The 71,313-nt window shown below is 47.3% G+C and overlaps 1 protein-coding gene across 1 annotated transcript; it reads left to right on the top strand.

The window, feature by feature from the left end:
- Nucleotides 1–19,498: 19,498 nt before the first annotated feature.
- Nucleotides 19,499–62,194, top strand: Ipo5 (importin 5). The gene is made up of 26 exons (XM_051195211.1): nucleotides 19,499–19,527; nucleotides 26,688–26,798; nucleotides 29,204–29,297; nucleotides 34,431–34,511; nucleotides 36,578–36,770; nucleotides 38,477–38,579; nucleotides 39,298–39,394; nucleotides 39,722–39,826; nucleotides 43,124–43,246; nucleotides 43,332–43,452; nucleotides 44,131–44,218; nucleotides 47,212–47,318; nucleotides 49,381–49,505; nucleotides 49,592–49,855; nucleotides 51,434–51,652; nucleotides 52,848–52,931; nucleotides 54,465–54,719; nucleotides 55,168–55,264; nucleotides 56,456–56,628; nucleotides 57,119–57,230; nucleotides 57,318–57,373; nucleotides 58,245–58,367; nucleotides 59,139–59,358; nucleotides 59,849–60,077; nucleotides 61,410–61,551; nucleotides 62,045–62,194. The coding sequence occupies exons 3-26, from the start codon at nucleotides 29,208–29,210 to the stop codon at nucleotides 62,129–62,131; spliced, it is 3,294 nt and encodes a 1,097-aa protein (XP_051051168.1). The 5' UTR covers nucleotides 19,499–19,527; nucleotides 26,688–26,798; nucleotides 29,204–29,207; the 3' UTR covers nucleotides 62,132–62,194.
- The last annotated feature ends 9,119 nt before the right edge of the window (nucleotides 62,195–71,313 follow it).

Raw genomic sequence — 71,313 nt, 5'->3', positions numbered from 1 at the left:
ATGAGAATAGCCCAGCAAATTTTGGGCTGTGTGAGCATCATTTCTGCAAGTCCATTGTTCTGCAGGACACTGGGCATGGCAGACTAATGGTGGAGTCCACTCCAAAGGGCAGACAGCTGTGGGATGTGGCTGGCCTCAGATTCCATCTAAGCTTCCTAAGCTGAATACTTCTCAGCACCTACTTACCATGCTTAACTCGAGAGGCATCTGGCCTGGGCGTATGAGGGACCCTCTGGCCCTGGCATACAGCTGAGCGCATAACACAGCTATTTTAAGAACAAATTTAAAACTGCTGTCCCCCCCCCCCTACACACACACACACGGGGCTTGCTTTCAGGAGAAGAAATTTCCTTTCCGTTTTTCAATGGCAGAACAAAGAGAAATGGATAAAAATGTGTGGCATGTGTACACAATGGAGGCTTATTCAGCCATAGAGAAGGGTGAGGTTATGTCACTTTCAAGACAGTGGCTGGAACTGGAGCTTGTCACATAAGTGAAACAGGCCAGACTAGACGAAAATGTTTTCTCTCAAATGCAGAATTTAGATGTGTGTGTGAGGGTGTGTGTGTGTGTGCTTGTGCGTGCGTGTGCACAGAGGGGAACAGGTAGATAAATGATAGATAGATAGATGATAGATAGATAGATAGATAGATAGATAGATAGATAGATAGAGGTGTGTGTGCTTACAGTGCCTTGAAAACACAGGGTGTCTGTGAAGACAAGTAAGTCAGAACAACGAACAAGAGAAAGTATTGGACCAGTGAAAGCCAAAGTGCCAGATGTTTCCTCTAACTTTCAGAGTATTCATTTATGAAGGAGGTCTGGGGGAAAGATGGGCCGATGAGTGGGAGGGAGGCAGGGAAGACATGAGCAAACGTCACACTGACACTAGCTATTTTGTATCTGTGTTGGTTACTTGTGTTGCTGTGATAGGGGACAGTCAACAGTGACTTTTGCTTTGGCCTAAGGTTCCAGAAGGAGAGTCCACAATGGCAGGAAGGAAACTGAGGGACCAAATCTTCAAACACACACAGAAAGCAGAGCACCCTGGAATCAGGACAGGACTGTAAACTCTCAAAGCCCACCCTCCGTGCTCCATGACGTACTTCCTCCTGTTTCTCCACACAGTTTGTCTGTGTGGCTTTGGAGCCTGTCCTGAAACTCCCACTGTAGACTAAGCTAGTCTTGAACATACAGAGATCCACCTTCCTCTGCCTCTGGAGTGCTGGGATTAAAGGCATGTGCCACCACAGCCCAGCAAGTCTCTGACTTCTAAAGGTTCCATAACTTCCCCAAACAGCACCACCAGTGGAGAGATCAAGTGCTCAAATACCTGAGCCTATGTGGGATGTTTCTCATTCAAATCACCTAGGGTCTTAGCTAGGGTCCCTATCACTGTGATGAAACACCATGGCCAAAGCAGCTTGGGTAGGAAAGTGTTTATTTGGCTTCCATGTCCTGGATCATAGTCCCCTGAGAGACACCAAGGCAGAAAGAAACCTGGAGGAAGGAATTGACACAGAGGCCATGGAGGGGGGCTGCTTACCTGCTCGCTCCTCATGGCTTGCTCAACCAGCTTTCTTATAGAACCCAGGACCACAGGCCCTACCCACAATGGACTGGGCTTTCTCACATCCATCACTAAGAAGATGCCTTACAGGCTCGCTTACAGCCCAGTCTTTGGGAGGAATTATCTCCGCTTAGGTTCTCTCCTCTCACAAGACTCTACTTTGTATCACGTTGACACAAAAAGTAACGAGAGGATGATCCTAACTTTAAAAAAAAAGTAACAAAGTTAAAAATACAGGAAGCCTCCTCTGGCTACTTCTTGCGGATGCAGCTGATGGGTGAGCCTGGAGAAAAACAGAAAAATGTTGCTGGTTCAGCCCTTTCATTCTTTCTACCCACATTCTACTCCCAGGACACCAGAGTTCCCCTCCCCTCATCCACGGACCTACAGCAAGGGCTGTGTCGGCTTAGGCCCAGTGGCCTGATCCCCATAGTTCTCCCAATAATTAAAAAATGAGTGTGGATTTCACGTCCTGGCTTGACCTAAACTGGAACACCCGTGGGAAGGTGGTGCAGAGGAAGGGCTCGCAAAATATAAAAATCCATCTGCTATAACAGAACATTAATCAGTAGTGCTAAAGCCAAAGAGTCGCAAGACCCCTACATATTATCCGATGATACAGAGCACGGGCTGTGGGTGTGGCTCAGTTAGTAGACAGCTTACCTGGCATGGTGACACACCTGTGATCACACCTGTGGTCACAACACTTACTCAGGGAGTGGAGGCAGGAATATCAAAAGTAGAGGGTCACTTCAGTAACATACCATGTTCAAGACCAGACCAGCCTGGGCTACCGGAGACTTAGTCTAAGAAAGCAAAGGACACAAGTATGATGGCACTCACCTGTAACCCCAGTCCTGGGGAGACTGAGGCAGCCGCATCGTGAGTTCAAGGCAGCCCTACCCTACAACACAGTGAATCTGAGGCCAGCCTGAGCAGAGGAACCACAAGTGATGCTCACAGAGGCTCTTTAAACTCTGTGTGTGTGCGTGTGTGTGCGCGTGCACGTGTGTGTGTGTCTCAGGGTCTCACCTTGTAGTTCTGATGGCCAGGCTGGCCTCGAGCTCACAGAGATACCCTGCCTTGGCCTCCTGGGTACTGGAGTTAAAAGCCTGTGCTGGGGATAAAGTGGCAGTTATGTCTCAAAGTTCCGGAGTTTGGAAGACCCAGATGAAATGCTAGCTGTCAAGGCTTTTGTCCAGGGCCTCTTCCGGTTTGGAGACAGCGGCCTTCTCTCTGTGGGCATGCAGCTTTCTTCCCCACACGTGTCTTCCTCCTCTTACGAGGACACCGCCCCCCCCCCCCCACCAATCAGGGCCTCTCCTCTGGGAGTGGAGCTCACTAGTGCCGGCCAGTAAGGCAGAGAAGCCGTGGGGCCATGGAAGCCGACAGAAGAGTTTAAGGACCCTCTCTGCCCCTCTTGACCACACCCTGACCTGGGCTGCTGAGCTCAGTTTCAGCATAGAATCTTGCTAAGCCAGTTGGTCCGGTAGAGCTCCTCCTCCTCCTCCTGAAGCCCAGTGGGTCCTTTCAGCTGTCTTATATTCGCTCTCTCCACTGTCCAAGTCCCGTCTTGGCGCATTTGCTGTCAGGTTCGGTCATTCAGTCTCTCTTTCCTGTTGTGCTGGGGTTTTTTTGTTTGTTTGTTTGTTTTGTTTTGTTTTTTGAGACAGTGTTTCTCTGTGGCTTTGTAGCCTATCCTGGAACTCGCTCTTGTAGACCAGACTGGTCTTGAACTCACAGAGATGCACCTGCCTCTGCCTCCCGGGTGCTGGGATTAAAGGTGTGCACCACCACTGCCCAGCTGCTAGTCTTGAACCAAACCTTCCTTGCTGCTTTAAAAGTATTTATTTATTTACTTATTCATTTGTGTGGTGATGGTATATACTGTCTATTTATCTACTCATTTGTGTGTTGATGTGGTACTGTGTGTTTGTTTTTTGTGTGGCTTTGTGTGTGTGCTCATGTAGGTGTGGTATATGCAGATGTCCAGAGGTCGATCTAAGGTGTCTTCTCCAATTATTCCCCTTCTTAGTTCTCCAGCCAGGGTCTCTCAGTGAACACGAAATTAAGCTAGACCCCCTGGCCAGTGAGCTGCACAGACTCTCCCGTCTTCTCTGGCGCTGGGGTTACAGCTGCATGCCACAGTACCTACCTTTTTACATAGGTGCTCAGGATCTGAACTCGGGCCGTCACTCTACCCATGGAGGTGCCTCTCTGGCCCCTTCCTCCATATTTCTAACAAGCACCGGAATTCCTTGGTAATACAAGGTAAGCATGCTTTTAGACTACCAGTTGGCTCCATCCAAATGGTAAGGAAACATTTCAAGCTTATAAACTAAATTTAAACTAGAACGAAGTCTTCTGTCACTGCAAACAGCTCCCACTCCAGCCCCTCTGTGCCCCCTCTCTGGCTTCCATCTGTAGCAAGCACCCCCTCCAAAATGATGCCCAATGGACCCAGCCCTGGCAGTCACAGCCAGTCCCATTATGCTTGGGCTGCAACTGGTGAGTGAGTGTGTGCTAATGGGAAGGCTGAGGAGACGCAATGGCAGCCACTTAAGGTCCTGCAGGCAGCTGCTGTCTTCCTTCCTGGCATCCCCTTTGCCTTCTGGAGTGCTTCTGTTATTGCTGATGTTGTTTTGTGGTGCTGGGAACCAAACCAGGGGCCTTGTGCATGCTAGGCAAGTACTCTACCACTGAGCTACATCCCCAGCCTTGCTTTGTTGCTCTCGATGCAGTAGTTGCTGTGTTAAAGGGCCCCGTGTGTGGAGGAGCTAAAGGCAGCCAGTGTCTATACAGCAGACAGCGAGAAAAAGATGCTTGGAGCCAACAGCTCGCAAGGGATTGAACCCAGCAGCAACCCCAGATGCTCATGGGCCAACAGTGAACAAAAGACCCTGTTTTAGGCAAGGGTTAAGATCAAGACCCAAGGCTGTGCCAGGAGTAGTGGCACCCACTTTTAATCCCAGCGCTCTGGAGGCAGAAGCAGAAGCAGGCGGATCTCTGAGTTCAAGACCAGCCTGGTCTACAGAGTGGGTTTCAGGACAGCCAGGGCTACACAGAAAATCCCTGTCTTGGAAATCAGAACAAACAAACCAGCGAAAGGACCCGGGGTTGTCCTCTGACCGCCACCTGTGCACCATACCACACACCAGATGCTCCCTGCAGACAATTAATTAATTAATTAATTAGACTTCGGATTTTAAGTAAAATCAGTAAAGTGGCTAACAAACGGGGGAATGAATGTAGGTCAAGTGCCATGAGACCTACTACATCTCACTTGTTGCAAAATAACAAAGACGAGAAAAATATTCTGCATTAATTAGGATACCAATGGTCCTGGGGCTGGAGAGATGGCTCAGCAGTCGAGAGCAGTGACTGCTCTTCCAGAGGACCTGGGTTCAATTCCCAGCACCCACAGCCAGTAACTCCAGTTCCAGAGTATCTGATGCCCTCTCTGGCCTCTGTAGACACACAAAGACATGTAGGCAAAACACTCATACACTCACAATAAAAATAAATCTTTTTTAAGTGGTGCTTTTATAATATTTATTTTTAAATACTAATTTGTATTTGCATTTTATGTACACTGGTGCTCTGCCCCACATCTATGTCTGTGTGAGGGTGTCGGATCCCCCTGGAACAGGAGTAACAGACAGTTGTGAGCTGCCTTGTGGGTGATGGATCTTGAACCCAGGTCCTCTGGAAAAGCAGTCAGCGCTCCCAACCACCGAGCCGTCTCTCCCCTTGATTTCTGTCTTCAATCAGTCTGTCCATGTTGAATTGAAACCGTTAGCTGTCCTGCAATAGCTAAGTGGAAAGTTCTTTTGCACTTTTATGACCATGTGAGGAAATGCAGCCTTGAAGAGGTAAAATACCATGTCTGTTTTGGGACTGAGGAGAAAATTGAAATGTTTACCCCTTCCTGAGGCCAAAGTGTCTCTCCTGATTCGAGGCCTTCTGCTCCCTCACCCCATTTCAGCAAAGCAACAGGACTCTAGGCCCAGAGCTGGGGTCGATAGCACTTCCATCATTTCCTGTGAAGAAATCTATTGACGCACGCCTTAAAACTCATCCCATCGATTTGTTTTAAAGAAAAGAAAAACTGAGAAAGGAGAAGTTCGAGGCCAAATATAGATGTGAGCTCTGCAGCCATTGATTTCATTATGTGAGGAGGCCCCGACTGAACCACTCGCTGATGGGTGTGTAGGGAAGAAAGAAATTAACAGACTAAACAATGTCAGCACAAAGCCGTCCTGAGTACCTGATGCTATCAGGAAGACATGGAGATGGGGGAGGGGGTCATTGATTGTTCCCTATCGCTTCCTCTTTAGGAGCTTTTCGGGGGTTTTGTTTTGTTTTGAAGACTCACCATTCACTCTAGCCTCTGAACGCACAAGTATCTACAAATCTGAGATCAGACTCCTTTCACGACTTCAGCCACCAGCTCCCAAATGTTGCTGTGCCGATTTCAACCTGCAGTGGCAAATTGGTCCATGTAGGTCCCGCCCTTAAGACACTCCAGCCTTGGCCAAGGCCGGTTTTAAAATCCATGGAGGAAGAGGAGAGGTTTACCTGCTCTTTTCTGTGGCAAATGCGACTTTTCAAACTCATCAATGTCCAACTTTCTCCCGCCGTCAGATAAATTGACTTTCTCTAAGTCCTGCCCACTCCTCGGTGTGGGAAAAGACGTCTTCCACTTTCCACTGTGTTTTGTAAGAATTCTGGCACCAGAAAACCAAGTGAAAAGAAGCCAGGTGTGTTGGTGGACACCTGCAACCCTAGCACCCAGGAGGTAGAGGCAGGAGAGTGTAGTGTTAAATAAAGGGCATTCAGGGAGCTAGAGAAGGGGCAGGGGAGACAAGCTGGTCCTGAGACCCTTCGTTATGGGTAGCTCTTCATGGGCAGTGACCTCACCTCTAGCATTAGGCTGGTCTGATCTAAACATGAGGCAAATCCCAGGTCACTGAGTAACCCACACGTGGAAAGCCGACTCCTCCCCGAGGACCTGCAGGAATCTACAGAGAAAGGCAGCTCTCAGTGAAGAGATCTGGCAGAGAATGGCTTTCTTCAATGATCCCACTTTCCTAAGCCTTCTCCCAGTAAGGAATCCCTTAGACTGGACAATTTATAGACAACAGAAGTGGGTTAAATAGTTCCAGAAGCTAAGAACCCCAAGGGGCAGGTGAATTCCAAGGGTAAGGCGCTGAGAGATGTAGTGTCTGCTGAGGCTGTTACCAGGAGCTCATCGGGAAAGCCAGTAGTGTCTGGAGGTGAGTGTTGGGGAAGAAAGCGCGTAGTCTCAAACAGTGGCCAAAGGACTACGGAGAAGAGGGGGCTGGGCGCACACACCAGCTCCTTTCCCCAAGGGTTGAAGAACAGACATAGGACCAGAGTAATGAGGATGAGGAGGGGAGGGGAGCTACCAGAGAGGGATGCCTGTGACTCAGAGGCGGGTAGAGACCTTCCAGAACCTCAGGAGTCACTCCTCTCCTGGCCTGGTGTGATGATGGCAGTTGGTTGAGTGTGCTTGGACTTCAAGCAGGGGAGAGGGAAAGACTAGACCTCTGTGGGTCAAGACAACCCCAGATTGTAGCTTTAGACAAAGCATTTCCCAAATGGCTGACGCATCTACGTGCAGAGATGAGTTTCGCCCAAAGGTCCGAGTAGCAAGGCGGACAGCTACAGTATGAAGGAGTCAAGCCCTCTCGTTCTGCTCCCCTGGCCCCTCGGCCACCAGCGGGCCACAGCAGGGAGTCTCTGAAATGCAACCTGGTGAACACACAGTCAAAGCCAGGAGACAACTACCATTATCTCCCAGCTGTGTGGCCCCCAACTCACTGAGCAAAGCTGGTTTTCAGGTCCTCTCTGGTCACAGCAATTGAGTGACTTTCCTTGGGGCTGTGGGTCTTCGCTAATAACGCTGCTGGCATCTCAGTTGATTCTGGTTCCTTATCTAGGGAAGGGGCTTCGTGGGCAAGGTACCACTGTCTGCTTCCTAGGTGGTGGTCTTTCTGTCTGTTTTGGATGCTGACCAGAGCCCAGGAATATGTCGTTTGGCGCTTTGGGCTTTCTTAGCCTCTCTCTGAGGCTGATTATTGAACTCCCTTGCTGAACGTGTCTGCTGAACTCAGAAGGCATGGGCTTCTCTCCCGGTGGCTGTTAAGCTTTATGCCCTGTCTGAACTGTTGTTGTTTCTCAAACTCTGATAAGACTGTCTGTGAGTTTCTCTTTGAGTCTGCTTCGTGTTCTTTTATTGACAAGACTAAGAACCAAAGAGGAGCCGCGGGGTTTCCACGGCAGCACTCAGACCGTGGCTGCTTCGTCATCAGCTACCTGGCCCTGGCAGTTTGTGCTATGGTAAATTCAGCATGGGTATTGCACGTGTCTTAGTCAGGGTTCTATTGCTGTGAAGGGACACCATGACAAACACAATTCTTATAAAAGAAAGCATTCAATTGGGGGCTGGCTTACAGATTCAGAGGGTTAGTTTAGTGCACTATCGTCATCGCAGGGAGCGTGGAGGCGTGCAGGCAGGTGCTGGAGCAGTAGCTGAGAGCGACATCCTGATGTGAAGGCAGAGAGAGAGAGAGAGAGAGAGAGAGAGAGAGAGGAGAAAGACTGGGCCTGATATGGGTTTTTGAAACCCCAAAGCCGCCCCCAGTGACAGACTTCCTCCAACAAGGCCACGCCCCCTCCCTAACCCTCCTATCCCCTTCAAAGGGTTTCACTCCTTACACATGGGGGTGGGGGCTTCTCATTCAGACCCCACAGAGAGCAAACAAACCGAGTTTCCAAGCAACTGTGCTTCACACTCTGTGGACTGCCTGAGCTCCTGACCTGACCTACCACAGGCAGACCTCTGGATTCCGGACTCCAGCTTCAGTATTGTTAAAGCTATGATCTCCCGCAGACACTGATACTCAACAGAGCCTCTGCCCTGGGCTGGCTGCCTGGCGTGCGTGAGACCCTGAGTCCCACCCCAACCCCCCTCTCCCACTTTAAAGCTCAAGCAGATCTAAGGCCTTGGGGATTAGCTGCGCCTCTGGGTCTGCCTTCACACCTATCTGATGCAGGTTTACAAGCTCCAACAGTCAGCTGATGCATCACGTTGCCCAGCACCATCTTTAAGTGCCCAGAGAGGCATGGTTCCTTCCCCTATCCCCAGCTCCTTCACAAATTAGAGACAGCACAATAGAGGGAGGTCAGGGAATGTTTTTCCCTGCTGGGTCATCAAAAAAGGACCCAAATCCCCTCCACCAAAGGGCAGGACTCAGGCCCATTGAGCAACCCTCCCCTGCAGGTTTTCTCTGCATTGTACAGGCCAACACACACACACATGCACTCACACACTCAGACACACTCAGATACACACAAGCACTCACACACACACACACTCAGACACTCTCTCACTCACATACACAGTCACACTCACTGACACACAAGCATTCACACACACATGCACATTCACTTTCTCTCACACACATTCACACACACTCACACACTCACACACTCAGACACACACACTCTCACACAGTCACACTCATACACTCTCACACACTCTCACACACGCACTCACACTCACACACATATTCACACACGCACTCACACTCACACACTCTCACACACATATTCACACACGCACTCACACTCGCACACTCTCACACACATATTCACACACACTCACACTCACGTACTCTCTCTCACACACTCACACACACTCACACACTCTCTCACACACATATTCACACACACTCACGCACTCTCTCTCACACACACACACCTGGATGCCCCATGGCCGGGTCACTCATGCTGTTTCTAGTCCCCACAACGCTCTCTACCTTCTACTGTGCCTTCACTCCACACGAACTTTTATGAACACCCCTCTTGTTGCTAATGGGGTGAGCATGCCTATGTTCCCAACAACCCAGTGGCAGAAGCAGAAAGATCAGTGGAAACGACTAGGTCATACTCCACGAAAGACAAAAACAACCCACCTCACGGACTGGGAATCAGACCTGACCCAAGCTTGGAGTCGGGTGCTAAGAAAGCATTTTTTGCTGGATTGTTGTATGGCGATGCATTGGTTATGGACGACCGTTCGTATTTTTGGTGACTGTGTGTGTTAAGCAGGGTGGTGAGGACTGTGTGTGTTTGCATTATTTCACTCAGCTGTCGCAAAGCCTCATGAAGTAGGTGTTATTTTTAAACCTCATGTTACATATGACGAAAGGACTTGTGAGGGAAGTTAAGGAAGGGATCAAGGTCACCAGGGCCTAAATGACAGTGTGGGAGATGCCATCCATCTAACACTGGGCAGTGGGGGCTCATAGAGGGTAACTACTAGTCACACGTGTTCTCTGATGGACGGTCTCCTTATTTTTTCCCTGCATTGCTGGGGACGGAGCCTGGGGTCTTGCATGCTGGGTGAAGTACCTAAACTTTGACCTCATTCCTCAGTTCTCATTTCACTTTTTATTTTGAGACAATGTCTCATTAAGTTGCCCAGGCTGCCAGGGATCTCGCTATGTAGCCCAGGCTAGCCTTCAGCTTGTGTTGCTGGGATTACAGACCTGTGCCATCAAGCCCAGTGACGATTTTCATCTAAAATGAAGGGGGGGGGTGGTTGTGATTCTACCATGACCTAAGGATGTCCCTGAGCTCTGTAAACAGAACCACTTCTTACTTACCCTGGGTGTTCAGAATTTACGTATTTCTGCCTATCACCTCAAAGGGCACAATTCTCACTGTTTCTCACTTCTGGGAATTCTCCCAATAGAAGCATACACACAAAAAAGACATGTTCGGATGCTCATGGTAGCCTTAGTCTTGGTGTGATCGCTTGGGTAGGGAAGGAGCCCGGGGTTTTCAGTATCACTGATCTATACTCCCTCGCTTTGATATTCCAAACCTTTAAATTATTCTAGAGCCCATTAACACACACACACACTCAGACACATATCGCATATCTGTGTAGTGGGACACACACAATGGGGATAGTTCTTTCTAGTTTGCCTCTCTGTTGCTATATAAAAACACTGACCAAAACCAACATGGGGACGAAAGGGTTTATTTGGCTTAAGGTTGCCATCTGTCATCGAGGGAGGGGCCGCTAGCCAGTAAGCTCTGGGGATCCACCTTCCCCCCCCCAACCCTAGGTTCTCAGGTATTGGGATTATAGACCCCTGCTGCCCGCTTTTTACATGGGTTCTGGGGCCTGAAACTCAGATCCCCAGGCTTGCTTGGCAGGCAGGCACTTTAACGGCCGAATCACTTGCTCAGCCCTTCTATGGCTTTTAATGCTACAGTCAACTGTCCTTTGCTTGGAGGCATCTTGATTTGTCCATGACAGAGTCTGGCTACAGATGGACTTGGCAAGCCTGAAACCTGAACTAGACTGACCCTCCTGCCTCCTGAGGCCACACCAGCAAGCCCCACAGGAGTAACATTTTTCTGATGAGAATGTTTTTCCTCTACCTTTTCTCATTCTTTCTTCTGCTACCTTTACATAATTACAATTACTTGTTATATTGTATTTTATATAAGAAGTTACGAATTACTAACTTTATGACTGTTTATTGTTGAACCTCCTCTCCATCCCTCTCCTGCCTCCCTGCCCCCACCTTTTCCCCAGTATTTGGAAATTGAACCTAGATTCCCACTCATGTGAGGCAAGCAAGCGCTGTCCCCCCTGAGGATGTCCCTAGCCCTCCAGTTCTCCTCATACTATGTAACTGTAGAACTCGGGACATTCCAGAGGATCTGTGCCTGCTGTGAGTAAACTCTGGGCCTTTTTAGTTGTCTGTTTTTATCCGTTACAGTGTTTACCTCTTAACACGCATGCACGCACGCGCACACGCGCACATACACACACACACACACACACACACACACACACATTTCAGATCTGTAACTTTGGTGATGCATAAAGTACATTTCTCTCTTGGCTCCTCCTCACTGGCAATCGCTCCCAGAGAACATAGTGGTTCTCTGTGTTCCCTTTGTTCTGGATCAGGAACGGCTGGCTTTGCCTTGCTGACAATGTGAAAAATTTGCTCTCGGGCCTCCAGTGAGGCCCCAGCTCGTGCCATCAGCATGGAACTTGACAGCCGTGCATTGCAGACCGCTGCTCTGCATTGCAGCTGCCCCTGGTTTATTCAAACAGAGATGTCTTTGCTAGTCACTCTAGCTGAGATCCTCCCTAGAGAGAGGAGAGGACTCTGCTAACATTGTGCCATCTTTTTCTTTTTATCCTGTATGAGTGCTTGCCAGCATGTATGTGTGTGAACCAAGTGAGTGTCTGGTGTCTGCAGAGACCAAGAGAGAGGGTCAACAGATCCCCTGGAACCGCAGTTACAGATGACTGTGAGCTGCCATTGAGTGCTGGGGAATCCAACCGGAGTCCTCTGGAAGAGTGTCAGAGCTTTTACCCACTGAGCCTCTCTTTGGCCTGATATTGTGGCGTCTTAAACACAGACGCCTCGTTGTATCTGTAAACTATAAACGTGGTTGAGTTTTTACTATTGTGTAGCAATGAAGTGTAATGTATCTTCTTCATCTACTGCAGACTCTTCCCATCATGCTGCCTCTGGCTACAAGGTTTCTTTCTTTTCTTTCTTTCTTTTTTTTTCATACAAACTCATCCCCTTCACAATATTTTGCATGAAATCATCCCTGGCACATGTGTTGCCTTCTCCTGAAATTCATAGCACATGAAATTATTAAAGGATACCATATGTGAGATTATTATGCAAGCAAAAACAGGATCTAGATTTAAAAGAGAGAAGGCTCTATCAGAGGGTGGAGAGAGCCGCTCCCAGCTTGTGAGTGAGGAGGAGCGCTCAGCAAAGAAAACAGTTTGTCCTCACTGGATCCATTAGCTGCTGTACCACCCAAGCCCAACAGTCCTCCAAGACAGGCCAGGCCTGTGCCCGGGAGGGACAGTGGCGGTACCGGCACCCACGCTTCAGACGAACAGCCGTGTCTCTATAGAAGATGACGGCAACCGGCCCCTGCCAGCAAGCCAGGGATGTTCAGCTCAGGCAGGATCTGCTGCCTCTTAATTTTGTCTCTCAGTGAGCAGACGGGAATTCAGGGGAATGCACTGCAGAGCCAGCGCTGTTAGGGATGACGCAGAGAACGTGCAGAACGGCTTCCTTGCATATTTGGTACGGCTAACAGTCTGGCAAGTTAACAAGTTTTAAGATGTCTATAAAGAGAACATACCTTTAATAAACTCAAATTTGACTCATCAAAGTCACCAACGTGAAAACACCCAACACCTGTGGGGCGTCACCTCCAGCCCAAGGTGGACAAGCCGTGCTGACGAGACACAGCAGGGGGCTGGGCAGTGGATTTGAGTCACCTGTGTCAAGAGGACTCCGGTTTACTATGTTTTTTTGTTTGTCCCCCCCCCCAATAGTGTTTCTCTGTAGCTTTGGAGCCTGTCCTGGAACTCACTCTGTAGACCAGGCTGGCCTGGAACTCGCAGAGATCCTCCTGTCTCTGCCTCAAGAGTGCTGGGATTAAAGGTCTGCCTGTTCCCCTTCTGCTCTAAGACCTGCATCGACCTCCAACCGCCCCTGCAAGGGCAGCGTGCCAATGTCACCGTCCTGGGAACCCAGCCTGACAATTAACACCTTCTAAGAGAGGAAGAGGAAACCCCAGGGCTAGGGAGTTGATAAAGCACTTGTCCTGTGAGCACAAGGACCTGAGTTGTCCCCCCCCCACCCCTGCCGCCGAGAACCCACATAAAATCGCCGTGTGATGGGACACCCCTGGACTCCCAGGGCTGGGAAGTGGAGACAGGGGATCCCTGGGGTTCATGGGTCAGCTAGTCTAGCCGAATTAGTGAGCTGCACACCAAACACTGTTTCCAAGGATACAGACAGCAGCATTCCTGAGGATGACAGTAGAGAGGACACACACACACACACACACACACTGTGGAGTGTGACTTTGTTAGGGTTTCTTTTGCTGTAAAGAGACACCATGACCACATCTACTCTATAAAGAAAACCTTTAATCTGGGGAGAGGTGTGGGCTCACCTACAGTGTCAGAGGTCCAGTCCATTATCATAATGATGCTGGCTCCTTCTTGGTATGCAGGGAACAGGAAGTTGACTGAGACACTGGGCGGTATCCTGAGCACAGGAAACCTCAAAGCCCGCCCCCACAGTGACACACTTCCTCCAACAAAGCCACACCTCCTAACAGCGCCTCTCCCACGAGTCTATGGAGGCCAGTTACATTTGGAAACCACAGAGGGGCTGGTGAGATGGCTAGAGGTAAAGGGCTGCCACCAAGCCTGATGACCTGAGTTTGATCTCCAGAATCTACATGGTAGGAGACGATCAATTCCTGAAAGCCATCTTCTAACATCCACACTCATACCCTGGTGTGTTAACACACACATAAAATAAAATAAAGTGTAGTATAAAGAACTTTTAATGAAAAACAACAAAGAAACATCACTGTCAGCTCTAAGTGTTAAGACAGGCTCCTTTGAGGAATGGCGTCGGGCTCCGGTCCGGACAAGAGTCCACATGAAGAATTGATGGGAGATGTCATTCTGTAAATATGTCCACACTGTGCTCAGCGAAGGTGGCATGGCTAGGAAAGGCACCTCCTCATCTTTGCTCTTCTGGGCCTGGTGGCCATATCCTTGACCCTACGAAGGGTGTAGACATCACTCGCTGCCCAAGATGCTTCGAGTTAGTTTTACCATTCTCGCAAAACTCAACAGGACAATCAACTTTATCAGTTTAGCCTCCTCTGTTACCCAGCAACAGGTAACCTCAGAATTTACTTAGATACCAGGTTCATGGCATTGCTCCGGGCATAGAAGTAGTGAAGAAAGCATCTGAAAGGTGCTTCTTAGTTTTTTAGGGGTGTTTTGTTTGTTTGTTTGTTTTTGTTTTCAAGACAGGGTTTCTTTGTGTGGCTTTGGAGGCTGTCCTGGAACTCGCTCTGTAGACCAGGCTGGTCTCGAACTCACAGAGATCTGCCTGCCTCTGCCTGCCCAGTGCTGGGATTAAAGGCGTGGGCGGCCAACACGGGGTGGGTGCTGCATAGTTTTTTAATATTTATTTATATTTTAATGTGCATGCGTGTTTGCCTGGTCCGTATTTGTACCACATTCGTGCCTGCTGTCCACCGAGGACAGAAGAGAGTATCGGATCCTCCGGAGCAGGAGTCACAGATGGTTGTGAGCCACCGCACATAGACCTGGGACCTCCACAGGAACAGCCAAGTGCTCCTAACTGCTGAGCTCTCTCTCCAGGTTTACAACGCCCAATTTGAAAGGTAAAAATCTCATTGATTTTTAAATGTTGTTTTACTAGTTAATGTTTTCATTACTGCAGCAGCAGCAACTTAAGGAAGGATGGGTTTGTTTTTGTCACAGTTTGAGGCTACAGTACATCACCGTGACAGGGGCGTGAGGCCGCCAGGGTCACGTGACATCCATAGTCGGGAAGCAGAGGGATGGCGCTGGCACTCAGTTAGCTTTCTCCTTTTCTTTACATTGAGCCTTTCTTTCTTTGAAGGCATGCTCTCATGTGGACCAGGCTGGCTTTGAACTGGATGCTAGGAGGCCCCGCTGGTCAGAGGTTGCAGTCTACCATGGCCAGGCAGCACTCTACAAGCTCAGCAACATGGAGGACTCCTGCTCCCTGATGGGGCTTGGTGCTCCCCATCTAGCCTCATCCGGAGACTGTCTAAGCCCGGATGCCTGACTTGTCTCCAGTGTGACCCTGGATGCGGTTCCCTGCAGAAGCTTTCCCCCTGCTGCTCACATGATAATTAGACTGTGGTGGGAACATTATTAGGATAGGACCGTGCTTACACAGATGGTAACTAGGACTTGTACGAGGGGTGTTATGTAGGAACGTGCTGTTTAATGCAAACTGGGTGACAGCCCAGCCACTGGCCCCATCCTGTATTAATCTCCCGTCACTCTGGGATAAAGTTCAGCTGACTCAGTGAGGCTGTCTCCCGGAGAGCTATCTCCCCTGTATTCACATACCCAGGACATACAAAGCTTTCTGCCCCCTTTGTCCTCTGGGATTGGTGGCTGATGGACCATGAGGAAACAGGGAAGTCCACAACTGGCTATGTGGCTGAAGATTACCCTAAAGTCCTGAACCTACGTGCTAGGATTACAGATGTGAGCTACCATGATCAGCCAATAGTACCTTCGATTTTTTGAAAAATGGGTTTCTTGGTGTAGCTCTGGCTGTCCTGGAGCTCAGTTCGTAGACCAGCCTGGCCTCGAACTCACAGAGATCCACCTGCCTCTGCCTCCCGAGTGCTAGGATTAAAGGCGTGCACCACCACTACCTGGCGAATAGTAGCTCTTATCTATAACCTAGACTACACAGTGAAGCCGTGTGTGTGTGTGTGTGTGTGTGTGTGTGTGTGTGTGTGTGTGTGTCCATCTTGCTGGCCTCAGTTTAACTTCTTAAGGACTGACTGCTGAACTATTTTCTGTACAGCACTTTACATTCCCTCCAACAATGTATGAGGACCCTAACTTCCCACACTCTAGTGTGGGTGTGAAGTGGCATGTCTCGTTATGGCTTTGATTTGCAGTTCCCCGTGACTAATGTTCAACACCTTTATGGGTTTACTGATTACAGTACATGTTCTTTAGAGGACTGTGTGCTCACACCCTTTACCTACAAGTGTCTGGATGGCTCCAAGTCTAGCCCTTGGTCTCTTTGGGTTCAATAAGTCAACACTTTAAAAGGGCTTCTCTATAGACGTGTGTATGTGTGGGACGGGGCAGGTGTGTGCATGTGCAGTACAGAGGACAGGTGTCCTCAGGGACTCTTCACCTCCTTTTCTGAGAGAGTCGGTCACTCTTACTGGCCTGGAATGCAGAGAAGATGACTGGCTGTGTTCACTCCCTCAGCACTGGGAGTGAGCGCGCGCACATCACCACACCCAGCTTGCAAGGCCGGCACCTTAACTACAGACCATCTATCTCCCGGGCCCCTACAAGTTTGAGTTTTACACATGGATACGAAGGACACAATGTAACAAAAGGTCCCCGTGTCCCACAGACATGAGTCCTGGAGGCAAAGGACTGTGAAACCTCTGAGTGTCACTTCAGGCATGTCCTTAGAGGGACGGGATCTGCAGAGGTGGCTCAGCAGGCATGGTGAAGCACACCATCACGAGCCACCAGGGGAAGCCCATGAGCGTGGTCCTGCTTAGTTTCCTGTGGCGTTTAGAACTGCTGCTGGAAAGAGGGTAAGTAAAGCCCAGGCAGGTGTGGCGGCTCATGCCTGGAATCCCAGGTTGCTTCCAGTGTTGAGGCCCAGGCTAGACTAAACAGTGAGTTTCCTTCAGGACAGCTTACACGGCCGTGTGAGACACTGTCTCAAGAGCAAAGGAAAGCGTTCTATGCGTGCATGAGAGTCTCAAAGAATAACAGATAAACACAATTTAAAACTAGACAAATAAGAAAGCCAGCTTCTATCTGGGTTACATCAGGTGATGGCCCACCTTACCCACTGGCTGAGACTTATGGGGCAGCATGGAACCACACAGCCAAAGAAGAGCCCTACGCGGGCTCTCCACGGCGGCGAGGCTGGAGAAAGGGCAGGGCTTCCTGGCCTCTCCCTTCTGTTCTGTAATGAGCGATGTTGCTGCATTTAAATGTGAACATCTCAGAACTATTTTTTTTTAAGTCCGCAGGCTCACCATTCCCTAAACTAAAACTAGTCCTGGTAGGAGGGAGGCGAGCATGCACCCATGTGTGAGTGGGCCGATGTGATGCTGAGGTCTGGGAGTCCGAGAGGGATCGGGGCTGCTTCAGGGATAACCGAAGGACCTTGTCTTGTGAGGAGACACCACCATGGGTGAAGCTTACAAAGGGAAAGCAGCATTTACTGAGCGACCACTTCCAGCTTCAGAGGCCTAGTCCCACGGGCATGATCATCATGGGTAGGCAGGCAGGCAGTTAGGGCGCTGGATGGAGCAGGAGCTGGGAGCTTCAAGCGCAGAGTGATGCTGGGCATGGCATGGGTGTCTGAAACTTCAAAGCCCACCTCCAGTGATACACCTCCTCCAACAAGGCCACCCCTCCTAATCCTTCTCTGTCCCACCAGCTGGGGACCGAGCACTCAGACAGGAGCCTATGGGGGCCACTCTTTCGTTGGTTTGTCTGTTCGCTCATTTGTTTTTCAAGACAGGGTTTCTCTGTATGGCCCTGGCGGTCCTGGAGCCTCCTTCCCTCTTCCTCCCTCCCTCTCTCTCCCTCCCTCTCCCTCCCTCTCTCTCTCTCTCTCTCACACACACACACACACACACACACACATGTATGCACATATGCAGGATACGTACTCGTGGCTCCTGATTAAAGCAGGATGAGTGCCAGGCACGATGGGCCATGATAACAAACGCCCACCTCAGCCCTCTAGACCTGATGCTCCAGGCTGCCTCTGTGCACAGGATAGCCTATTTGCAATTCTCCCACTCTCTTGCCTGCTGAGGAAGTGCTGCTAATGCTCCCCTCAAGTTAAGTCTGTGGTGTAGGCTGGGGGTAATCAGGGCTCAGCCAAACACCACGGCCAAAACCAAACCACAGGTCACAGAGGCAGGAGGAACTTCTGACAATCTGCTTCCTAAAAATGCTCTCCATACATTTTGAGAAATCTAGTTTTGACCTGGGTGAGGGGGGCACAAGCCTGTGATTCCAGCACTTTCCGGGTGGAGGCTGCAAAGAGGGAAGATCAAAACCATCTCCATCATGTGGCGCTCAGGGCCAGCCTGAGCTATGTGAGACTGCCTACTCAAAACCAGAAAACCTCGTTTTAAATTCCTTGTAGAATCCTTGAGGGAAAAAAAATGCCCTGGGGACACCTGCCTAAGAACCAAACTATCGTGACAAGCCCTACGCGAAGGGCCAAGGGGCGAGGGCCTTATTCTCTCCTTACCCAGAGAAGACAGAGCCCACAGGAAGGATTCCTCGCGAGTCTCCTTAAATAGTTTTAAAGCACCAACAATGTATTAGTTCTGAATTAATAAAGAGAATAAAAAAAGGCAGAGACTGAAGAAGCCAAATGGGCATTAAGGAAAATATAAAAACCCAATTTTAACTACCAGCCCGACCGCACTGCCTCCACCTAAGTTTAAATACGCTCATTTGCGAGACTGGTTTTGTTCAGTACGGGTAATGAAGAGCTTTGAAACCCAAGGGTAAAGAGGCTTCCCGTTTGGTTCACCGGTGTGGTTCACCCATGAAGCTGGTGGCGTGTCTGTGCCCCATCCCACACCCCTGAACTCCGTGAGCTTTGTTCTCCGGGGCCAGTAGCTTCCTTCCCCGTCTATGGGTCCAGGTATACTTGCCCTATAGTACCCAAATTTAAATACAGTTTGTGCCTCTGCAGCTGAGGGGGTGGGCAAACTCAAATGGCCACCAGCGGCACCCTGCTGACACGCAGGAGGTCACAATTGCCATCTGACGTCTCCATGGTGACCTCTCTGAGCTGTGAGGTCAGAACTGTGGGGTTAGTGCCATCCCATGACCGGAGCAAGCACAGTGTGGAGAACAGCCTTGACTACTGTAAGTACTCAGCTCCCTTCAGACAGCGAAGGCCCAAGGGGGTCCGCGAGGGGAGGGATTCCTGGCTGAGGTCTGGGGGCTCCTTCGGCTGTCCTGCTCCCCAGGGTGGGAAGTGCAGCGTCTTGGGTGGGGGGAGGGAGGGGACATCAGAGGAAGTGAATTTGAAAGTCTAGTAGACAGAAACCAAGGGTGAAGGGGTGAAGCAGGGGTACCCTCAGCTGGCCGCACTGTTTCTGTGAACCCCACTGATGGCCTGGTGACCCACGTGTCACCGCAGTCAGAGGCCGGCTTTATCTCTCGCAGGTGGTTCCGGGGAGCAACCTTACAGGGCCCATGTATGAGCACAGCTACTTTTCCTGACCAGGATCTTTGCAACACCCAAGTAAGTGGTCCAGCGGCCCTCCCTCTGGTTTCCACTCTTTGTTTCCTGCGTGACAGACAGACCTAGTTTCCTTTGTAACCCTGATGTTCATTTCTTGACTTCTTCACCTCCTCCCCACCGAGTAATTTAAATTGGATCCCCCGGAACGTTCTCCCCTCATTCCAGTAGAAAAGAGGTACTTGAAAGGCAGGCTGGCCGTCACCTCAGTGGAATGACTTCCCAGGCGCCCACCCATGCTCTGTCTCATGTCTCTGGGCCTTCCTGGCCGGGCGTTATCATTGTGTCCTTTGGCAGTGAGCACATCCCATCTCAGAGACTAGTCAAGTAAACCAGGGGGAAACAGTTCATCTTCACTGTGGGGAAACCCGACCAATCACCCAGGAACCAAAACGGGGCGTAAGGAAACGCCCGAGTGAGTGCGTGTGCTTCTTAGAGTCCTCACCATCCAAGGAAAATGATCAGATAAAGAGCCAATGCCTCCACTCTGCGGAGCTTCCCAAGAGGTCTGTCTCATGAGTGTGAGGAGAGCCAGCTTTGGAGCATTGTGTCAGCTCTAGAGAGAGCTGAGACACGGTCATAAAATGGAACCCAATGGAGACTGTGGGTCTCCAGCAGGCATGAGGCTCTGAGCTCAATTCCCAGCACCCAGAAGCCCAGAAAGCCAGATGTGACAGCTCATGACAGTGACCCCAGCTCAGGGAAGCAAACGGATCCACTCCGGATTCGAGGCCGACTTGGCCTGTGTATTGAGTCCCAAACCAATCGGGTACAGAGCAAGACCTTGTCTCAAAGAAGCCTCTCCCTCCAACAAACGTGGTTATCCTCAGCTACATAACAAGCCCAAGGCCAGCCTGGGCTACATGAAACAGTCTCAAAAAAAAAAAAAATTAAATGAAGTAAGTAAGTGGCCAGATAATTGCTATTTTGTGTGCTGCTATTTTGTGTGCTGCTATTTTGTGTGCTGCTATTTTGTGTGCTGCTCTTCAGGGAATGTGGTCTGCTCCTCCTAGTAGTGTCATAGCATCTTCTACCCCTGGCTTCCTGGGTTTTTGCGCACACAAATAGCAAGTGGCTGGCAAGCAAAGGCAGCTGGCCTTTCTGTTAGTAGTCACCACAAAGGATGGCAGAGGACAGGGAAAAGCAGGGGGAGATGTGGGGACACAAATCTGAGCTCCAGGACGAACAACCCAAGGAGCCAAGGAGCTGGCTGCTCTGGGGGATGCTCTGTTACAGCACAATGGATGGCCACCTGGCAATCAACCCTCAAAGGCAGGAAGGCGCCCCAAGGAACTGGCCCAAGCCTCCCAGCACACACACACACACACACACACACACACACACACACACACACACACACCCCACCGAGATTGCAGGTGGTTAATGGTCACAGGGGGACCGGAGCCAGGGGTTCCTGACCCTGAGGCTCAGTGTTTACACTTTCCTCACCACAGAGGAGAAAGTAACTCATGGCTTTGAGGTCTTTCAAAAGCTGTAAAGGGCTGGGGGCTGGGTTGGTTCACAAAGTGTTTCCCATGCTGGAGCTCACACGAAGGTGGAGGGAACCCACTCACAGAGCTGTCCTCTGACCTCCACGTGTGTGCTGCAGCACACGCACACACACCATCACACATGCACACTCACACATGCACATATACACTCAGTCACAGACACACGCATGCGCACACACAAACACAAACACCAGACACACGCACACTCACACACATGCACACTCACACTCAAGTCAGACACACACATGTACACACAAACACAAAACACCACACACACACACTCACTCACACATGCACACACTCACATACATAATAATGTTTTCAAAAGCTCTCCTGAGCACCCACCCACTTTTCAAAGTACATTTTGACTTTCTGCCCATTTTCCCAGTGTGTTCTCCAATACAATATCGTTTCTCCACAGTTCACTTCCATCTGATTTCACAAGATATACAGACCTGAAAACACATCCCTACACCCGGAACATTCCTCAAGAGGGAGGGTACCATTGTCACTCTGAATGCTCAAACAAAAAACGTGAGCATGAACAAAACAAAGCATGTAAATGCTTAGGTGAAGGCGGTAGGTGTCAGCGTGTTAAGTGTCTGGGTCCTATTTTGATCTCGCTCTCCGGGCGAGGCTTTAACTCCGGCTTGCTAAGGAAGAGAAGTAGATCAGATGTCAGAACAGCTCACAATTAAAGAGAACAGGGCAGTGAGGTGGCCGAGGTGAAGGGACTTGCTGCTCAAGCTTGAAGACCTTGGGCCCCAAAGGTCCCCCACTGTAAAGGCAGGAGACAACCCTCCATAGAGTTGTCCTCTGACCTCACGATTGCCATGCACACGCACACCATGTACCCACATCCACACACCATGCACATTCACACTCAGTCACAGACACACACACATGTGCACACACAAACACACACATCCACACATATGCACACACACATCCACACACACACAACCACACATCATGCACATGTACACACACAATAATACATATTTTTAAAATCTTAAAGGAAATTGAAGTATTCCCTTTATATTGAGTAATTTTACTTCTCTTGATGTGGAAGAAATAGCTAAAAAGAAAATAAAACCTTTGTCAAAGATTGTTGGGCCTAAAGAGGCCTGGGTGCGAGGCCTAGTGGAACTTCCTGAGCCTGGCTAAAGTTTGACAACCTGTCTTTGGCCTGTAACCTCCACATGGGAGTGACTCAGCAAGGCCTGCCCCCTGTGTAGCTAACCACTAGCTTGGTGAAATACTATTGGCCCTTTCTCTTCACATCACCTTACCCCATCCTAAGGTTCCCACCCCCTACCCCAACCCTATGTGAGTGAGTCCCTGCTTGATGCACTAAACCAAGTCCCTGCCCCTGACCAAGCGAAAAGCGATGTGTGTGTTTGTCCAGACAAAGGTTTCCCCACTCATTAGTGAGTTCCTAAGAATAAAGAAATGTTTGCAGTCACAAAGGGAGAGAAATCCAGGCCTGGTGGGGGCACACCTATCAGGTGGAGGCAGAAGTTTCAGAGTTCGAGACCAGCCTCAGCTACATAGAGAGCCTGAGGTCAGTCAGGGCACTCACAAAGCACTGGTTTTTAAAGTGTAAGGACCTGAGTTGGAGCCACACCCATATAAAGAGCCAGGCATGACTGTGTGGTCTGCAATTTAAATGTTGGGGGCTATGTGCTTCTCTCTCATGTACACTACCTGACTAATTTTCACCTAAGAGCTCTTGTGCGGCTCCCTGCATTCCTTGCTTTTTTTTTTTTTTTTTTTTTTTTTTCTGCATAAAATCTCTCCAAAGACCACAGCCTCGATGTGACACCCCACCCCCACTCCAGCCACTCTAGATCCCACTATTCAGTCACTCATCACTGTAGGAAATTATCTTCTTGGTTTACCTGTTCATTGTCTCATTCCCTTCCAAGGACGTAAGCATGAGGGTGTGTAGGACAAGCGTGCGGCTGTGTAGGACGTGCCTGTGATCCTACCACTAAGGAGGTGGAGGCAAGAAGCCTGTGGTTTTACACAGCAAGATCCCAGGAAGAAAGAGAAACGGAGAGGGAGAGAGGAAACTCTGCCTTCAGACTTAGCGTTTAACCTTCCCAGCCTTGCAGCACGCGCCATCCATTATCCATTCCAGATACAAGTGATCAAGATGTTCATTAAATCCTAACGTAGTGCATAGGGTGGACGCAAGTGAGGAAAAGGGACAGGAAGTCCTTGAGGCTGCTAAACTTAGTCTGTCTTGCCGGTAGCCGTGGGTCTGAGATGTGACGTCACACGGTTACTGTTCCCTGGGTGTGCCATGGCAGGGCTTGGGGCAAAGCCTATCTGAGCATCCCAAGGTGAGGAATTCCCTGTGGGCCACAAAGGAGGGAAGGAAAACACATAGGTGGAGTCCTGCTGGAGTCGCCCTGTTCTGTTTCTCCCCAAATACTGGCAAGGGGTGCTCAGAGGCCCGAGAGTCACCAATGCTGCCTTGCAAACACTCAGAACACAAGTGAAAGACGCCGAGAAATGACAGGAAAGATTCCTTAGCTGAGTCAGGATCAATTGCCTTCAGATTTGTATTTTCAAATAACAACTATTGGAATATAATCCGTGTGTCGTAAAGGTGAAAGTTTCCCGTTTAGTTTTTGGTTTGGTTTTTTTTTTTGGTGGTGGGGGGATTTGTACTTTGATTTCTTGAGACAAGGTCTCACTGTGGGTCTTGGTTAGCCTGGAGCTTGCTATGTAGACCTGACGGGTCACAAACTCGCAGAGATGGGCCCACCTCTGCCTCCCGAGAGCACCACCAGTCTTGGTTCGAATTTTTTTTTTTTTTAAATTTAGTTGTTTATTGCATGTGTGTGGGCTGGCACATATGTATGTCGGAGTTCATGTGACTCAGTGCCTGAGGCTGTCAGAGAACAATTTTGGGGAGTCTGTTCTCTCCTTCCACCACACAGGTCATACATAGGTCGTGTGACCGGACTCAGGTTTCTGGCTGCGCAGCCTAAGTCCAACCTTCTGAAGCTCACACCCGTTAGTTTAGAATATTCAGAACTGAACACCCGTTACCACTGCTGTAGTCGTGAGACTTCGCCACTCCAGTCCTAGAGTGCTCTCCGCTTGCTACACCATGGCCGAAAGCAGTTTGGAAAGAATTTACTGTACCTCATAAACTACAGTCTATCATGGGGGGGGGGCAAGGTAGGAACGAGGCAGAACCTTGAAGCAGAAACCAATGGAGAATGGCTGCTTAGCAGCTCACGCCACTGATTTTCAACCTTCCCGTCATGGGCTTGGCTCTCCCACACCCATTAACAACCAAGCAAATCCCCCCCCCCAGGCTTGCCTACAGGCTAATCTGTAACTGGATAGCTCCTCGGTTGAAGCTCACTCTTTCTTGGTGACTCTTACTTGGGTTGTGCCAAGTAGACAGCTGAAGTAACTATGGCAACCCCCAAAGAAGCTACATGACTATCAGTAGTATTCTACTCCCTGACCTCTTCTCCCCTCTGTCCCAACCCAGGCACATGGCAACCGTTCCTTCTAGGCATTTCATAGAGTAACTGCGTGTTTGTGTCTGCTGTCACTTTCTAGAACGGTCTTAACAGTTCATTCACTGCTGAGTTCATCTCATGGTTTTTAGGGCCTCAGTTGATTGCAGAAACGAACACACCACACGGTGGGTTATCTGTTCTACTAAGTTGATTAATTAAAAATGCTAAATCACATTCCTCACATCCCTTCACAGCAGTAGCCTTGCCTTTTTACCAGACAACTGGGTTCTACAACTTGGAAAAAAAAAAAAAATAATCATCACAGGACCTTTGCAAACACTTGGGAGCTAGGCATGGCGACACAGTGCTGTTAATTCCAGCACTGGGGTGATGGCGGCAGGAAAATCGGGAGGCTGCTGTGATTTCTGGAAGAAACCATCCCTCCTAGCATCTTGGGCCTTTTCTTACGTAGGTGTTTACATCTCTATTTCCCTGTGAGCCTGCTGTCAGGAGGTTCTGTAAGAGCTGCTGTCTGATGGCTTTATCATTCTTCTCTGGTGTTTTCTAATTTCTCTTGTGTGTTCTTTAACGTAGCCGCCATTGGAGGGTGAACTGGTTCATCTCCACATACATGTCCATTTCTTTGATTTCTTGTAGTCTTGATATCTAATCTCAGTCTACTGTGGTCAGAGAGCCAGAGTTTTATGATTCCAACCTTTGAAAAACAGGGTCCATGCTGCATATGCACTGGGGGGGGGGGGGGATGTGTACTCTTAGCTTCCATTGGGTGGAGAGTCCTGTGAAGATCTAGAAGAGACACTGGATTTATAGTGTGTCCTGTCTCTATCGTCTTCTATCTATGTGCCCGTTAACCCGTCGGCACTGAAGTCACAAACTGTTCTCGCTGCATTGTCTTATTTCTTATGTGGGTCAGGTTTTACTTTGTGTATTTGGGCCTTCTTGTTAGCTACGTGTGTTTAAAACGTTCACATCTGGCCTGGCAGGAGAGATCAGCCAGTCAAGGCACGGTGCTGCCAAATCAGTCCCCAACTTCAACCTCGGAGGCCCACGTGGTGGGAGGGAGAGCCCCCTCCCTGTCCGTCTTCATACTCACATTTTCACCCACTTGCACAAACATGTGGGTTTTATTTTGTTTACATAAAAACAGATTAATACAAAAAAAAAAAAAAAAACCTTTAAACTGTATCATTCCAATTGGTGGCCCTTTTGTAACACTTTGTAACTTTATTCCCGTACTCAGGAGGCAGAGGCAGGTGGATCTCTTTGAGTTCTAGGACATCCTGATCTACAGAGTTCCAGGACCCACACAGAGAAAACCTGTCTGGAAAAACACACAAGGAAAATATCCCATCACAAATGACATTTTTTTTTTTTTTTTTTAGAAATGTGTGTGTGATGTATGCACGTGGGTGTAAGTGTGTCACACAGAGTTCAGAGAACAACCAGGTAGGAAGTTGGTTTTCCCCTGCCTTTACTCGGATTCCAAGGATTGAACTCCCTTGGCTTTTTGAGGTAGCACCTGGGTTGATGTGAAACTCAAGGGCCTCAGGCTTCAGCTGCCCAATCCACTCAGCCCTCAAGCCACCCTCTGCCCCCGCGCCTCCTTTTGGGAACTGTTTGTATGATTTGTCTTTTTCCATTCTTTTACTTTCAACATATTTGTGTTCTAAGTAAAAACATTAATCTTAAAAATGAAACCCTTCTGTTAAAGTCTATTTTTATTTCATGTTTAAAATGCAGCAAAGGGGACTATTTAAATCTATTTGCCACATTTAAATGGAGTCATCATCCTAAAAATTCTATTTTTCTTTAGCCCTTGGCCAGTGCTTGATTTAACTTCCTTATACCATTTATTTTTGTGTGTGTGAGAGTGTGTGTGTATGAGTGTGTGTATGAGTGTGTATGAGTGTGAGTAAGAGAGTTTTGTGTATGTGTGTGTAGACACCAATAGACAGCTTGGGGGGAGTCAGTGCTCTGTTTACCTCCTGTGGGTCCTAGGGATCAAACTCGGTTCATCCTGAGTGCTGGGACTAAGGTGTGCATCATTAGCCACCATGTCCCTTGTGAGTTTTTATTTTACCCATCATATTTGACCCTAGAAACTTCCTTCTAAAGCTTCCCAATTCTGCTTATGTCAAACCAGCAGGGAAAGGAGATTCCTAAGCAAGGAGCACCGCTCAGAAAGTGCTGTGCCATGCCTCCCAATCCCTGAGGATCAAGTCAAAAAACCGGGAGCAACAGAAAACACTGGACGGTAACTGACTTTTTTTATCCCAAGTCCTTTAGTTAATCTAAATGACAAAGTATATAAGGAACTATGTTTAGTTATTTTATTCCTGAAAAGTCCTATCCTACAGAAGTAAAATAGAAGCCAGAAAATGCAAACCACATGTTATTTCTAAATTTCTAACTAGCCATACTTTAACGAGAGACAGCTGAAAGGATCAATATATGTAATAATATAGTTTATATAAACATTTCATTAATAGATTTTAACTCAATATACTATTTGTGCATGTTATCAATATAAAGTTATTAATGTCCTATTATAGTGCTTTTTGCACTTTTAAACATTTAAAGACATATCTCCTTTTGAAGTAGACACCTTTTTATTATCAACAGGTAATAACTCAGTCCCTGGGAGATGGAGACAGTATGATCTCTGTAAATTCTAGCCCAGCCTGAGCTGTATACAATTCGACCCTGACTCAACAAGCAAAACTAAACTAAAACTGATAATACAGCCAGGCAGTGGCACAGGCCTTTAGCACTCAGGGAGGCAGAGGATCTGAGTTTGAGACCAGCCTGGTCTACAGAGTGAGTTCCAAGATAGTCAAGGCTACACAGAGAAACCCTGTCTCAGGGAACAAAAACAAACAAACAAACAAAAAAAAAAAAAACCGAACACACACACACCCCCCCCCTTATAATACAACTATCACTAAGAGTACAAACTTGCTAGGCAAGCAATCTACCAGCTGACACTATATCTCCAATCCCTGCAGATAATGCAATGTATAGACTGCCATTTAAAATTATGTATGTATGTATAAAATATAGCAGGTACTGAGAAAAAAGTAGAAATCAGGCATCCCCCCCCCAGCAAGCCTCTAGATAATTTGTCTTATTTCATCCTTACCCTAGTTAATTAAAAATTGGTTAGTATGTGATTTCTTTCAATTTAAGAACTTTGAATGAGGAAGAAGCCTACTTAGAATCATGTAAATATTCGCACACATAAATACATGTATATATCAAAATTAATCGACTCCAAATTATGAAATGGCCCCACCTTGAAAAAATATAATGCGGTCAGAGAACGAATTCCGTGTGGGAAACCAATTCTCCAAAACAGTTGTGCTGGCCCCCTGCAGAGAAAGAACTCTGTCAGTGTAGCAGCTGAGGCTAGAGCGGGGGAACTACCTCCACAAATCAACTAAAGTCATTGTAAAGACCATGGCTGGCGCTCACAATTCCAAGTGGACCCCAGGACCTGGCTCCGGGCTTTGAAGAAGGCAGAATCGCCAACAAGAAATTAAAAAAAAAAAACCCTTCAGGTTAAATCCCGTGAGTTGCTGAGCTGCACCTGCACGCCACATGCTCTGGAAACCTAAGACTTGGGGGGGCCGTGTCCTTTTGACACGAGATGCGTTCTGTTCCCTGTCACCCTGGGCCTAGGCAATGCTTAGACACACAGTAGGCTCTCAGCAGAGTCTGGGCAGAAGCACTGGGGTTAGCCCTGAGCTGTGAGCGCCACAGCCCGGATGGGTCCTCTCTCCACTGGAAGCCGGCACACCTATTTTGCAGAACCAGTTTCTAACTTGGGACCACCTTTCATTTTTCTTTGGATCCTGTCAGTCGGGGGTGAGTGGCCGTGAGTAGGCTTCTTCCTCCAAATCCTTTGATCTGGATGGACCCTGCCTGCTCTCTCCGGCTCAGGCGGCCGGGTTAGAAAGGAAGACCGATGCTGTAGCTAAGATGCTAAGCTAGCGTGTAAGCACTGGGGTGGAGAGAGGAGACACATAGACAGGCACACAGACAGACACTGCGGAGGAGCGGCTGGGGCGGTCGGCCGGGTCTGCCTGCCTCGGGCCGGGTGGGGGCGGGGGACCCGGGGCAGCCGGCGGCGCCGAAATCTCCCGCGCTGCGGAGCAGGCTCCTCCTCCCAGGCCCGGCCTCACGCCCCGGGAGGCGGCCCGGCCGGGTGGATCGGCTCCTCCCCAGCCCACCCGGTCCCCGCCCGCCCATCCATCCATGCATGCACCCTTGCATCCACGCAGGCCGGCAGCCACACGCTCACACGCCCGCAGGCCCCGCCTCCCGGCGCGCGCCGGAGTGACGCCGCCGCGGGGCGCGTGGCCAATCGGCGCCGGGTGGGGGCGGGCTCGGGCCCGGCCCCGCCCCCCGGGGAGCCGCGAGCCAATGGGGCGGCGGGCGGCGGGGTGAGAGGGCGCGAGGCCCCGCCCCTGAGCGCCCGGCCCCTCAGCCCCGCGCCCGCGCCGCCGCCGCCGCCGCCGCCGCCACCGCCGCTGCCGCCGCTGCCGCTGGTGCCGGTCGCCGCGCTGGGCCCGCCCCCAGCCCTCCCGCCCGCGCGCGCCCGCCCGCCCGCCCGCCCGCGCCTCACCGCTCCCTCCTTCTCTCTCTCCCCCTCACGCCTAGCGCAATGGCGGCGGCCGCGGCGGAGCAGCAACAGTTCTACCTGCTCCTGGGAAACCTGCTCAGCCCCGACAATGTGGTCCGGAAACAGGCGGAGGTAAGCGGGCCCCGCCGCCCCGCCCCGCCCGGAGCGCCGATCCGCGCCCGAGCCGCGGCCCCCGCCCCCCGGCCCCCCGGAGCCCCGGAGCCCCGGCCCTCGCAGCCCCGGCGGCCGAGCGGCGCACTCGGGCCCGGCCGGCGGGCAGCGGCCCCGCAGCCCACGTGCGCCCGCCCGCCCGCCCGCCCTTCCGGCCCGTGCAGCCGCCGCGCCGGTTGCCCGCGCCGGGCCGCGCACGCACACACGTGCCGCCGCGCCTGACCGCGCCGCCCCGCCCGCCCGGCCGGCCGGCCGGAGCTCCGGGCGCCGGGGTGACGGCGGATGGGGTGGACCGGGCACTGCGCTCGCCCGGCCCGGCCCGGCCCGGCCCGGCCCGGCCCCCGCTCCGGCTCGAGGAGAGGTTGGGTTCCGAGGCGCAGCTGTAAGCTCCTTTGCAGGCTAGCGGTGCCAGCATCCGGACGGGGATGAGACATTGTTAACGCTGGAGCCCGCTTTTCTCTGGGGTGACTTCTAGGAAAGTTGAGAGGTGCGGTGCTTTGCGACCGGGAAGGCTCGCTGAAGGGTAAAGGTTTGGGTACCTTTCCAGGGCACACATGCACTTCATTTTATTTTTTTACATGTAGCTAGTGAAGTGGACATGCCTTTTTATTTTATTTATTTTTTTTTTGTATTTATCGATCTGAAGTTTTGAGAGCTGTCTTTTCTTTTTAAAGCAGAGTTAATTCTGCCTTGAGTAGAAAGGATGTTTCCCCGGCACACTTAGTAGTTTAGTAGCTAAACGTGTTGGGGGAGATTTACCTCTGTATGAAACAGAGACTGTGGCTTAAAAAAAAAAAAAAAGTTGATTTGGGGAGAGGGGACGACTTAAGTTCACACAGGCTCTCAAACTTGTGACAGTAACCCTGCCTACACTTCCCATGCCCGCCTTATTCACCCAAGGCATAGTATTTAACCCATGCTGCACGTGTTTGCTGAGTCTTCCTGGGAAATGTATCTTAGCAAGCATTCATGTGTACATCAGTGTTACCTGAATACACGTTACTCTGCAGTTTGGTTTTTCCACTCAGTTCATTCCACTCTGTCACCTAGAAGACCTTACATTATATAGATGGGGCACATTATTTGTATCAGCATCTCTTTATGCATGGGTAACTGATGCTTCTAGTGTTTTCAAAGAGTACTGCTCTCAGAAGTACATCCTTTTCTGCAGGGCTTATTTTTAAGGTAGTATATGTATTTAGAGTAGTATACATGTATTACTTGCAACAGTTTGCACTTGGGATATGATGATGCTAAACATTTTGATACTTTGTGCAAACTCGAGGAAATTTTTTTTAAACCAAAGCAAGTTCTTAATCCCACCCTGTAATAGAAATTTCCATGTGTTGCAGAGCAGAACTGCATTGTAATTAGTAAGCTAGTTTAATTCAACCCCCTCCCCTCCAGTTGCTTGAGTCTCTATTGTCAAGCCTGGTGGGGAATCTCTCTTCTATTGAACTAAATACCAGTGTCTGGTTCAGCTTGAATTCAATTTGGTGCCTGTTGTAAATCTTTTATCTCTTACATCACTTTAGGGATAGTTAGTAGCATTCAGCAAATTTCTCATAAAGAACAATTGGAAATAAGTACTGTTAGTTCTTTCAGTCTGTATTTCTAGTGAAAACATTCAGATATTAAGTAAGTACTGTGATACAGAATTATTCTTAGTTTGAAAAAAGTAAATTTGGGGGGGGCACTACTTGATACCATATAGTCTAAGCAGATATTTGAGGGAAAATGGCTGCTCCAAGCTCTCAGCACCCTCCTTTTGCCTGGGGAAATAAGCCTTCTTATAAGTAACCTAAACAAAATTGAATACCAATTCTGATAAAAACAAATAGGGAACTGTTTTTCTGGAGCTGAAAAAAATGGCATAGGTTCTGTGAATATATTTGTAATTTACTCAGCCAAAATAAAAATACTTAGTTGACATACAGATATCAAACTCTTGGTCACTTTTACTCATAAATGAGTTCAAATACAATGAAAGTCATACTGTGCTTTGTTGAAGTCATTGATGAAAGACTAAGTCTTCTGGGAAACACCCCCCTCCCCCAGTCTACAAGGACTTTCCATCTTTTCAGAAAATGTTTCTCATGTCTAAGGGAATGATTTTGACTTGTTAGCACAAGTCTTTAATTACAGAGCTGGAGAGGCAGAGGCAGGAGGATCTCTGAGTTCAAGGCCAGCCTGGTCTATTGTTTTCCAGTCCTGCCAGGCAGGGCTACATAGAGACCCTACTTCACACAGAGAGAAAGAAAGAAATGAGTTTGAATGCTTGTATGTCTCAGAATACAGTAATTAACATGAGTAAGCAATTAAATAATTGACAAGCAATTCAAAGACATCCGTGGTATTTATCACTGGATTTTTAATCTGACTTAGTGTATTACTGATTGTATGTGAATCTTAGTTCTTTATTTCTCATCACTAATATTTATGTTGAAGAAGGATAACATTGTACTTGATTAAGGGGTTCCTTTTTCCCTCTTTGCATTTCTCCTGCAAGGAGCTGTCATAAATGTTTATGGGACAAGTGACATGACTACTTAACATTTCTCCTCTGTGGGCAGGGAAAGCAGCCAAAAATCTTGACATGTGTGATTATGTAGAGTGGGATCAAATAGTGTCGGAATTTTATTTGCCCCAAGTTAGTAATGGACACTGGACATACCAGAGTAATGCTAGGAATAGTCTTTGTTGTAATTCAATGTCCTGGATATTTGGTATAGAAAAAAGAACAAAGTCGATGTCTGCCCTTGTGTAAGTTTGTCTAGACTAAGAAGATAGGCTGGACTCCAGCTTGTTCCTTCTGCTAAGCCATAACCTTGCTATTCTGTTGATGTGGATGTAACATGTTTCCCACTGTTGCCGTTGGACATACAAATAAATGGACAGACCCTCTTTTTAGGAGTTTGATGCCATTCATACTGAATTTTTCCATCATGAAATTATAATTCATCCTGGAACCAATGTTGAATACTTGACTTAATTCTGTGTACAAATGGGCATAGTGACACCCACCGGTGGTCCCAGCTGGGTAAAGATGGCAATCATCAGAAATTATGCTGTGTCTTTTTATCCAAGACTGAGTCTCTGTGTAACAGCTTTGGCTGTCCTGGAACTAGCTCTGTAGATGAGGCTAGCCTTGAACTCAGAGATCTGCCTACATATGCCTCCCAAGTTCTGGATTAAAGGCATGCACCATCCCTGCCCAGCAAGATATGCTGGGTTTTCAAGAATGATTGCCCAGGGGAGAAATCATTTTCAATAACCAAGGATATTTACAAGTTAATGGTAATCTTAGCCTCTCCAGTAGGTTTGAGTGCTGGATACAAGGAATGAAGAGATACTTGTTACATTGTTACAGGCCCGTAGGACTTCCCTTTGATTGGGACTTGTTACTTGGGGTAGTTTGTAGCTGGCTTATTATTTTTTTTTTTTAGACAAGCGTTTTTTTACCCTGTAACACAGGCTGGCCTTGAACTCCAGGCGTTGTTATGCTCTCAAAAGTGCCATAATTACAGCACGAACCACCACAACCAGATCTATGAGACTTTTTTTAGACACAGCTTTGCCGGATTTTGAGTTGCTTTGGTAAAAATTAAGTGAAAAAATTCAAGATACATATCCATTTTTGTAATCAGCCTTGTGAATATCTTTTACATAAATTAAAATCGGCTCAGCTTCTTAGCTGATGCTATGTCTTATTAAGGTGGAATGGATGGTGGGTCTTAGGTCCACCTTCCTTGTAAAGACCCATCTTTGCTCAGACTAAAATGTTTGAGTGTAGAGACGGGTGAGCCTGTATAAACAGAACTCTGTGAGTAGGCTGGCCCCAGGAATGAAACCCAGAGAGATTTGAAGGATGGTTGCCTTGGAAGATGAGGTTTCTATCGATGTCTCTTTCATCTTAAGTCATTGAAGGTATAACGTGATTGCCCTGTCTGTCTGTCTCAGAGGTGCTCGGGAGCACTTGGATAGGAATAGGTTCAAAGCAGGCTTGATTGCCCTCCTGTGTTAGTTTTGAAAACCCAGTGACAGCAGGCATGGTCTTCATGTTTAAGACTGCTACGAAGTTAGTACCTACTGTGAGTGGGCGGAAGGAGATGTTTTGCTAACAGCTTTTCCAGGTAAAAAGATGCAGGATATGGTGCAATGAGCCCGTGAAAGGCCCATTGTTAGCCTTTCTGCACGTGAATTCTTTTCTACCTAAGTTGAGGCTTGTTTGGGATCTATTCTAACAACTTGTTTGTTTTATTGTTTGAGTGTTTTGTTTGCTGTTTGTTTTTAAGACAACAGCCTTAGCTGTCCTGGAACTTGCACTGTAGAACAGGCTGGCCTCAAACTCTGTGAAATCTGCCTGCTTCTGCCTCCGAGCACTGTGATTAAAGGTGTGTGTGTGTGTGTGTGTGTGTGTGTGTGTGTGTGTGTGTGTGTGTGTGTCCCTGCTCCCCAGTATTGAGTGTTGTCTGTTTTTTAAAAGTATATAGTAAGGTGTTAGAATAATCCTTCCCTGAAAATACAACATAAAGAATTTGAGTACTTTCCTTTTTCTGTTTTATCTAAGGTATCTATTTGATGTTGATGTGTAATTATGATTTGAACCAACTCTCCGTAGTCTGCAAAAGTGTTGACAAGATAGTTTCCTAGAATATCAGGTGATATCAAAGTGATTTAGTGATGTTATATTATGCTTGCTATATTTGATAGTGTTTTTTTAAAAAAATTGTGTATGGAGACTAGAAGAGGGTGTCGGAGTTCCTGGAACTGGATTAGACTGTGGGGACCCACGGGGTCTATGCTGGTAACCAACCCAGGTCCTCTGCAAGGACAGTCTGCTCTAACTCCTGGGCCATCTTTCTAGATCCACAGTTGACAATTTTCTTACGATGTGAGACATGAATTTTTGTTGCTCAGAGGACATAAGCTCTGAAAACGTGCAGAGGAGGAGGTGAGAGCCCTGCTCGCGGTCGGGACTTCACATCACCAAGGGCGGTGCTCCCATCAGCGCTGACTGGCTGCAGCCCGGTCTTGATTTGCTCCTAGGATGTTGTAACATTGTATTCCAACCTTTCCTTATCTGTCATGCAGGAAACCTATGAGAACATCCCAGGCCAGTCCAAGATCACATTCCTCCTACAAGCCATCAGAAATACAACAGCTGCTGAGGAGGTAATACTCTTAACAGACTACAGCTTTAGGTGATGGTCTGAGTGCGATGAAGAATTTCAACAATTCGTTACCCAATGTGCGAATTTCCTTTTCACATCATAGATATATTTAAAGTAGATAAAAGTAGCTTCATGTATAATTGCTTTTAAATTTTATTTTTTTGTTTATTCAGTTTTGAGATATGTGGATGAGTGTACCCCAGGCTGACCTGGAAATTCACCATCCTGGCCTCTTCATAAGTGCTTGGCATTACACACAGAAAATAATTTCTGTAGCTATAAAAATGGGTTTCTTCCATTGAACTATCATTCTAAAGAAAGTTGTATGTGAAAGTATTTGGGGAAATTTTGAGATTGATGTATTTTGTGTACATGGGTGTTTTGTATGGGTGAATATATGTGCACCACATAAGTACCTGTGGAGCACTGTGAACCAGCATGTGGGTGCTGGGGATGGAAGCAGGTTTTTCTCCAGAACAGCAAAGACCTGCTGAGCCATCTCCAGCCCCTTACACGGCATTGTAGTGTTAGTCACATACTTTGAAAATGACTTACAAAGTGTGTGTGCATATAAGCGTGTGTGGTGAAGGGGAACGTGAGAGCGGCTGGCTTTTAGGGTCTCTAGACTGGGCTCTCTGGCACTTCAGAGACCCAGTGCCACTGTGCACATTGGCTGTTTGTTTAGCGTGAGTGTGTGTAATGTATGTATTTTAGAAGTACCATTTTAATGTTAATTTAAATACAACGGGGGTGGGTACCCAAAAAGAGACATGCCAGATCCTGGTCTTTATGTGTGTGTGCATGTGTATTTGGAGGACAGAGCCCGATTCGGGTCTCTTCCATAATTACATTACACCTTTTTTTGAGATCAGATCTTTCACTGATTTGGCTAGAAGGACCAGTCAGCAAGTCATTTGGTTTCCCCGGTCCTGGTTTCCCAGTGCTGGGATTTATAAGCAGACGTTACCACAAGCACTTTGCCATCTCTGCAGCCCACCTTTAAAAAGGTCTCACTTGGCAGTCTTCCTTGCCCACCAGCCAAGGGATTTGGATTTTCAGTGAATTATTAATGTATGAGGTTCAGATGTACTGGATTTTAATGCATTTCCCTTGTGGCAAATTGGAGCTATTTGCTGGGCTCTTAAGAGTTTGCTACTCTTGAGTGTTTAGTAAGTACCTAATTTCCATTGCTTTTACCATAAAGTAATGACATCCTTATAGTATTGGAGCCCTCTGACTTTGGGAGGTGTCTAATGCGCAGGTCTAGAAAGCCCACCCTGCCTACACCCCTTACATACGGAGAGGACACAGAGGGTTTGAGCAATCGCAGCACACCTAAGTGCTTCTGGTGGTGTGTGATTGTCATACTTAGAAAACAGTATAAAGGAGCCCCCCCCCCCCCCTTTTTCACAGAAGAGATGACAGCCAGTGCTTCTGTACTCTGAGTCACTCAGAGCAGTGTGAAGAAACTCGGGCCATCGTCAGCAGCAACACCTAGTTGTGACGTGATGATGGGCAGGATAGATGGTGGCTGTGAGTCAGGCTCCATCTTGATTGTGTCATTCGTCTCGACCTTTCTCCTTTCTTTTTCTCTTGATAAACTCAGTATTACACAGAAGCCATCTTAGTGAACAGCACTCCACAGGTTTTAGACTGTGAATCTAAGGTGCACACATTCACGTGTAGACACTGGGAGCTTGTGGGTTTGCTCACACTAGAGAATCAAAGAGAAATGAGCTCATAACGTTTTACAGCAGAGACTGCCTGAAGAAGGGCAGTTAAGTCGGAAAAGCTTCTGCCATAGAGCAATGCCAGGCCGGAAGGTGATTGGCAGGTCTCTAGACGTATCAAGGCAAGATGTTGCATTGAATTCTTGTGTTGGTGTTTCCTAGCTGTGCTTTCTGGATAAACTATAAGAACTACAGAAGGGATTACATGCCTTTAAAGAGTAAAAGGTGCTTTAAAATGGACTGTAAAAGTAGGGCAGTGAAACCTGTCAATGTCAGACGGTTGGAAATATTTTCTCTGGTAAGACATGACGTTAATAGCAGTGTTATCTATTTATAGGCTAGACAAATGGCCGCTGTTCTCCTAAGACGTCTTTTGTCCTCTGCATTCGATGAAGTCTATCCAACTCTTCCATCAGATGTCCAGACTGCCATCAAGAGTGAACTGCTAATGATTATTCAGATGGAAACACAATCTAGCATGAGGAAGAAAATTTGTGATATTGCTGCAGAATTGGCCAGGAATTTAATAGGTGTGTGCGCAGTGTGGGGAAGGGCGTATTTCTTGCTTGTGTTTGTTGTTTTCTTTTTTGAAAAGACAAAGGTCTTGATTAATCTAAGTTGTCCTAGAACTCTGTACAGCTCAGATTGGCTTGGAACATACAGTTCCCTGCCCCTTCTGTGCTTTGTGTGCTGGGTTACAAGTGTGTACTGATCTGTGTGGCCCTCTCCTCTTGCCTCTCACCGTGTGAGAAGGGCGTTGTACAGGCCAGGCAGGCCTCAGACTGAGTCAGTGCTGCTCCAGCTTCCCGAGTGCTGGGTAGCAGGTGAGCGCCACCAGGCCCAGCTCTCATGTTCCTTTTAGAATATTTATAGATGCCAAAGAACTGTTTATTCTATCCAAAATGAATATGATTATAGAGTCTATACTTAAAGCCAAAAATTACAGATGTTTTTGAAATCTAGTTCTGATAATTTTAACAATTGCTATTCAAAGTGCCATTGTATACTTTTTTGTTTTGTTTTGTGATTCAGGGTCTCATGTAGCACAGGTTTGCTTTGAACTTGCTGACTGCCTCCTTATCCCAGGTGCTGGGGTCACAGGCATGTGTTGCTATGCCGATATTTTAAGTGTTTTTTTTTTTTTTTTTCTTTCCTGAGTTTGGAACACAACCTTATAAGTGCCAGACAAATATTCTACCACTGAGCTACAACGAAATCCGATGGGGAAGACCTGTAGATGTGTGGGGTGGGGGTGTTCTGTCCTTTGTACCTGTCTTACTGCCCCTGGAGTGCGACTCTGAGCTAGCGTACTTGACTAGCATTCTCCGAGCTTAGGAGTTAATGCTTGAACCACAAATGGGAGGAAGGACCAGGAGCTTGCTTCTGTCTGTCTTTAATGTCCAGCTTTGTAAAAGCTGGGGGAATAGGAAGAAAATAGAGAAAGAGAGAAGACAGACTCCCTTGCACAGTGTGAGCAATGCCTCTCCTGAGAGGCAAGCTACCTCGTATGTTTACTCTTTACATGTCCAGGCTAGCCTTAACATGGGGCAGTCCTTAACTTCAGCCACCTAACTGCTGGGGTTACAGATAAGCTGGACTTCATTCTAGGCTAAAATCTTTTTTCTTTTGCAGAGGGTTGAATGTAAATCCTCATAAATGCTAGTCAAAAAAAGAAAGAAAGAAAATACTCTACCACTGTCCCTAAGCTGGCCTTGAACGTGTGGTTTTCCTACCTTAGCCTCCTGAGTAGTTAGGACTTTAGGCCAGCACCACCAGGTCTGATTTTAAAATTTCCATTTCTCAGTCTTGTTAAGTGACATTGATGACACCCTATAGCACTTACTGCACAGTGTATGCTGGCTGCAGTGTGCGAACGCTGGCTGGCCTGTGACTATACTGAGGCCTTGCCTGAAAAAAGAGAACTGTGTCGACTTTCTCCATGGGTCCTGGGGTTCCTGGTGTTTTCTCCAGTTTAAAGCAATGATTACTTCGATTTTAAATTTGATTGTCTAACAGCTTGTGTGCATGCGTGCACAACCAAATACTTAGGCAGATGAAAGTCCTGCTGTCTGTGCCATCTGAGCTGGAGCATAGCCCTGGCCGTGGGCAGTTGTCCCTTGGACCTGCAGTGCAGCTCTAATGCACTCTTAACAAGCACAGCTGGCGTTCGCACTCTGCATACATAATATTTTGAAGTTTGGGTTGCACACTTCATGCCTGGACTTTGTACTTGTAGATGAGGACGGCAACAACCAGTGGCCTGAAGGTTTGAAGTTCCTCTTTGATTCGGTCAGCTCACAAAACATGGGACTTCGGGAAGCTGCCCTTCACATATTCTGGTATATAAGTCTGTTCTAATGTTTTGACGATTTTAATGTCATTTACACTTAAGATTGTTTTAGCCCAGCAGCTTTGAGTTAAAATAATTTAAGTTTTGTATTTGTTTTAGAAACAAGTTTGAAAAAAGAAACGGTTGCTCATTTCCCACTTGACATTTTTGTGTGTGTTTCTCACAATTCTGGAATTTTCCCAGTCATTTATGTGAACACAGGGCCAACTATAACTTTAGGAAAGGCACTTTAGTGATGATATCTTGAAGATAGGAATGCTATGGGAAATAATTTCTGGGTCTTTTGGGGTCATGCTTTATAATTGAACAAGGTTCTCTGTATTTAAGAATAATGATTGAGCTTGACATTCAGTGACCATTAACTGTTACATGCTTGCCTACTTTGCATAAAATACATACACTGTTTTTTTTTTTGTTTTTTTTTTGTGTTTTTTTTTTTTTTGTTTGTTTGTTTGTTTTTTGAGACAGGGTTTCTCTGTATTGCTTTGGAGCCTGTCCTGGAACTTGCTTTGTAGACCAGGTTGGACTTGAACTCACAGAGATCCGCCTACCTCTGCTTCCTGGGTGCTGGGATTAAAGGTTCCTGCCACCAACACCTGGTGTGGGCGCACTCTTAAGGGCTCAGGAAAATGCTTTAATCAGGTTTAGTCTAGACTTTGCAAAGGTGTGATACAGATTTTAAAGACCCCCCCCCCAATCCTTTTTAGGAACTTCCCTGGAATTTTTGGGAACCAACAACAGCACTATTTGGATGTCATCAAACGGATGTTAGTTCAGTGTATGCAAGATCAAGAACATCCTTCGGTAAAGAATTTCCCTTCCACTGATGTTACCATGTTCTTCAGGTCTAACCTGTGGCCTGAGTTAATGAAGCAAAGGGCTAGTTTCTCTTTCAGGGGTCGGTTTTCTCTTCCCACTTGTGTGCGGGGCCGGGCCGGGCCGGGCCGGGCCGGGCCGGGCCGGGCGTCAGGTGTGCGCTACAAGCACTGTTGGCCTCTGAGCCTTCTTCCCACCGCCACCCCACCCCGATGTTACTTTTATGCCTTAAGATGTAAGTGCTGGACTCACTGAAGGGTCAGCGTGAGTCTGCCAAAGTGTTCTCACATGTCACCCTGTGCCCCTCCCTTTTAGATCCGGACATTGTCTGCCAGGGCCACAGCCGCCTTTATACTTGCCAACGAGCATAATGTTGCTCTGTTCAAACACTTTGCAGACTTGCTACCTGGATTCTTACAGGTAAGGAAGCCCCTCCAACAGGCAGTCGGACCTCGTGTTGGTTTCCAAGAGATTATATTTTCATCAGTTGCTGCTTGATTTTCAGTCAGGGTTTATTGCCTGGAAGCGCTGGTGTTAGCAACATAGTCACGAGCATGGAGCTGTGTGCCCACAGAGCCTGTGTTTACTGCCCTGGACAGGCTCTAACATGGCCATCCGAAGACAGAAGGGGAAATGCATTGTGTCCTTCCCCTCTGGAGTCCCAGGGATAGAACTCAGATTGCCAGTCTTGGCTGCGGGCCCCTTTACCTGCTGAGCCATTTCCCTGACCCTTTGAAGGGATTTTTGAGACAGTCTATCTAGTTTTGCTCAAACTCAGAATCCTTTTGAGTGCTGTTGAGAGACTGGGAGAACATTTTTGTTGATTGCTCTTCAGGGTTTTTAATGATTTTGTTTTTGAGGGAAGATCCAAAGTAGCCTGTATTTGCCTCTAATTTGGTAAGTAGTCAAGGATTGACTTTGAACTTCTGATCCTCCTCCTGACTCCATCTCCCAGTTCCAGGATTTTCCATCAGTTTTCTGAGGTGTTGAGAATGGAACACAGGGCTTCCTGAATACTCGTCGAGCTACATCTCCAGCCCTAGAAGGCTTCATTAGTCCTTAACAGTCAGAAAATGTTTGTGTTGCAGAAGTAGCGTAAGCGTTTATTAAGTTACCAAATAGCATATCAGGTTTATATCCCCTTGTACAAGGAGAAACTGAGGCGAAAAGAACTTTTTCCAAGATCACTGTCCTAAGAAGTGAGAGAATCAACAGGACTGCAGAGTGCTTGTTGACGTTTATGATTAGCTTGCGTTATTAACTCCCAGTGACAAGTGAATCTTCTAAGGCAGCCTCCTGCCTTAGTCACATTGGTTTGGGTACTGTAGTGATTATCAGTCTTATCTAACACCAAACACCTGTATTTTGGAAAATGCAATGCAATGCCTTTCCACAAGCAAGTGCTTAGGCACAACGACCCTAGACGACTATCAGAGAAAACCGTCTGTGATCGGTGCACATAGCTAAGACTGGACAGATAGAGTGCTGATACATCAAGCCCTACTTTGTTTTTACTGTTGGTAAGATTTCCTGGCATGGGGCCTGGGCAGGGGGCTCAGCCGGTAAGTGCTTGCTGTGTAAGCTTGAGGACCCGTGTGTGGTTCCCTGCACCACAGTGGCAGACAAGGTGGAGCTCTGGTGCACTGGACAGCCAGCTGGTGTAACCCAAAGGCAAGCTACTAGTGTAGTAAGAAATGCTGTCTTCCAAGTGAGAGTGGGAAGTGATTCAGAAGATGTCCCACGATGGCGTCTGGCCTCCATGGGTGTGAGTGAGAGTGTATGGACCGCTCCAAGCAGACACCAAAGTCCTTACTTTAGAGTGCTGATAGTTTGCTGTGACCTTGTGTACTCTGATGTCCTTGATATCGTGTGTGTTGCTTCTAATACCTAGCAGGAGGCGAATGCTGTGTAAACTGTTGTACACTTTAGGGAAAAGTGCTAAGAAGGCTGTATGTGTGCTGGCCCACTTCTGCACCTCAGGCCGGGGAGGCAGAGGCAGTAGGAGCTCTGAGCTCAGGCCAACCAGAGTCACACAGTGAGACCTTGACTCAAAAAAATTTGCATGTTGACTACATTCAGTTTCCTCCTCTATTTTTGGTCATAAATGGCTCAACCTGTGGATACAACTAAAGCTAAACATAAGTTGCTAGGTTCTAGGCTCAGATCATGTGATTTCCCATTTTTAGAAGGAGCTGGTATTTGTGATCATGGCAGATCCATGATGAGAAAATGTTGTGATTCCCTCATAAGCCTGTGAGTCCCAGAGGCAGTGTCTCTGTCCTCGAATTTTGTTGACCTTCGTCACGCACGGCAAGGAAGACTATCTCCTAGGAGAAATGACATTCTGAATTGGGATTTGGAGAAACTGAAGGTTCCAACGTGACGAAAGTTACTAACAGGATTTAGTGACCTTCCTTCTCAGACATTATAGCAGATAGAAACACACATTTGAATCCCAAAGTGACCAAACTTGGGCCAATGACAAACGGTAGTGTTGGTGACAAACGGTAGTGTTGGTGACAAACGGTAGTGTTGGGTACTGTCTTCTTATATTGTACACACATGCCACGCATGTGCAGATCATAGTTTATGAGGTTGCTTCTCACCTTCAGGTTATCAGACCTGTCAGCGGACATCTTCACCCACTGAAACATATTCCTGGCGTGGGCACTTTAACTCACCGTAGAAACTAGCTTCTGTTGTGTCTGTGAAAAAGATGGGTTGAGGAAAGGACAGACCAGTGTTTCTGTCTGGTCTCAACAAAGAATCACACAGCAAGCTTCAGCTTTTCTGTGGTTTTGTATTTTCACTGGTTTTCCCTTTCCCTTAGCTTGCCGTAGATCCTTATGATTGCGGTGTGATGTCTCAGTACGCGCACACACTATTAGTCTTTAGATCGGAGCAGTTGGCAAACTCTCTGGTTATTTATTATTTTGTATTAGGAACACTGAACAATCTTTCCTGCTAGCTGTTTTGAAGTTAGTTGTCAACCACGGTTCCCTGCCGTACTGTGGAGCACTGACTTGTCCAGTGATACACACTGTGCCCATTAGCCCTCGCTGTTACTGTTGCTGGAGTGGCCGTCTCGCCTCTGGCTATGTGGTAACTCCACATTGTAGTTGTTGTGTAGGCTCCAGTAAGTGTGCAGTGCAGATGTCCCTTCACACTGCCTTTGTTTAGGGCAGGGGTGTTGTTACACTTGAGGACACCCTGAGATGTCATTCCTCAAGCACAGTTCACCCGTAGTTTGTTGGTTTTGGAAGATACAATCTGTTGTGGCTGTGGCTGGTTTTGAACTCTTGATCCTCTGTGCTGGGAATCACATACTGATGGTTACTTTCATTAGATAGGTATTTGTCCAGTAATAGGATGGCTAGATTATAGTGGTCGTGCTTGCGTTTTGAAAAACCTCCATACCGTTTTTCATGGTGGCTCTAGTGGCTTATAGTCTCCACAGGTCCTAACCAGTGTTTTGTTGTTGTTAAGCCATTTTCACAGTCAAGATGCTGTTTCATGTGGTTTTGGTTTGCTTTTCCCGTGACTTAAGTCTGCTTTGTGTGTGTCTAACACTACTCAAAAGGAGGGTGTTCATTTGATTCCAGTGGAACGCTTGTTTTTGCCTAATTCATTGGTGCTTCTGAGAACTGTTAATGAGGCACCATATCACAAGGTAGGTCTTGAGCACACACCATTTGTTTTCTGGTTTATCGTTTGCAGGCAGTCAATGACTCATGCTACCAGAATGATGATTCGGTCCTAAAATCTCTAGTTGAGATTGCGGATACTGTTCCAAAGTATTTGCGGCCTCACTTAGAAGCAACTCTACAGCTAAGTCTAAAGGCAAGTTAAATCACTCTCAGTAAATGTTGTGTTTGGGTCGAGCAATCTTCTAAACTACTGAATGTGTCCAAATTTGTCTTTGTAGTTGTGCGGAGACGCTAACCTCAATAATATGCAGCGTCAGCTTGCCCTCGAAGTGATTGTGACCCTCTCTGAGACTGCAGCTGCTATGTTAAGAAAGCACACCAATATTGTTGCACAGACTAGTAAGTCAAGACTTTTTTTTCCTGGTTTTTTGAGACAGGGTTTCTCAGTATTGCTTTAGAGGCTGTACTGGAACTTGCTCTGTAGACCAGCCTGGACTGGAACTCAGAGATCCCCCTGCCTCTGCCTCCCCAGTACAGGGACTAAACTCGTGCACTGCCAACACCCGGTCCAAGTCAAAACTCTTAATGCTTTTGTAATGGGGAAAAAATGTTGAGTAAACTTGCTATAGGGTCTGGGTTTCTCAGATTTTTTCAGAATATGAGTATGTGTTAAGAGCGGGGTAAATCTGAGGAGTATGTCTCCACAGTCAGTATTTCTGTTGACAGTTCCAGACAAAGCATGACAGGCTTTGTTAGGTAAGATTAGAACTGTCACTAACTACGAGAACACTAAGAGCGATTAGAGGCATGTAAGTAGAACTGGCAGAGAACTGTTAAAGACTGAACAGTTCTCACGTCAGCATCAGCACCAGTCCTACTTCAGGCAGGACTATCATAGCCGGTGCCACCCGTGATTAACACAGTCCGCTCATGAGCAGTGCCTCAGACATGGGATACAAGGGCGTGAGACCTGTGCGTGGGACCCGCGGTCTGGCTGGAAATATGTTGTCTTAAAACCAAAAAGACAACATGACATCGATGAAATAAGTTCAATCTTACGTGAATTCTTGACTTTAGTTCCTCAGATGTTGGCAATGATGGTTGACCTAGAAGAAGATGAGGACTGGGCAAATGCTGATGAGCTAGAAGATGATGACTTTGACAGGTAACCATATACCAACCAAACCCTGGGCTGGAGGAAGCCTGTCTGACAGAGGACAGCCGGGTCGGGTGAGACTCGGGGCTTAGGGCCCAGGCCCAGCTCTTCCCTCACCGTGGTGTATCTGTAAACAAAGTTAAAATTAGCCTTTCTGTATCATATAGATACTTTCATATTGGTAGAATTCACATTTTTAATGAATGTTCCTAAAACTTTTACTTGGGAAGTAAGTAGAAGTACAAAAAAAAAAAAAAAAAAAAAAAGCCATGGCAAAAAGAAGTGTTTATATTATTCTGGGATTGTCTTCAAGAAGTAAGTTTAAGACTGTGTGTGTGTGTGTTTTGTAAAAGCAGAGCTCACTTAGAATAGCTTAAGCAAAATGCCCCAGGAATCACCCACTTCCCCTTATAATAATCACTTCCCATTTCGTAGTGATGCAGGGGTAACCAGATTTGTGCACTAGATCCCAAAATGGGAAGGGGGAGCTGAGAGGCCTGTCCACGGTCACACAGCTGTTTTCTTGTTCTTTCTAGGCATTGCCTTTTCTCTAAAAAGCATTAAAATTATTTCCCTAAAAGACCAGTCTTCAGGATAAGCTGCCAGGTTAACAACTGCATAAGCGCACATCTGACTTAAGAGATAAGAGCTCTGCTTTACTTTCCCTATTGAGCTTCTGTGACATGTTGCTACTTGTCTTCTACCTGCTCTGTGAATAGCACATAGATTTAGTTGATTAAAAAAAAAAATTAAGTTCTTACTTGTCAAGACAGGGTTTCTCTGTGTAGTTCTGGCTGTCCTGGAACTCACTCTGTAGACCAGGCTGGCCTCAAACTCACAGAAGCTCCTGCTTCTGTCTCCTGGGATTAAAGGCAGACACCACCGAATTGCTTTTTCTGAAAATGATGAGGTTTTCTTAGCTGTCTGTGTTTATGTGTGCAGGCCTTTTCTTTGGGGCGACTACCCAGCTTGTTTCTGGCCAGCTCTTTTAACTGAAACTGACTGTTTTCCTTTGCCTACCTCTCGCCTGGGTGTTTTTATCATTTCCTTTGTGTATCAGCTCTCACTGCATCTCGGGTCTGCTGACTGGTGGTTGCCTGACCTGTGACCCCAGGGATCTCCCTCATTCTCTCCCTTGTCCATCTGCTTTGAGCTAAATTCCTCCTATTCTCTGCCTGCCAGCCTCACCTGTTGGCTGTTCAGCTCTTTGTTAGACCAATCAGGTGCCTTAGGCAGGCAAGGTGAAACAGTGTAACACATCTTTACATAATTGAACACATGCAGCACAGACAAATCAAATGATAATCCTCAACACGGTTCGCGGGTGCATGGTTGTGTACACATGTGAGTGCATGCACACATGGGTGCGGATGTATGTGAATGCATATGTGCAGACTCCTAAAAATGTGGTGTCCCAGTGTTAGCATGGGGAGCTTGAGGGAGGAGCATCCCTCTGGTCCTATAGGGGATGTGTAGCCTGGGAACACCCTGCTACCTCATCTCAAATGCAGTTGAGCTCACAGTGATGGCTCCTGCTGATTCTCTGATCCTGTTCAGTTGTTTGCTGTCTGCCCCAGGTGAGCTGAAAGTATTTCTAGAAAGAGAGATAAACATGGGTTTTGTTACGAGCAGTTTTTTTTCCCCTGCCGGCCTGGTCCAACTGCCGCACCAGCCCCAAATAACACAGAGGTGCTGTATTAGATGTAAAGCCGTTGGCCTGTTATTAGCATTTCTTATTATCTAGCTCTGTCTTAAATATTAACCCATTTCTATTAATATGTTTCCACATGGTCTTATCTTACCGGAGAGAGGGGCTGGAATTCTGCTCTCCCTGTCCTACATCTTGAATCTCCTACTTCCTCCCTCTTCCTAGTGTCTTAGTCCCGCCTATCTTGCTTTCCCGTTGGCCAACAGTGCTTTATTCATTAACCAATAAGAGAAACATTTATAAAATGACATGTCCCATCATCTCCTTTTTTCTGTCTAAAATAAAAAGGGTTTTAATCTTAACATAATAAAATATATCACACAACAGTTATCAAATAAGAACCATAGTTAACAATGTTCAGTCCATTAACATTTAGCAAGATTTAAAGAAAATATTCCACCATCTATCGTATCTTTGTGAGTCTAAAGTCTTATATGTAATTTATCTTTAATTCTAACTAAGAAAAACTATAAACATAACTATCTGTCTTCAACTCCATCAAAGACCACAGAAGGATAATATGTAAACTCTAGAAATGACAGAGACATCTCACTGCCTGGTCAGTCACCCAAAGTTGTTCTGTAACATTCCATCTTCTGCCCATAGGCCATAGTGTGTCTGGGAGATGTCAGTCTATAAATATGTTTCTCTTATTGGTTAATGAATAAAGCACTGTTGGCCAATAGGAAAGCAAGATAGGTGGGACTAGGAGACAAGGAGGATTTGAGGAAGTAGGGAGGAGTCAGCATGTAGAGACTGGAGAGAACAGAGTTCCGGGAACTCTCTCCGGTAAGATGAGACCACATGGAAATATTTACATTAATGGAAATGGGTTAATATTTAAGACAGAGCTAGCCAATAAGAAACTAGTAACAGGCCAACAGCTTTATATCTATCTAATACAGCGTCTCTGTGTGTTATTTGGGGCTGGCGCAGCTGTGGGACCAGGCCGGCAGAAAAACTGCTTGTAACACATGGGGCTTCCTCAGTAGTTGCTTTTATTTAACCCTTAAAAAGTAAGACCCAGACTGCAGGACAAAGGCCCTGTAGGCGCTGGCGGTGTCGGTCGGCCGTGCAGCTCCTCCTCGCGCACAGTGCCTAGCACCCATCCCTGACTTAGTGCACAGACTTTGTGTGTCTACCTGGGTTTTGCCTTCTGCTTAAAAGGGATTTTGGCTCACAACTTTGCAAAGACTGAATTCTCAGCTCTGGTCTAATAACATGTTTAGAAATAACTGCCTCTGTACTTTTTTTCTTGTTCCACTCTGAACACATGACCCTGTTGTGTGTTCAGCAATGCAGTTGCTGGTGAGAGCGCATTGGACCGCATGGCCTGTGGACTTGGCGGGAAGCTTGTTCTGCCAATGATCAAGGAACACATTATGCAAATGCTTCAAAACCGTAAGCTACCCGCTCTTCCCATAGTTCAGTAGTGACGCGCCATGTAATGCTTAAGCTCTGACAAATGTTGAGACTGTTTAATCTGCTTGTTTATAGAGTGCTTAACCTGATTATCCTCTCCCAGTGAATTCTATTCAGTCTGAAGCTAAAGAATATCTCTTCAGGAACCCGAACGCTCGCATGCCCCCGTGGTCCTGGCACTAGGGAGCCTGTTAGGAAGCTCATAAGTTCAAAGCCAGATTAGACCATACAGCAAGACACTGTCTCAGTAAAGCTTTACCTCAATCAATTCTGGAGATGAACGATAAACCCTTAAACAAACAGACAAACTTAAAGCCCCCTACTCCAGTCATCTGCGCAATGATGTCGTCCTCTGGCTCTCCACAATCCTATACTCCGTTAAGCTCGTGTTTGTGCACATGTATATACATACATGTGCACTTGCGAATACATGCTCTTAAATCGTCTACCTTTTCCCTCTGGGCTTTCATCTTCCTCCCTTCTGCATACTCACTCTCCTCTATGGCTGGGTGACTGGCCTCTGCTGTCCTCTCCTTGTTCTCTTCCCGCCTTTCTTCTGTTCTCTCTGCCTGCCAGCCCCGCCTGTCCTTGCTCCTGCCTCGATATTGGCCAATCAGCTCTTTATTAGGACCACCAGGTGTTTTAGACAGGTGTGGTAACACAGCTTTACAGAAAACAAACGCAGCATGAACAAAAGTCAGGCACCTTAAATGCATCTACCGCTGGTTGGAGCTCAACTGATCAGGCCTGGCACCTTTGACCCACTCAGTCACGTTGCTGGCTCCAACTCCATAAACTGTTTTATTTGTTTATATATATATATACACACACACACATTTGGAGATAGGGCCTCTGCTGTGAAAATAACCCTGTGTTGCCTAGAATTCAGATCTGCTGCCGGAAATCTAGCATGAACGGAGTGTACCACCACACCCGACCACACTATCACAATATATTTAACCTATAGGGGTTGCTAGGATGACTAAATTTAACTTTTCAGTTTTTATTGTGAAAAAGTGAATCCCGAAAACATTAAAAAACTGTGCAAGTTGAATATGGTAGTATAGTCATTATATTATTCATGGAAATAAATGCGTGTGTTTGAGTTAGGCTCTCACTGTATACTCTTAGCAAGCCTAGATCTTTCCAGTAGACCAGGTTAGCTAACTCCTCGATGTTAGAAGTAAAGGACTGACCACCAAGCATTGTTAAAAATACTGTCACTGAAAAAGAATGAACTGCAGGAATTAACTGCATGTGTATGAATGTTTTTAGATGCTTGAGGTGAGTTCTCATGGTCTTCAGCATCTTTGGTCTCTGGAATGTTGTGTTATGGAAATAGTTTTTACCCAGTAAAATCCCTTGAGAAAGGACTTTGGGATTCTTGGGCACTGAGCCATCTTACTATTACTTAACTATAATCTTATGCATTTATGTGTAGCTTACTTTGTTTTGTAAAGAGTTTGGAGCTACATAGCCTGCATTGTTACAGTGTAATGAACATGAATATGTAGTGCAACAGTACTGGGGTTCAAACTTCAAGCTGAAGATCAGGAAAGCAGGGCAGCAGGGCTAGCTCTTACTCAGACCAAAGCTCAGGCTGCTGCTGCCTCCTCAGCGTGGCTGGGAGCCCTGAGACTTCAGTGTCTTCCTGTCCTCAGCGTGGCTGGAGAATGCATGCATGCCTGAGACCCTGTTCCTGTCTCAGATTGTCCCTAATGAGACTGGCCTCATTCAGAATCGCAGAGCTATAGGAAGGAGGTTATTTTTGGAGGGGAGGGGGGTTTGAGATTTGAGACAGGGTTTCTTTGTGTTTCTCTGTGTAGTCCTAGCAGTCCTGGAACTCTCTCTAGACCAGGCTGACCTCAAACTCAGAGATCCTAATTCATTTCTTCTCAAGTGCTGGGATCAAAGGTGTGCGCCACCCCATCATAGAAAGATTTTTAATATTATTTTTCAAGTAAGAATAAATTTTAGACGTGCGTGTACTAAAATTAGTATAAGAATGAGTATCCAATCACTGTTCTTGTGTTTGTCACAGCTGACTGGAAGTACCGGCATGCAGGATTAATGGCCTTATCCGCCATTGGTGAGGGATGCCACCAGCAGATGGAAGGGATTCTAAATGAGATTGTAAATTTTGTCTTGCTTTTCCTACAGGATCCTGTAAGTACCGATAAATATTTTACGGTCATTGCCTTAGTTTCATATGGAGTTTGTTGCCATTACTAACAGAAGGAAACATGTTCTAGCACCCAAGAGTCCGTTATGCAGCCTGCAATGCTGTGGGTCAGATGGCTACAGATTTTGCACCTGGTTTTCAAAAGAAATTTCATGAGAAGGTGATTGCAGCGCTGCTTCAAACCATGGAAGACCAGGGCAACCAAAGGGTGCAGGCCCACGCAGCAGCTGCTCTCATCAACTTCACTGAAGACTGCCCCAAGGCCCTGCTCATTCCGTACCTGGACAACTTGGTGAAGCACCTGCATTCCATCATGGTCCTCAAGCTTCAGGAGGTGAGTCCCAGGATGGGTAAGTCAGACCTGAGATGGTGCGCCTTCCAGCAAGGTCAGGGTTAGGAAGACAGGCCAGGCTGTTGTCCGTGAGAGAGAGGCGTTGGCACCTGTTAAAGTGGTCAGTGTGTGGTTTGCTGGGGAGGGGAGGCGCAGAGAGAAAGAAAATGTCCCCTAACCGGAGGCGAACATTTGGAAAACTGTGCCCTTCTTTATGATTTTGTTTTTGAGTCAGTGAACATTAACTCCAGGATGGCCTCAAGTTTGCTTCTGTGGCCAAATGATAACCTTGAGTTTCTTATCTTCCTGTGCCCACCCCACCCCCAATTTCTGGGTTTATAGGCGTTTGCCCCTGCCCCACGGTGGCAGACTGCTGTAGAGATGGCTACAGTTTCTGCTGCAGGGCGCAGCACGCTGCTGACACCGGACTGTGGGAGGTGTGCAGGAACACTTGACAATGTTGCACTGCTTGAGAATAGTCATGCAGGCACAGGCTTGTAAGTGCCAGCACTCGGGAGACTGGAGCAAAAAGTCACAAGTTCAAGGCCAACTTTGACCCTGATCCAGAGAAAGATGAACACTAGCACAGAAAAGAAAGGACGGGAACTCACTGTCACACCGCCTCACAAGTTTCTACAACTCAATTCTTGCACTTAGTTTGGACCACAAGTGACAAACCCATCGTAGACAGCAGTGAGCACAGTGCTGGTGACAGGTCAGAGAGCAAGGATGGGCAGAGAATGAATGATTGCCTTAGAACCCTTAACCAGGCAGTGTAAATCAAAGGCCCAAGCATTCAGTGTCAGATTACAGCAGACAAATACACAGTGGAAATGTTTTTACTTTCTGAAGAAAGATGAAGTCGTTGAAGATGAACAAGCTGTTGCTAAAACCCTAACAAATAGATCCAGCATGGCTTTGTAAGTGGGTTTGGATGGAGAAACTGACCCTGAAGAGACTCTCCCTTGTCAGTCCCCACAGGTCCCGTGTAGGGGAGGGGGGTTAATAAATGAGGCTGGGGAGTTGGTTACAACTCTGTGGGAAGAGGGTAGTGTCCAGAGGCGTTGGGAGCCGAGGAGAAAGGCTGTTTTGCCACTGAGAAGAGAAATGAAGGGACTCTAGAGACTGGCCACTTTTTCAAAGAAGGCTGTAGACAGGGTGAGCCCTACTGGTTAGCCCTCCCGTGCAAGCACAGGGCCGCTGTTTTCTTCAAGAAAGAGAAGTGCAGAGGAGGACAGTTCCTAGAGGGGTCACCCCAGTGAGGGTTGGCTCACAGGTAACGGAGTGGGCCTGCTAACTGACATCACAGCTCTAGGAAGGAGGACGGGCTCAAGTCAGCGTGGCTACACCGAGACTTGGTGCAGCCTGAGCTGCTATCCCCAGGTAGGGCTGGTGTAGTGTGCCTCAGAAGCGCTTTTTCTCAGTGACACAGTGTAGGGCAGCATGAGCTAGGGTAGCTAAATGGGTGTTCTTTCTGTCTGAGATAGAGCAGGGCTGTGTACGCCTGCCTTCTGCACGGGAGGAGCAGTTGAGAAGTTAATTCCTTAGTTACTGAAATGATTGTTCATGTCTCCCCTCCAGCTGATTCAGAAAGGCACCAAGTTAGTTTTGGAACAAGTTGTGACATCCATTGCATCAGTTGCGGATACTGCAGAAGAAAAATTTGTCCCCTACTATGACTTATTTATGCCTTCACTGAAGCACATTGTTGAGAACGCAGTCCAGAAGGAGCTGAGGCTTCTGAGGGGCAAGACCATCGAGTGCATCAGCCTCATCGGTCTGGCCGTGGGCAAGGAGAAGGTCGGTGGGCTGTGCTGTCAGACTCGCTCTCTGTAGCTTGGACCCAGGGCCTTGACTGCTGCATTGTCTTTCTTTCTTATGTTTGTTTTCTTTACCTTCCCTTCACACACTCTGTCTTATACAGAGATACACAATTGCCTGTCTTTTTCATTGTTACTATGTTAGGAATTTTCGTTTGTTTGTTTTCTCTGTAGCCTTGGCTGTCCTGATCTCTGTAGACCAGCCTGGCCTCAGACTCACAAATCCGCCTGCCTCTGCCTCTGCCTCCCGAGTGCTGGGACTAAAGGTGTGCGCCACCACCCGGCCTCTTGGTCCCCTTCCCCTTCCACCATGCAGCCTGTGTCATGAAGGTTATATGGAGTTCATGCCCATGTGGTTTGTTTTACGTAAGCACGTGCTTAGACACAAGCCAGCTGTCATGAGACGTGGGCTGTGTGCATTTACCCTTCCCCAAAACAGGAAGCTGTGCTTCTCCTCAGCATCGTGAATGCCGCCGTGACAGGCACGCGCTGCTATTATTATTCAACCAAACCTGTTTGTGTCTCATGCTCTGCATGTCTGGCTTAAACTAGTTTTGAAACACTGCCTGATTGATTATGGTGGAGATTGCCAAAACTAGTCAAAAGGAAATCATACAAAATCTTCATATCCATAAAGCAAAGCTTTCTCCCTTGATCTGAACTAAATTCTACTTCTCTTAAGATACATTATGTGTAAACTAAATTATAATGCCATTAGGAATGTCTCCCTTCTTTTACCTTCTATTTGAAAGTGTGTTTTCTTAGAGCATTATGCTGGTTAGACAATGCAGATAAGAATTTTTTGCTTGATCCGAAAGGAAGGTAGAAATTTCAATAGAAATAAGAGTTGTAATGTTTATATTTGTTGGGAGGGTACAGAGCACAGCGTGCATGTGGAGGTCAGGTGCATAGCTTTTGGGACTCAATGCTCTCCTTCCATCATGTGGATGCTGAGGATTGGACTCGGGTTGTAAAGCTTAGCTGCAAACTCCTTTACCTATTGAGCCATCTTGCTGGCCCTGGATACAGGTTTGATTTGGCTTTAGGGTATGGGGGGGGGCAATGGCTATTATTTTGCTGTTTTATTATTACAGAAGCAGCCACATTGCGTAGCATGAATACATGATCTCAGGCATGCATTAGTGATGTGGATTTCTTCTTTCCCACAATTCTAGTTCATGCAGGATGCATCCGATGTGATGCAGCTATTGTTGAAGACCCAGACGGACTTCAATGACATGGAGGATGATGACCCTCAGGTGAGCATTCTTCCGGGCGTGCCTGATGCAGTGCTGTTTGCTTGTTTGCCTGTACGTATGCGTGTGCACCTTGTGCATGCCTATTGTTAGGAACCACATATGGGTGCTGGGAACGAAGCCCGGATCTTCTACAAGAACAGCAAGTGCTCTTAACCACCGTGCCCTATACCCAGCCCAAACGGTCAGTTTTAAAGTGAGTGACAGCTTCCCGCAGAGGCTCTTACTTTAACCTCTGGCCCTGAAGACGTTGTCACAGGCTGTTGTTCTGGGGCCAGGCTTTCTCTTGTCTCGGCTTTGTGCTTTCTGGAACAGAGCCTTCAGACTTGTGCTGTAGGTTTCTCCTGCAGGCTTAGGCTCACTTCTCTGTTGGGTGTCTCTTGGCCATTTGCCACTGACTTGTTCCCCTTGCTGAAAGCGACGGGAGCCCAGCGCTGTCAGCCCCGAGTGCACACGTAAATAGTAAATGCATTTGTCTTTGTAGACAGACAGGGGTCTGTAAGGAGCTGTGAAGACGCTGGGAAGGACAGTTAGTATTCGCCTCATATCAGAAATGTAGGGTAGCATATAGAAAACAGCCACAGAGCGTTTGTGGAGTAGATGGGCTTTATAATTAAAAATACTCAGACAGTCAGTTCATTTTAGCCCCAGGCAGAATAGAATGCCTGTTATCAAGAAAACAAATGGAAACATGCTAGCCTATATTAACTTAGAGGATATGAGGAATGAGGGGCCCTTATTCACCGATTTTGGGAATGTTAATTAATTGGTACAGTCACTATGGAAAAACCCTGTCTTGAAGCGCCATCACCTTTAATCCCAGCATTTGGGAGGCAGGGGCCAGAGTAGTTCACATAAAGGGTTCCAGGACCCTGTCTTAAGGGGAGGGGAGGGGAGGGAAGGGGGAAAAACCTAAAAATAGTGCGACCGTATGCCGTGTGGCCTACCTGTACAACTCCTGAACACACCCAAAGGACTGGACACCCTTCCACAGGTAATGTGTGCGCCATGTTTGTCACGTCTCTCACCGGTAGCAAAGGCAAATAGAACACGTAGATATGAGAGCAAGGGGCGTGTGCAGCTCAGCCCGCGCTGAGTTATGAATAAACGCCCTTCTCAGGAGAGGGTGGCGTGAAGAGTGGAGAGGGGACCCTGGCGGTAGAGTACAGGCCGGAAGGGAAGGGAAGGGAAGGGCCAATCGGAAGGAAGCGTGAAGATTCTGTGATGAAGCCCATTGCTCTGTCTGCTGATATTAGACCTGGGGTGGGGTGTTGGGTGTCAGTAGATCCTATGCCAGCCAGGCAGTATGTTTTTCCTCCACAGAGGAGAAATTGCAGCTGCTTCATAGGGAAAAAGTAGGAAAGCCTCCCCTGCCAGCTCTCCCATAGTGGAGTTCACAGGTGCCTGAGTGCTGATTTGGAACATGAGTGACACTGGGGTTATGTGTGAACTTGTCCATGAATCCATGTTTCTTCAAGATAAGAAAATGATCTGTTTTACCCATTGCCTTATGGCCTGTTTGAAATTTCCCCCCAGATCTCTTACATGATCTCAGCATGGGCAAGAATGTGCAAAATCCTTGGGAAAGAGTTCCAGCAGTACCTTCCCGTGGTCATGGGGCCGCTGATGAAGACTGCTTCAATTAAGCCTGAAGTAGCCCTCCTCGACACCCAGGACATGGAGAATATGAGTGACGATGATGGTTGGGAGTTTGTGAACCTCGGAGACCAGCAAAGTTTTGGTATTAAAACTGCAGGACTGGAAGAAAAGTCAACTGCTTGCCAGATGTTGGTATGATACTGTAGTTGTTACTAAGCTCCCAGATGTTGGTATGATACTGTAGTTGTTACTAAGCTCCCAGATGTTGGTATGACACTGTAGTTGTTACTAAGCTCCCAGATGTTGGTATGACACTGTAGTTGTTACTAAGCTCCCAGATGTTGGTATGACACTGTAGTTCTGGGTCATTGGTCTTGCACAGCCAGCACTGTCACCAGAGTCGGCACCAGCCTGTGTTGTATGACTCTCAGATCATTTGTGGTAGAGGGTTAGGGGGATAAAGGAATTTGTGGGTGTTGTCTATTTTGGGCACATGTGTAGTAGGTGGCTAAAATACTGTTGGAATAAATGTAGAAATGTGCATGTGGCATTAAAGAAAAGCTAAAGTAGTCTGGTTTCAGAGACTCGGTCTTACCTTTTTGAAACCCTGTAACATAGATGTCGGCTTCTTCTCTTTCAGGTTTGCTATGCTAAGGAACTAAAGGAAGGTTTTGTGGAATACACTGAACAGGTTGTCAAACTGATGGTGCCGCTGCTGAAATTCTATTTCCATGATGATATCCTTCAACGGTTGAGTAGGAAGCGTCTGGCGTAGTGAAGCTGGTGCTGGTTAGCTGAGCTGTGCAGCACTTGGCTGTGTGTTCTTGGCTCTCCATCAAACAGCGGCATGGAAGGCATGCTGTCTGTGACCTTGCTAAGACTTGTGCAGCCTGATGCTTTATGAAGAAATGTCAGTGCTTCTTGGGCGCCCACTGTCCTTTTGAGTGGGACTTCTTTCTACAGCACTAAAGTGGGTAACACCTCTAAGGGACATCCTAGTAAATGAGCAGTTAGTTTTCATCCCCAAGTCCCTGAGGGTGCTTTGCCTATTTGCGCATCTGTGTGCTGCACGTGTGCATTACCCAGAGGAGGCCAGAAGGTGGCATCGGATCCCCTAGAACAGGAGTTAGCAGATGGTTGTGAGCCACCATGTAGGTGCTGAGGATCAAACCTGAGTGTCCTGGAAGCCAGTGCTCTAGCTGAATGAATGTGTACACATATGTATGCTGGCCGTGGAGGTCAGGAGAACACATTAGATTCTCCTGGAATTGGAGTTAGGAATGGTTATGAACCACCGTCCACTGCAAAAGCGACAAATACTTTTTATCAGCTGAGCCATTTCTCTAGCTCCTAGCTTCTGGAGTTACTCTTAGGAGGTTACAGAAGTTTTTATAAGTGATAACGGATAGGGAAGAACCACGTAGTTCTCCAGTGAAAACCAGGAAGTTCTTCCTTAGTAGTTTCCTTAGCAAAGTCGTAGGTTCCGTTGCATGTGCTACATACAGAGTGGAACACTGAGAGACCCTTCACTGTTAGCAGACGCAACTGCTGTGCACTGAGACCCTTCCTTCACTGTTAGCAGACGCAACTGCTGTGCACTGAGACCCTCCCTTCACTGTTAGCAGACGCAACTGCTGTGCACTGAGACCCTTCCTTCACTGTTAGCAGACGTTACTGCTGTCTGTGCACTGAGACCCTTCCTTCACTGTTAGCAGACGCAACTGCTGTGCACTGAGACCCTTCCTTCACTGTTAGCAGACGTAACTGCTGTGCAGTGGAGACAGGTTAGGAAGCCTTGGCTGTTTTTTACCTGCTTTAGTGACCCAGGCATTCATCTTATGAGCAGGGCTTGCCCACATTCTCCTACTAAGTGGAGTGCTGCAGTACTGGTGAGGTCCCTTGGTGGTGCATTTCCTTAACCATAAAACGCGTCCGAGTGGCGGCAGCAGAGTCCATGCCTCTCCTGCTGGAGTGTGCGAGAGTCCGGGGTCCCGAGTATCTCACACAGATGTGGCACTTTATGTGTGATGCTCTCATCAAGGCGATTGGCACGGAACCTGATTCAGATGTCCTCTCGGAAATAATGCACTCTTTTGCAAAGGTGAATTTTTCTCTGAATATTTCCCTCCTGCTTTATAAGGTGTGTTTGTTTAATTCCTGTAACTGCCCCCTAATTTACAGGACTTTCCCATATATTAAATCGTTTTTGCTGAAAAGGTTGAGATTTTTTTGTTCTGAAGTTGTGCTGTTTTTGTTGGTTGGGAAGTAAGCTTGAGAAATAGTGAAATCACACTGGAAGGTTATTACAGGTGGGAGGAGAAAGAAGAGTTAGTTACAAAGGGGTCCTCAGTCGCTCTTGGAAAGCCGTAGGCCATTGCGTTCCCAGGGTCACACAAGGAAATCTGCTGTTTCTAACTGCAGACCGTAACACCATTTATGTCTAGGTCTCCTGAGCTCCCCTCTTCCCCTTGATCTGTTGGAGGGTGTGTCGGGAGGTGGCAGTGTCTGCTCTGGGGTTGGCTCTGGGCCTGGCACATTGGGGTAATGACTCGTGATCATTCTCACGCCTTGGGTGTTTTCCTCACCCTCAGTGCATAGAAGTCATGGGAGATGGGTGCCTTAACAGTGAGCACTTTGAGGAACTGGGAGGCATACTGAAGGCCAAGCTTGAGGAGCACTTCAAAAACCAAGAGCTGCGGCAAGGTAAGCTTTCAGTGCTCTTCATCCCTGAACAGAGACCTTGGCCCTTTGATGTGATGATTGAAAAACATTTGTTTGGGTGTGTTTTAGTTAAAAGACAAGATGAAGACTATGATGAGCAGGTTGAGGAGTCACTGCAGGATGAGGTAAATTACTCCTTTTAGAACTTGAATTACTTGACTGACCATTTGCTCCCTCGGTATTTTGAAATGCTTGGGCTTCTAGTCCATCCTACCTGTTCTGGTAGAGTCAATTGCCCTGGGCAGAAGAATGTGGCATTTGGCAGACCGTCTTCTCAAGTGAACTGGTCATTGGTTTTTTTGTGTTACTTTTTTTTTCCTACCAGTGTCTCACACACCCAATGCCATGGTTTACCTAATATGTGTTATTCACAACCACCATTTGTGTTTAATGGGGTTTTTCCATGTTCGGTGGTTGTCCAAGGTGATGACCGTCAGAGGCAGTTGTTGCTAAGGCTTGATGCGCTATAGGCAAACATTCTGCACCTGGGTCGATATCCCTGGCCCTCTGACTTAGGAAGGAGGATTTTTATTTCAGACGGTTGCCTAGATTGCAGGTGCACTTGGGATCTTCCTTAGCCTCCCAGTGTTTGGGGTCACCAGCCTGCCGGCAGCACCGTGTATACCAGTCATTTCATGGGCAGAGCCAGCATCTGAGATGTGTGGCCCTTCTGGTGGGCTCTGCCTGTGTGTGTGCATGCACTCGCACAATCCTGCAGTGCTTAGGCCTGCATTGCCAGTCTCCCATGCCCCCCACCATCCCACTGGAAATAAGCACAGGAAGTTCCAAGGCAGCTACAAGGAACACAGCGCTTGCCATCCTCTGTGCCTCCTTTTCCGTGATGGAGGGTTTAGTGTCAAACCTTAGAGTCACTTCAGCCTCAGGTTCTCAGCAGAGTCTTTGTAGGACAAATGATTTTATAGGTTGTTACTATTGATTCTCAAGAATATAGTTTCTAACTAACCCATGTGGCTGTGTGTTGTGTTTCTCTTTTAGGATGATAATGATGTTTATATTCTGACTAAAGTGTCAGATATTTTACACTCAATTTTCAGTAGCTACAAAGAAAAGGTGTTGCCGTGGTTTGAGCAGCTGCTTCCATTAATTGTCAACCTGATTGTAAGTATTCACCACCTAAGAGCTGTTTCAATAGTTAACAATGTCTTTCTTACACTTGTTAAAAATGGGCCTCCAAGGTGGAATTTTCATCATACTTTTATAATTGTCCAGCTTGGTACGTTGCCCTGTATGTTTCCTATGTCTTCTCAAGAAACAGAGTGGTCATTTCTGTGTAGTCAGCACATTTTGGAGCAATTTGAGGTTAACAAAGTAAACACAGGTAGATTTCGCACCCCTCTGCTCCCTTGAATTAACCTCTACAGTCAAAAAGTAAGGCGTAGAATTCAGACTGCACGAGCCTGGCAAGCACTCAGCTTCCGGGCTCGGTTTCCTTCCTTCTGCTTTCTATGCACGCGTGCACGCGCGCGTGCACACACAACACGCACAAACACATAATCACTGTGTTACTATGATTTGAGATACAGTCTTGCTGAGTAGCTCAGACTGATGTGGAATTGAAATATTCCTGTTTCATCTTCAGTAGTTGGGGCTACAGGCTTTTGCCGCGGGACCCAGGTGAGGGAGTCGCTGCCTCCTGTACCCCCTCCCTGGATGTTTGTTTGTTTGTTTGTTTGGGCATCTCTGCCTCCAGCAGTATGTGGTCCATATTGTGGGGGTCTATAACAAGTCACACAAGTCCTGTACTGTGAAGTTACTTATGTTTCTGTTTCCTGTGTTGGGTTGGGTTCATTCTGTAAGCAGATAGTCCATAATGAATGGTTTACATTTTCTGTACCAGCACTTGTTCTTAAGGGGGAATCTCTTTTATAGTGTCCACACCGACCGTGGCCAGACAGACAGTGGGGATTGTGTATCTTCGATGACATCATAGAACACTGTAGTCCATCCTCATTTAAGTATGCAGAATATTTCTTAAGGCCAATGCTCCAGTATGTGTGTGACAACAGCCCAGAAGTCCGGCAGGCTGCGGCATATGGCCTTGGTGTCATGGCACAGTATGGTGGCGATAACTACCGCCCTTTCTGTACAGGTACTTACGTTCTGCTTTGTACATTTCACTCGAGACAGCCTTTTAACCCACAGCAGTAAGCATCCTCCTCCGATTTCTGCACTGCTCTCCCACCCGTCCACCCCGTCATGGTTTCAATTCCTTATTTTATTCCCACCTCCCCTACCCATAGCACAAACTGGTACGTAACCTCGGAGATGGGGTGACAGCGGAGGAGCCTGAGCATGTCTCCTTCCTTAGCCTCTGGAGAGTAGGGGTCGGCAGTGCCAAAGCATAAGGCCTTGGGTGTGGGCAGTAAATATGAAGGTTGCAGGTGTGCGGGCTCTCGTTTCCAGCTCTGAAGCTCCGGTCCGTGCTAGGGTCCCTTCCATCACATACTGTTCTGACGGAGGCGCCAAGAGCGTAGCTTCCTTTCACTCAACAGTTAGTGACTGGGCCAAAGGTAGAAACATTTATGTCCACCTGCGTCAAGGAGGGGTCTCGCTGACCTGCTTTAATGTGTCTATTTTAGAAGCGCTCCCACTGCTTGTAAGAGTCATTCAGTCTGCAGACTCTAAGACCAAAGAAAATGTCAATGCCACAGAGAACTGCATCTCTGCAGTGGGGAAAATCATGAAGTTCAAGCCTGACTGTGTAAACGTTGAAGAAGTCTTACCACACTGGTTGTCTTGGCTCCCGCTACACGAAGATAAAGAAGAAGCTGTCCAGACCTTCAGTTATCTGTGCGACCTGATTGAAAGGTACACAAGCCCGGCTTTTCTTTCCTTGTCACAGAAAGCCGTGGGGATGGACCTCACTCGTGTGGCCGGGGGTGGGCTGTGTATATTTGCACTGATGCCTGCCTGCCTATAAGGCACGTTAACCCTGCCTCTTCAGCCCTTGGGATTCTATGTGGAATCATATTAGCAGTTATTGCTTCAAAAGAGTTGCCATCAGCTGTTGTGTTGTGTGCTGTGTTTGGTATGGATCAAGGCAGTCAGTGGTCGCCAGGTATTAAAGCACAGACTGGAATCTCAGCACTGGGGAGGTTAAGGGGGCCACGGCCAGCCTTGCCTACATAGCAAGGTCGTGTCTTGAGGAGATGAGGGTAACAGAATCTGGCTGAGGGCGCACTAGGCAGCCATTGTGATCTGGCGGGCTGTGATGACACTCATTCAGTTTTGTGCCTGGGTGTTTAAGCTTCAGCAACAGTGGCTTTAGACATGGTAGCATCAAAACAGTCTCTTGGTGTCTGTCTTGCTCTACAGATTGTCACCATGACTTTGATCTTAGCTTTCACCACGTAGTTTGTTCTTTCATAAATCCCATAGAATTCCTGGAATTTTATAGGATATTCCTTCAAGCTTGCTTGCTTCAGATTGGTAAATACTGTGTATGTCCCTGCTGAGGTTCTCCTGAGGAATGTGACAGTCACCCTGAGGCCACACTCTTCTGTATCTGAAACAGCAGTCCTCGGGCTATTTGAGCTGTCCTGGGAGTGGCTGCTGTCAGTGGCTTCCATTCAAACCACTACCGAGTTTCTTTCCATTAAGGCTGGCTGAAGTGTATCCCTAGTTTACCCTTGAAACACCCAAGCAGCCTTTGACACTCTGGTGCATCACAGGTTATTCTTGGTAATGCCAATGTTTGTGGGACCAGTGGCCAGGCAGGCCCAGGAGTCTCACATGTGCTGGCAAATGCTACATGGTTGAGCCCTGTTTTTATTCCTGGCAACAGGGTCACACTGAGTTGCCCAAGCTGACCTTGAGTCCTCCTCCCGCAGCCTCCTATCGCCTGGGTTCACAGGCCTGAGACGACGAGACTGACTGTCCAGACACTCAGTTGTTGTTAGCTTAGGTTTTGGCAAGTGCAAATTGTTTCTGTGCAAAGCATTTAGTTCTCTCGTTCAGCCCTAAAAGAGAATTCTGGAAAAGGAGCGGAGTGTTTCTCCTGAGGTAGTAGGACAGGACTGCAGGTCTGCTGAGTCAAGCCAGCTGGCTTTCCCAGTGGCCCATAAGGAAGCTGTAGTGTGCAAAAGAGCACAGCCCTCCTACACATTTTATTCATGAAAGTGTTTGCTTCTCTTTTGTCAGTAATCACCCAATTGTTCTTGGCCCAAACAATACCAATCTACCCAAAATATTCAGTATAATTGCGGAAGGAGAAATGCATGAGGCCATTAAACATGAAGACCCCTGTGCCAAACGCCTGGCCAGTGTAGTTCGCCAAGTACAGGTAAGCTGGTAAAGGACAGCCAAGCCAATCGTGGTGCCGGGGCTCTGCTGGCTTTTACTCTGCATTAGGAACTAACATATAACGAGCTGCGGAAATTGTTTTTAAATCAGGGCTCTGAAGTTGGCTATTAATGGGATCTGCCATTTGTTCCCACTGTCAGAGGCAATGCCCTCATGTTCAACTTGAGCCTAGTAATTAGCAGTTGGTCATTATTTTCAGAGTATCTGAAGCAAAAAAGATGCGGTTTAATAGAGTTGTCAAAGCCAAATAAAAATGTAAATGACTTGCTTTGACTTCATGTAATAATATGTAGGTTGCTTAACGGGGCCAGCTGATGGGATAGTTTTATTGATTTAGAAGCAAACAAAGTTTTCTGTAAATGTGAAATTTGGAGAAATAAACAGATTTCTTGGTTTTACAAATCATCAGATTAAGCTACATTACTAGAATACAGGAAGTGGTCGCTGTCTAACTGTGTGCCATTTCCCCCTAGACTTCTGGAGGCTTGTGGACTGAATGCATAGCACAGCTCAGTCCGGAGCAGCAGGCAGCCATACAAGAGCTCCTGAATTCTGCCTGATGGACGGCCTTAATACCACCTGCCAGAAAACTAACTCCAAATAAACGTTTACCCTTTTGTTTAGGTTTCTTTGTTTTGTTTTTGAGCAAGAAAGCAGTAGTGTTGTGTGTAGGTCATTCTTCCGGAGCCACACGCAGGAAAAGCAGCCCTGTGTGCAGAGTGCACTGCGTGGATCTCTCACCCACCCACCGAGGAGGCCCTGTAAGCCCCGTGGTAACACTGCAGAGTATTTTTCTATTCCTGTGTCCTACTGTGTGAAGGGAAAGAGGAAGCGATTGCTTTTTCTCTGTAGACCTACATGGCTTTCAGATCGGTTAATCCACACACAAGTGTGTTAAACAGACTGGGAGATAACCTGGTGTTCATTGTATGAATTGGAGTGAGAGTCTGTGTGTGGGATAGACAGGAGCCTTCGCCCAGCCAGCCGAAAGCAAGTGATGACTGACAGACAAGCATGAGGCTGTCACTCGATGTCACTGCTGGTCTCCCTGCGGGCTCGCAGTGACTCAGCGTGGAGGCTGTGCCGCTTGCAGCCCTTGAATGTGAAGTGTCTGTCATTGGCTTGTCTGCAGTGGTCTTCACCCCTCAATAAACAGCATCGCAACACAAACGCTCGTGTGAGACGTGAACGCTGTCCGTCTTTGATTCCTTTCACGTTTTAATATGAGAGTGAGCTGATATTTTTTTAAGGTGAATGTTTTACCTCCACATTTTCTCTCTGCAGTGCAGCCTTGAAAGTGTGTCTCGTCTTTGCCGTCTTTGCGTTAATTTAAGCTCAGTTATGATGCGAGTATTCTGTTCACAACTGGTATTCTTAAGGTTTGCAAATCCAACCAGCTTTTTAAAACTAGGCTTGTTCTGATTAGATCAAAAAAGATTTTGGCTTATTTTTTCCATTGCAGATTGTAATTGCTTTAGAACCACCCAGCATTTGAAGTTTTTAATTTTGCGAGTATTATGGCTAAAATTATTTACTGAAGATTTCAGTAAAATGTGTGAATTTCTTTTCTTTATGTACTAATCTCAGAACAGTAACTGACTAGCTGTTGTTTAATTTTCTAAGGGATCTTCATAGATTTCTGTGGAAACCTCAGTGTTAACATTTTCATAGTTTGTACTAAATTTAACTGTGATACAAAAATGAGTTTTATGCATAAATCAGAATTTAAAATTAAACATTTCTTTCTTTAAATGATTTGCATTACTTCATTAAAACAAGTTTTGGAATGAAATGGAAGGTGGAGTCTATTTAGGTGGCTCACTGGTTCAGCCTCTCTAGCCACCACATGGTTAGTCTGGGAGCTCTGGGGTCTGGCAGAGGCGTGTCAGTGGCTTCAGCAGCGGTCAGTGCTCTCCTTGGGTGCTTTGGGCTCTGGGAGATGGGGAGCTGAGCTGAGTACTCTATACCCCAGGAAGGAAGACAGGCGTCCACAGTGCAGCTCCTGTGCCCAGGCTGAAGAGGGTTTGTGCGGATGCCAGGCCCTCCCTTGAGCGGTGTAAATTTGCTTCTGTTTAATGTGCTGCTGCACTTGCGTTAAGGAAGACATGCACGTTGGTGGCACACATGCAGACTGAATCGGCGAAGGCAGGTGCTAGAGGCCACTGTCTGTACACTAAGCATGGCCAGCTAAGGCACCCGGAAACTAAGTTCTGAATGTTACCTGGATACATACTTGGGATATGAGGATTAGTGGGTCTCATGCCTATACCACCTTGCATGCCAGTGAGTGATACCTTTTATGAATTCAAAGAAAGTAAAACTCTCAGTGGCCACCGGATGCTGTAGTGCGAGCCATCTTTATCACAACTCAGGTTGTAGCTTGGCTTAGCAAATGTCAACAAGTGGATAAATACCCTTGATGCAGCTGGTCCCCTGGCAAATGAGGGGTGCAAACTTGATGGCCATTGTATGAACTAGTTATCTTGAAGGGTTCCCCATTTCAAGTTACGTGTAGACAACGTTTCCCTCAGCTAGCCCTGCCCCGTCTGCCTAGATTAGTGTTGCATCAGTCTCCTCTCTTTGCCCTAATGATATCCTTGCACTTTGTTATATGCATGACTGTTGGCCTGCTGTGTGTGTGTGTGCGCGCGCGCGCGCATGTGCACACATGTTGACCTTAGGCCAGAAGAGGGCATCAGATCTCCAGGAGCTGGAGTTAAATATGGTTTCGAGCTGCTGGTGGGCTCCAGGAACTGAATTCCAGATCTCTGTAAGAGCAGTAAGTGCTCTTAACCACTGAGCTTTGTTTCTAGAGTTTTGTTTCTTATTACTATTTTGGTACATATATTAGTATGCATGTTCTGCAGTGCCATATGGAAGTCTGGGAAAGTTGCTAGAGTTTTGTTTTTTAATGGTTTTAGTACATGTATTAATATACATGTTGTATGGTGTTGTGTGGAGTTGCTAGAGTCGGTTCTCTCCTTCCACTGTGTAAGTTCTAGAGCTCAAGCTCAGGCTATCAGACTTGGCAGCAAGCACCTTTACCCACTGAGGCATTTTGACAGCCTCTAAAACTACAGGTTTGGGGGAAGTGGCTTGCTCAGCTGGTTGAGCCCTTGTCTGGCATGCATGAATCCTGTCTTCAGTCCCAAACACCTTGTACACCAGGCATGTTGCCTCATGCCTACAATCAGAGACAAGGGCATCAGGAACGTAAGGCCATCCTTGGCTACAGAGCAAATTGGAAGCCAGCCAGAGCTACAGGAGATCCTGTACTCAAAAGAGAACTAGCATTACAGTCTGGTGATGGCGTTGGTTCTAAGTGTGGGCCCTGGGTTCAGCCTCCAGTGGAAGGGGAAACTCTGAGCAGGGTGTGGAAGTCTTTCACAGCTTCACGGTGATAGAAGATGTCGGGTGAGTGCCTCACAAGGTACATACAGCCCTCAGAAGGCGGGGACACAGCCTGCCCATTTCACCCACAGGAAGCTCAAGTGCCCAGCTGGCCGGCGCCTGTTCCTGGTGCCCCGCCAAGCTCCTCCACTAAAGGGTAAACCCCTTGAAGTCCGCCAAAGGAGAACAAAGCAAGATGGGTGGGTGACAAGTGGGGTCCTGTCTGTCTCATCCCGCTGCAGTTAGGCATTCTCCCAAAGTCCCCATAGCTGGCTGCAGATGAAGGAAACCCACTTGCTCTGATCCCCAAACTGCCCAGACCTGTTGCTTTGACAACACCCCACCATAGCCATACTGCCTCTGTGAGGTTGGGAACAATGGCTGTGCATAGTTCTCTCCTGCTGGGGCCTCCAAAGGTTTCCTGTTGCATATGTGGAGGTAATTGAGATAATTTAGTTCCAGGGTTAAATTGGGCACTAACAGTCATTATGTTGGCAGTTAATACCCCTGTCCTGGGGAGAACTCAGTGAGTCATTTCCAGATGCCAACCATCAAGGGTTTGGGATGTAGTGTGGTGGTAGACGGCTTTGGTTTGCTTTCCTCAGATTCAGTAACATGTAAAGGATGACCGGAATGCTTCCTAGTCCTACAGACAAAGTACATGTGGGCTTAGATTAGAGCTGACAGGGTTTCTCTGTATAACAGCCCTGGCTGCTATGGAACTCATTCTTTAGACCAGGCCGGGACGGCTGCTTAGATGGATCAGACAGTTTCCATAGTGTAGTTCCTTACTAGTGTGGCTGCTTTGCCACAGACCAGGCCACAGTTAACTCATTCACAATTAAAACCCAGTGATTTCATTCCTCTCTGGAAGGGAATGGGAGTTCTTTTAAGTATCCATGCCTTTCTGATGGGGAGGACTCGGAACTATTCTGAGCAATGGACATCACCTGCTTAAACCAGCCTGGATTGTTTAGCCATTGAGGTCAACCGTGAATATCTGTTCTTTTCCCTCTCAAAACTACCATAAAAACAAAACTTTGAAGTTGGACTCTGATGCATCCTTTGATGCAGGAAGTTTGTAGCAGTCCACCATAACTGTCTGGAAACAAGTTCCCATAAGGGTTAAACCTAGAGCCTTATATATTGCCAGGTGAGTGCTTTCTTGAGTCATATCCCCAGCTCATTCAATTTTTCTTACATTTATTGGATGCACAGCTCTGTGAGCATATATGCCATGGTGTAGACGTAGAAACCAGAGGACAAGTGGGAATCAACTGTCCCCTAAGTGGGATCAAGGAATCAACCTGGGTTGTTGGGCTTGGCAGCAAACACTCCCTGAGCCTGCCTTAGAGTTTCATGTCCATGAAGAAACAATGGCCAAGGTGACTGTTACAAAGGAAAGCACTTAATTGGGAGCTCACAGTTTCAGAGACTTAGTGCATTGTCATGGTGGCAGGGAGCATGGCAGCGTGCAGGCAGACACGGTCTGGAAGAGTAGCCGAGAGCTTTGCATCCTTCGGATCACATACTTCCAACATAGACATTAGCATCCCAAAAAGGGAGGAAAGTGAGTGAAATACTGAACCGAAGCAAGACCAAAAACCAGCTGGGTAAACTCCAAACTGCATCTCCATGTCTGATGCCAAAGCGTTCTTTATAAGTCCTGTTGACTACAGCACCTTTCTCTTAGGCTGGCTGCACACCTGTTAGCAGCCCTCAGCAGGTGTCCTGTGACTGCCATCGCTAACACCCCAGTGACTCCAGTACAGCGCAGGCCTCAACTTCACAGCTTGTTCAGTGGCCTCTCTAGGCCTCCACGCAGAGACCGCCTTGTCAAATGCCCGGCCTTGGTGGCTTTCATCGACAACAGGAAGATTCCACAACCCCTTTCCTCTATCCCTGACTCTTAAGACAGAGAACTAAAACTGCCAAGTTCTGCTTGCCAGGACTGGGACCTGGGCGTCTCCTTGCATTACATTTTCACAAGTTTTATGTTCTTGTTGGTTTCCTTTGCTATTTAAGCTTTTTCGTTATTTTTCCCACACACACAATTTGGGTGCTTTCCCCGAGGCCACTCCCTTTGTTCCACTTAGCATCCGGCTTTAAAGTTTATGTCCTAGAGCCCAGGACGTGGCCACCACACTTCCTGCTCTTTTTCTCAAACTGTACATTTTGCACCCTTGCGCACCCACCCCTCTGATTATATATAATCTGCGTAAACGTGATCACTAGTAACCACGCGACACAGTCAGTGCTAGGCGGTCTGGAAATCTCTGCCAACGCCTATCATGGATAAATACGAATCTTGGGAAACCAATAGGCTGATGTTTATTCAGGGAGAGATCACTTACACCAGAAACACATGGCCGCCAGCACGTTCCCGCCAGCAGATGCCTCCTGATGCTCTCTGTCTCCAACCAGGGAGCAAGAACGAACTGGGATCTCTAGTCCCCCAGGTCACGCCTGCCCCTATCCCCACGCCCCAATGGGCATGGTCAGTGCAGCAGGTGCTGGCTTGGTAGATACCTCACTACAAACGCCATTAATCCAAAACTCTCCAATTTAGCCTCAGGCAGATTTTTAGGGCAGTGGCAAAAGTAGCCACTTTCTTTGCCAAAATATGGCAAGGGTGGTCTCTAAGCCAGATGCTGATGTTCTTCCCTTAAACTTGTTCAGCTGGGCCACCCACAGCTCGTGTGGCCCTTGGCATTGCTGCCTGTGTTTCCACTAGGGTGTCCCACTAAGCTGTGCGTAACTCATTCAACTGCTTTTCAGGTCCAAAGTTCCAAAATCTTCCACATTCCTCCAACAGAAAGCTTAGTCAGGCCTAGCACAGCAACATGCCACTTCCTAGTGCCAACTTATGTTTTAGAGTTCTATTGCCATGAAAAGACACCATGACCACAGCAAGTCTTACAAAAGAACAGCTTAATTGGAGGCTGGCTTACAGTTTCAGGAGCTCAGTCCATTATCATCTGATGGGGGACGTCCTTCTGTGTATATGTTTCTTTTATTGGCGGATGAGTAAAACACTGGCCAGTAGCCAGGTGGGAAGAACAGGCGGGGTTACGAGAGGAGAATCCTGGGGAGAGGACTCATGAGAGAGACCTTGTAGCTCCTGGGAAGATAGGACGCACTGGGCATTCCCTGGTAGGATAAGGCCATGTAGAAACACATTGATTAATAGCTACAGGTCAATAATTAAGAGAGCCAATAAGAAGCCTGAGCCATCGGCCAAACAGTTTATAACTAATAGTCTCTGTGTGTTTATTTGGGACCGAACAGCTGTGGCACCTGCCTAGAAAGGAACTCCATCTACAATCATGGTGGGAAACATGGAGGCATAAAGGTAGTCATTGTGCGGGGGAAGTAGCCTGACCTTCAGGCAGAGGGAGACCCTGGTGTAGCTTTTGAAACCTCAATGGCCACCCTCCTCCAACAGGGACACACTTGCTCAAGCAAGGCCACACCTCCCAGTCTTCTCAACAATTCCACCCCCTAATGCCTGAGCTCGGAAAGGTCTGAGCCTGTGGGGGCCGTTCTTGCTCAAACCACCGCAGCCCCTGCCCACAATACCAGTAAAAAGAGGTCAAGTTGCGACGAAACCGTCGGATGTCGAGATTGGATCGCTGTACAGTATTACAGTATGCCCCTGTACCAAAGCAGTACCCTGCACCCCAGAACAGAGCACGATTACATCCTGGCTTAGAGGTAAAAATAGTGAAATAAACGTCAGTGAATTGGCTTTTATTATTATTATTATTGTTGTTGTTGTTGTTGTTGTTGTTGTTGTAATGTAAACAGCCACAGCTCTGAAGGTGAAACTAAAATTGTGCAGATGGAAAGAACTAACTTTAAACCAGCTGAGCTACTGGGCAGGCAGAGGTAGGAGCATTGGAAGTCCAAGACCTCCTGAGCAACTAGCGAGAGCCCATGCTAGAACAGAAAGGGTGTCATTCAGTTTGCTACCATGCAGAAGTCCCGAGTCCCGTCCCTGTCCCCCAGGGCCACAGAAAGTAGGAAGCCCAGGGAGAGCGTCTTCCCACCTTTGAGCTGGAACATCTCACAAGGCCTCACCAAGCCCAGGTCGCCTGCCACTCTTCAACCTCTGTTCTGTTTTAGAGAACAAATAGTTCGAAGCCCACACCACTGAGCAGATCTCAGAGGCATGGGACAACAGAGATTGTGCACTCAGAGCTCCAGAAGACCCAGGGTTTCTCTTTGCTTTGAAATCCCCGAACTTGGCAAGGTAGGAACAGTGGAATGTAGGAAGGGAGAGGGGAGATCTGTTATGTTTGAGCTGGGGACGTAACTGGTAGAAAGCTTGCCTAGAATGTGCAAGGCCTTGGATTCTCTTCCTAGCACTGAAAACCCTGACTGATAAATAATAATCAGAATTCTGAAAATGAATTTAAAAATAAAAAAAAAAATTCCCCAGTGAGGGGAAAAGAAAACAAAACTGCCACTATATCTTGGTGCACACCTTTAATCCCAGCACTCAGGAGGAAGAGGCAGATGGGTTTCTGTGAATTTGAGACCAGCCTGGTCTACAGAGCTAATTCTAGGACAGCCAGAAATATACAGAGAGATGTTGTCTTAAAAAAAAATAGATGATAGATAGATATGCTAATATTATAGGTTCTTCATCAATAAAATATGTAACAGTAGTTTTTTTTCTACAAAATTACAGTATAAACTCACTGAATTTTCTATCTTATCGTTGATAAGCCTTCCAGGTGCACAGTTTGTAAAATGAATGCCTTAGAAAGATCAGAGTCTGGTGTTGGTGGTGTGCGTCTTTAATTGCAGCACTCAGGAGTCAGAGGCAGGTGGATTTCTGTGAGTTTGAAACGAGATTGGTCTACAAGAGCGAGTTCCAGGACAGGCTCCAAAACCCTGTCTCGAAAAACCAAATATATGTGTGTGTGTGTGTGTGTGTGTGTGTGTATGTATGTATGTATGTATGTATGTGTGTATATATACATAAAATCAAATAGTAATTTGCATGTCATTCTTACACAGGGGACATGCTGATCTCTCTTGATCCAGATTTGTGTACGTATAGCATTTAAAACCATAGAATTATGTCTAAGGGAAGATTTTTGCTCCTTCCTATTAATATGTATGCAAAGTATTATTCTTTGTGTATTTAAGGATTCCAAAGTCCTCATGTTTTTTCATTTATGTGTCTGTGTCTGTGTCAGGGGTGGGGTGGGGTGTTTGCATGTGAGTGCAGTGCTTACAGAGGCCAGAAGATGGCACCAGAGCCACAGCTGGAGTGCAGGTGGTTGTGAGCCAGCCACCCTATGTGGGTGTGGATGCTGGGAACTCACCTGTTTCTCTCAGAGCAAGCGCTCTCCAGCCCCACCCCCAAAGGATCTTACTGGGACATAAACAGCAAGTGTGAAGAAGGTGGTGGCCTCTTAGGAGGTGTGGCCTTGTTGGAGGAAGTATGTCACTGTGGAGGTTGGCCTTGAGGTTTCAAATGCTCAAGGCATGCCCAATATCTCAGACCACTTCCTGTTGCCTGTGAGTAAGAGCTCTCAGCCTCTTCTCTCTCCGTGTCTGCCTGCAGGCTGCCCGGCCACGATATTAATGGGCTGAACCTCTGAACTGTAAGTCATCCAATCAAATGCTTTCCTTTGTAAGAGCTGCTGTGGTCATGGTCCTAACTGAGACAGAGGCGATGTTGCTGAAGTTTATTAAACGGTGGAGAGACACAAGTGCTTATGCTACGCAAGGCTTATGTGTGGAGTTAAAATGATATTTGCTCTTTTCCAATGCTGTTAATGGGGAAAAGCTTTGAAAGCCTTGAGAGGGCAGTAGAGGAACATCACTGCTTTAGTAAGTTTTCCCATTTTGGAAAAAACAGAAACAAAAACCACTAACTCATGCTAAAGCTGTTTCTGAAAAAAATCTATTACTGACGATCCTGCAATGCTTAAAAGATGAAGCCTTTTCTCAGCCGTCAGGTATGTTAGAGCAAGGCCGAGTGAGGGGTTGCAACCGTGTCTCAGCAGGTGAGAGAGAGCTCACACTGCTCTTGGGGAAAGACAGGGCTCAGTTGCCAGCACCTGCCCGGCAGCTCACAAGTGCCTGTAACTCCAGCTCCAGGAGATTTGATGTCTTCTGGCTTCTAAGGGCAGCCACACCCACATACCCACACATACACACATACACATCACTAAAGTTTTAAATGTTTCTAAGTGATGCGGGAAACCTTGTGGAGAGTGAGAGCCTAGCTTGCTGAGCCTGGCCTGGTGGGTTAGGGTGGAGGAACCCTCCGCGGCAATCAAGGCTGCTCTGATCCAGTCTCACACCCAAAGGACCACAGGAGGTGATAGGGAGG

Source organism: Phodopus roborovskii, unplaced genomic scaffold (genome assembly GCF_943737965.1).
Source record: "Phodopus roborovskii unplaced genomic scaffold, PHOROB, whole genome shotgun sequence".
Lineage (NCBI taxonomy): Eukaryota > Metazoa > Chordata > Mammalia > Rodentia > Cricetidae > Phodopus > Phodopus roborovskii.
This window is presented reverse-complemented; position numbering and strand designations above follow the sequence as displayed.

Bases quoted from the DNA above. Each gene is read 5' to 3' on its own strand.
- Ipo5 (XM_051195211.1), top strand. From the start codon at position 29,208: ATGGCGGCGGCCGCGGCGGAGCAGCAACAGTTCTACCTGCTCCTGGGA. The intron at 49,506-49,591 runs GTAAGTACCGAT...AACATGTTCTAG, and splicing joins TGCTTTTCCTACAGGATCCT to CACCCAAGAGTCCGTTATGC. The intron at 56,629-57,118 runs GTGAATTTTTCT...CCTCACCCTCAG, and splicing joins TAATGCACTCTTTTGCAAAG to TGCATAGAAGTCATGGGAGA.